The sequence below is a fragment of the Acanthaster planci genome, linkage group LG06 (assembly GCF_054643075.1).
Source record: "Acanthaster planci isolate LZ-2023a linkage group LG06, COTS_SCS, whole genome shotgun sequence".
Lineage (NCBI taxonomy): Eukaryota > Metazoa > Echinodermata > Asteroidea > Valvatida > Acanthasteridae > Acanthaster > Acanthaster planci.
Genome location: NC_141782.1, coordinates 14368459 through 14426387, shown reverse-complemented (window position 1 = coordinate 14426387; position 57929 = coordinate 14368459). Strand labels below are relative to the sequence as shown.

The window sequence follows — 57929 nt, the reverse complement described above, 5'->3', positions numbered from 1 at the left end:
AATAGAATACCACTCATTAATCAAACTCCTATACAGTCTGGCGTTAAATGAGAACATTTAAAATGTAGAGCCATAATGCCCTGTAAGAGATGGGGCTGCATATTGTTCCCAACTTCACCAAATTCACCAAACATCAAATAGAACTTAAATGATGCACTGTGCCTACTTCTTGTAGGAGCCATTACAAAATTAATTTATAACCCTCTCTGTTCCGTATGCATTTGTTTTATATGAAAAAGAATCATATGCAACTGCTAGAATCAGTTCTTCTGGTCAAATTAATTTGATGGGGTGGAGACCACAAAACTGTTTCATCAGACATTCGGTTGTTTTTGACAACTGCAAAGAAGATACATCTAACACAACCCTTGGACATACACCACGAAAGACGATTGTTCACACTGTAGATGGCGAGAAACTGTCGATCTTTGTACTGACCCAATGACCAAAATGAGCCCCAACTCAAGCCACTGTTTGACCCCGTTAGCAGTGCTAAATGCATCTTCTGACTACGTAAGGAAACATATTGCACCATTATAAATTATTTCTTTTTTATGTGGAATGGCCTTAGGAGGTGATTCAATTACTTTGGTATGAGAAGTTTGTGAATGGTCCGGGAGTTTAAAAAAATCGGGAGATATCGAGGGAAAATAGAATTTCACTTTTACTGACTTGTGCCACATGAGAAAGTTTTTGATGTGGAGACACGAGGCTGCATTTTTTTTTATATTGTCCCCAATTTCTCCAAGTGCACTGAACATTAAGTCGTTGAGTTCGTTCATAACCTTTCTGCATACTGTAGGCCTACATATACATGTATAATTCACTAATATACATGTATGTATTTTCTTTTATATGAAAAAAATGTACACGTCGCTGCAATCAGGTCTTGGTTAAAATTAACAGTAGATCTATTAGATCTATTAAAATAATGTGTCACCATGGAGACCAAGAACCTGAAAACATCATCAAGAGATTTGGGCGTTCTTAGAAACTGCCCTCGGACACCATGAAAGAATCCGCCACTAAAATAATTATCGACAAGTGGCGTATCCGGCGGGGGGGGGGTTACGGATTTTGTAATCAAATATGAAGAAGGGTATTTCATTTATCACATATTAGCACCAAAACCCTGAGGAAACAACACCACAATAATAAAAGTAAGGATCTCAGGGCCGTAAAGGCTTCAGTTACGTTTTCTTCCCCAACATGCATAATGTTGAATATTAAGCCAGAAGCCGCATTCCCTTTTGAATTTGTCCCCCTTCACCACGTTATGGGCTGGATACGCCGCTGTTATCCACACTCCATAAGGCGAGAAGGCCAGAGAATATAGCACCAAGACAATTACCACAACCAACCCCAAACACAAGCCATTTTTTTGGCCCTGTTGGCACTGCTTGGACAATTGCAGCTTGTAACTTCATATAGCGAAACATAATTATACACCAGTAAACATCATGTAGTTTGCAGTGGAATGGATTTAAAGGGCAATTTGATTACTTTTTCCGGAAGTACCGGGAGATTCCTTTATCTTCCACTATTTTTCCTCTAAAATGGTCTGCTGGAAAAAATGCCTATACAAAGATTTAGGCTTTTAATAAAGGGTAGTGTAATCATCGGCAGCTGCAAAACCTGATTATCGGCGAGGGTGGAGCAAAGCTGGACTTTCGTGGCAGAAACATTGGAAGACAGTACCCGTACAGGTAAAAAGTCTGATAAATATGTCGTTCATTCCCGTAATCTCACCTCAATGTTCGAAACAATGCATGGCTAGCTTCTGATGCATTTATGGATGTCAATACCGTGTGGGGTGGGAACTGATACCCCCCAACCCCCCCCCCCCCAAAAAAAAAAACATTTATTAAGCAGTAGGCCTACCTAGCAAGGAATATGCCACTGGTGCAAAAACAATTTTTTGGCGTTTGGGTTTGGATGACAAGAAGGAGCCCAGCCCCATAGGAGAAGTTTACCTGGTAAACGTTAATCTATTTCCATCTTGTTCCATACTCCACATATGGCATCCTCTCCTGAAAGTGTTGCATTATTGATTTGGGATGAAGATGTTCATAAACTTCAAAGCTGGTAGAAAAGGAAAGTTTTGGAAATCCCTTCCAACCAAACAATGTTTTGTCATGGATTATGCTTCGACATCGAATGTGAATATTAATGCTCCAGTATTGTCCAACCGAAATCATGGCTTGAAGGGCATTCATCCCGCGTTGACCGGTCACTTTTAATTTCAGCCTGTACAGTGATTGGTGTCCTAACAAATACAATTAAGGGTTACTTTTTCTTCTTACAAACATGTTGAAAAGTAATCGCCTTTTGAAAACCGTTCATTGTATAATATGCATCTAATGATCGGCCTGAATAATCGGGGTGATTGTCAGCCAGCAGTAGGTACAACCCAAATGCCATACATGTTCCTCAGCAGCACAATGGGTCTTCCTTGTTTCTCTCACAGGCAACACTGGGGTATCACATTCTGAAGAATGGATAGATTTCACGCCAGTGCAGATCGCGTCCAGTTATTTTTCTTGTAAGTGGTGAGGGAGCTACTGGTCACTGAAGCCAATCGTTATGCTGAGGCAGAGTATGGCGGAGAAGTCACCGAGCTACCCAAGTCCTTGGTCTCCAACCACCATTCCAGAGATCGTGGCCTTTGTAGCACTACTAATGTGTCTAGGTATCAACAAGCGGCCTAACTACAATGTGTACTGGAGCAACTGGGGTCATTGTACACAGTGCCATTTATCCAACAACCACTGTCTTGCAACACGGCAATTCTCTAATTCTTCCACCTAGCTGACCGATAACCAAACAGTTCCAAGCATGGGCACTTCTCCTGACAAGCTGACAAAAGTCCGCCAATTCATTCAGACAATAGTACCCTCGTTTCTTCATAATTACAGACCCAGCTGAAACCTTGCTCCTGACGAGCCCATGATCAAATTCCAGGGGAGACTATCATTCCAGAAGTATATGCCAAGAAAGCAAACACCAAATGAGGTATCAAGTGTTTCGCCATGAACGAATCTGAAACGGAGTACACATGCACCTGGACTGTGTACACAGGGTTACAAGCACAAACATCACGTGACGATTCAGAGACAGACAGTGTAGCTGATCATTCCTCTGCAGTTCCTCCACCCGGTCAAGTTAATTTGAAAATCAGGGGCACTGCATCTTTGCTGATAATTGGTACACCAGCCCTGCTCTTGTTCATAGGTTAACCCATCTATGCTTTGGCTTTTGTGGAACTGTGCGATATGAACAAGACTCAAGGAATTCCTCAGTTTGCAAAACCCCTAAAAGTTTCCTATGGCTAAAGGAGATAAACCCTGCTTTTATGAAAAGTCAGGACAACTGTGTGTTGTATGGTAGGATAAACAGCGTGTGACACTCTTGACAAACTATGATAACTGTAGTGTAACTAATAAGCAGGTTCGATGTACAAACCCTCCTACAGGTTATCATGTCATCCGCAAACCAAATACTGTCATTGAGTACATCAATCATGTGGGAGTGTGTGTACTATGCACATGCTCACATATCGGTGAAGTGGTGGGAACGAGTATTTTGGATCTTCTAGACATATGTGATCTAAATGCAAGAATAGTGTATAATAGTCTTGACACCAATCGTAGCATATAAAATCTTGACTTTCGACTCTATCTGACCCAAGGCCTGCTGTCAATGGGGATACTTTGAGAAATTCCACTCCTGTGATTCGTTAAATCTGTCAACAATTTGCAAGTTTTTTGTTGGTTTTTATCTTATTTGAATAAAAATCCCAATTCAATCCCTCCCGGTTTTAATATTGTGGTAGAATTAAAAGAACCAGTATCAGAAAACAGAGTATTTGACGAGAAATCACAATTCTGCCCCCCTTTTAAAGTTTTGGTAGAAACGAGCAAGCATGGAGCAGAGCTTCTCCCAACATTGAAGGGGGGGGGGGTTGGCGTTCTGTCCAATGAAAGCAATAATTATACTTGTACTTTGGAGCGGAACACTTAATTTTTCCGGATAGTGCCAACTAATAAGAGTATTCGTTTGGGAAAATTCGGTTCTGAGAACATCAAAGGCAGACTAAGTGATTAGGTTGGTCTCTACAAGTTTGTTGTAACTACTCCACTGTGTCAATGTTGGTTTATTACTCATCGCATAGAAAGTCAGGTTATGCCCATACAATCTGCAGAGGGCAGTATGGATGCATGTACCATATCAGGTTAGGTATTAAGCCGGTCATTTATCTCTCTGTGGGTTGGCATTCAAGGGGGATGGTACAGAGAGGGGCTGGTGCTGAAAAGGTTAATGACCCCCCCCCTTTTAAATATGGCTGTCTCATTCCTAGTAGGTAAGTTCACGATGGCTCAAGACTTATTTTGTATCATCGGTATAAATGGCTGGACCAGTATGTTTTGTCTTGCAACAAAGCACGGGCTTAATCAACATTAAGATTAGGACCAAATGGCAAATTCAAATTGGTCAGCAAAATCTTTTGTCTTGGCAGGCAGAGACCCCTTGAATGTTTTCTCTGGACTACTTATTACCAGTCAATCATTCCATGACTGTGTATGGTCTCCATTGTACATGTTTTCGGTAATTTAACTCATATTAATCATTTACGTCAAACGTTTTCCTCTCCCCTCACAACTTTCTGCACCAATATCTAAAAAGAAACGTAGACGGCGTTGAGCTGTTTGACTCCTGACCCCAAAAGTCAATGACACATATTAAAGAGTCAAAATTTGGAGGCAGTATTTGTTTTTTGTTTTTTTACAATGGTCCTTGAAAGTCCTCAGTACATACATGGTATTGATATCAAGGCAACTGAAGTTTTGGTTCCCAGTCTGAAATAATTTTAATGATGGTTTTAAAATTAAGGGGATTTCAGCAGAGTGGAAAAAAATCACAGAACTGGGTCGGCATGACTGACATAGCCTGCAGAAACGGTTGATAAATCCTTCCAGGGGTATTTTAGAAGATTTCTAGTGCCACTACCAGGTCAAATGGTATCATTTGTCTCAATATTCTGTTAATTTAAAAGAGCTTTATTTTTGTCACACATAAAATGAATTACAAATGGGTGTAGTGAAACGCAGCGAATATACAGCGCGAAACACTGACGTTAACCGGTGTGTTTCATACTCTTCACCAAATGTTAATTGAGTTTTTAGGAGAGGTAAATTGCACTCTACTCTTTGTACCACTATTTAATTGTGTTGGCACCATGGTAACCGAGCGAGTGCAGAGCCAGCATAAACTATTTAAACGATTATTAATTAGTTTGGACACTATGTATGACAGCACATTACCTGGAACATTTTGAGTGGGCGTAATTTCAGCCGCTGTCTGCTACAGCTACCAAGGGTTTTGTCAAGGTTTCATTTCTTACTGCTTAAGGTTAGACACAACCAGAGATAATGGAAAGTTGTTTGTGCGAAGTAAAACTCTCTAAATTATTTGGTTAAAAAGGCCATTTCTATATATGCATTTCCTGTTCCGCCCGTTGCAAGTTTGAATCTCATTCAAGTCAGTTTCGTAATCGTAAATTAAAAATTTGTAAAACTCTCAGTAATTCAGCCTGTGGCTGCTATTGAGTTTTAATAATAAACCAAACCAAACCAAACCAAACCAAACCAAACCAAACCAAACCAAACCAAACCAAACCAAACCAAACCAAAGAACACATTGAACAGAAGGGCGTAAATGTAACCATTGATCAATCATTGTTTGCTAATCAACAACTCGGTCCCCTCTAATTTGAGGTTTCAGGTATATAATTATATCAAGCTTTCTGTTCCCCAAAGAGTTGTTGAAAAATACTAGTTTATGCAGTTTAGGTAAAAGGAGAAATTTCTCTTGCGATTACGCCAGAACTATATTTTTTCGAAATTCACGTGTAGGTTTCTTCGTAAAAACGGACCAGAAAGTTTATATCAGAGGTAGAATCGTACCAAAACGAAGAATGAAATAATCCGTGTTGTAGTGATCTCGAGCTGCTGAAACCTTCATGGCCTTTTCGACAGGGTGGGGCTCAATATGGAGGACCTTTTAAGGGCTTTGTAATTTTGTTACAGTACAAAATTCTGTTTTATTTTGTTAAAACCTTCTTGCAGGGAAGGGGTGGGGGCAGGTCCGTCAAGTATTATTGTATAAGAGTACAATAGGTACATTTTTAAAGCCAGCACAGCCAAGCAGTGTAATGCATTATTAATGGCTTCGAAGGCAATTCGACAGTGGCCATTATTTGCCAGGCAGCGTTCAATTTTTCATTGCCTCCACCGCGCCTTCTGCTCACAATAGCATTAAAAGGCTACAGAGTCCTTGTGTGCCCAACTGCTCATTTTTAACACTCACTGCAGAGACAGGACAAATTAAAGGAAATTAGAATATTAATGTGAACAAAATGCTTTGAACCAATAGAAAGGATATAAATCTCAAAACAGGATGTAAACACATTCACGAAGAATTTGAAATACAAGTATATTGAGAGGGCAAACAAAATACAATTATAAATGATTTGAAACAGAAACTTAAAGGATGCTACAAATGCAGTGGTTTTTGAAGTAGCCAAACACTGCCGATCTAACAGGAAAACATCTTTTAATGGTCCTATCAACACACTGCGTTTTAGTTGTCAATGGTTATGAAGTAGATGCCTTTAGTTTTCCAGAATTTTAATTGTTACGAGGAGCTGAAAAAAGTCCTGACCAGTCCCTGGTCGTGCTTGAGGCTGACGTCATGATGGGCGGAGCTAGACATTGGCATTTCACCATGATCTTCCACATAGCAGTTTGGCAACTGCATGGAATCGTCAACACCTTGTTTTCTATCAGAAATAATCTTCTCTTCTGTTGCCCGAACCTACATCTTAGAATACGGAACAGAACATTTCGGGAAATTTAAAAATGGCGAAACCAGACGCTGGTTTCGTAGTTTTGAGGCTGACACTGAGTCTGGGGACGGTTATTTTAATAGCCTTTGGGTACCAGTGTAATCCACTCCGAAAAACCTTTTACGTCGCGGAAAACCACGCACTGCGTGGTTTTACCTATGCACGTAGACCTGTTCGTTCTAGTGTCATTTGCAGACGGATCTGCAGCTTAGATGAACGATGCAAATCAATTAACTTCAATGACTGCAACAAGACGTGCGAGATGAACATTGCTACCAGACGAGAGCATCCTGGAAACTTTAGCACAGTCCAAGGAAGTGTGTACTTGGATGACGATGCAGACACGCCTCGATACTCACTGAATGGCACTAGTGACTGCATGGTCTTAGATGACGGTAAGTACTGAATCATTCCATCTACCCCTGTATTCTTCTGCCAAGGAACTCCATATTAAGAGGCGTAAATCTGGAAATGGGGGGGGGGTGAGGAAGGGTGAGAGGGATAACTTGCCCAGCCAAAAAAAAAAAAAAAAATACATCTTGAAAATAGTTCGCGGTACCCGCTGCTTCATTTGACTCGGACCGGCCAGCCGACCCCGGCAAGCTCGGTGGTCGAGTGGTTAAGACATCTGCACTAGTAGGCAGGAGGTCGTGGGTTCGAGTCCCACCCGAGTAAAGCTTGTGAGGTTTTTTTCGCAAGCTCTCGGACAAGCACTGAGTATACAGTGTTTATTAATATACGCTGGGTAAGGGCAAAAACCTGTTATATATAATTGCCCAGCTATGAAAATTTGAACGCGGGGAGGGGGATTGACATCGTACGACTCTATACGTGTATAAAGGTCAATGTTAATGATATATTGATATTCATCTATAACGTGTATTTCACAATTGTTTTTCCTTTATCAATGACATTGAATGCATTTTTTCCTTGGAAGTCTAAAAAATCTTCAGTTGGGGATGATTCAATAGCCCACCCCCACCTCAAACCGTGGGGGAATATATACCCATCCCTTGGATTTACGCCCATGTCCAGATTCAACATTGAATCTACCACATTTCCCTTCCTAGCTCAGATTTCAAAACTATACTCTAATACAGAAGAAAGCAAAGTCCTTGAAAAGGCAACATACAAGCCTTGTTATCAAGTAAATACTGATTCAGACTGAGTCGGAGTCCCATGTCATATTGTGAGAGCTTTCACAATTTTTATCCAAAGGGGCCCGTGACAGAGTTGTACAGTATTTTTATGATCACTCAGAAAAACCAAAATTCTGAAAATGTATTGAATGTATTGCCCGAGCATATAACCCCTGTTTTACCAGCAGTCATCAGTCAACAGTAATGAATAAAGCCTTTTTGAAGGTGGTGTAAGGAAGCGTATAAGGGCCACTTGCAAAAACAAATTGAAGTTACTATCTCGCCGCGGCGAAGTATACGATCTTGCTGCAACGTGAAATTTTCATTTATACTTATACAAATAATCCCATTTATACAAACAAAAAGGGAAAAAAGGAAAACAGAAAACAGCTAAAGAACAAAAACTAGAAATGAAATAGAAGAGAATTAGTTGCTTTAAAAAAAAAGGAAAAAAAATGACCCCCTTCCTGAAGCTAAATGTTATTGTTTTAACTAGCTGGTTTGCGGCCTCCGCCATGCCAAAAAAAAAAAAATCTCGCGACGCCAATGCATATTTTTGTCCAATATTTGTTACCATTTTGGAGCAAACCTCGATGTTGATATCATTAACGTTAAAATCTGCTATAATTTAGGAGATTTCAACAAGCAAAACGAAAAGTGAAGTGAAGGTGAATGGAAACTAACACACACTTTTTTGTCCACTGGATTGAAATCAATAAGCTCGAGACCTCACATCCATGCGTTCACTTGTCACGAACCACCCACACAGCGCAGGGCGCCGGGAAGGGCAAATACATAACTTATTGTTTGTAGTTTATTTTTACATCTGAACACGGGTCGACATTTTCGACCCCGTGCGCATGACACATGTGCACTTATACTATATTTGGAAATTAGGGCACTAAGTAACTCTAAATCCTTTGAGCATCCAGAGCTGTTCAGTATTTCATGCGTTTCGTTTGTAAAAGTGGTTTTGCTCTCCATTTTAAGCACTATAATTGAATAAATTTTGACGAATGAAGTTCAAATGTAACTCTCAAGTCTGCTTGCGTTGGTTTGGCAAAATGTAGGAAGAAATTAAAAACAGTCTATCCTTCACCTGAATATGGAAGTTCACACCACGAAATAAGATTTCTTTTGTGTTGGAGATCAATCTTTGCGGTTGAAATCTAACATCTCCTTTTGTTCCAATTAGCAATCTAAAACCACATGGCATTGTATTTCACCCTAAAGATACATTTGAAAACGGCGCGCTGAATAGGACTTATGCAATAAAATATTGCTAATGAATGCTAATATATGCTAATGAAATATTCGCTGTGGCGGGAAATCAATTTAACGCCGTGGCAAGATCTTATAATTCGCCGCGGCGAGATAAACATTCATTATTTTAACCCGCCGCGGCGAGATAGTAACTCGAAAATAAAATTTTGCAATGGCCCTTATACACTTCCGTAATTATAATAGGTATCGAATAGTAAATACATGTAGGTTGATTTAGAGTTGTAGCGGTCGCGTCAGCGTGAAGCTAAAGACCGTTTTCATAGGCGTTATGATGAGTATTACCTCTGGAAGATTCGAATAAAAATGGTAGCATTCTAATGAGTCTAGAAAGACTGCTCCAAACACTGATAAATCGCATTCCTGTTCAATTCAAGTTACTTTTTACGAGCCACATTTACTAAATGTGGGAAGACGGCAGGCGTTTTATAATTTTTAAGTAATTCGGGTATAAAACTACAAGTCCCGTAAAAACATAAATACCGCGGCCAAGACCCACTTAATTTGATGGCTTTGGGTCAACTGCAACTAAGAACAGTGAAAATGCACCGTGAATAGTTTAATTAAAAGAAATGAAAATGCAGCAGCTGTCCATCTAGACCTGATATGGGTTCGTATTAAAAATGTGATTCGATGAAACGCGCGTGCGAGGAAATATCATTGAGCGTATAACACTACAGGAAAAGAAGGGATCGCTTCTTAACGTTGTTGTCATGTTGTATTTAACAGAATCTCATCCTTTTCCTGGATTCAAATTGAATAGCTTACTTTTATTCATGTCTACATCGATATGCTTTCTCATCTAGTTACATCATCTGATGAAACTAGAACGACAAGTGAGCAACCGAGTGCGACAAGCAACCAGTCGAGTAATGGAACCGACACACCGGATTCAGCAACCGACATGCTAAGATCGACAGGTGAGTTGAAATTTAAAAGAAAAGAATGTTTTCTGGTATCTAAAACCAGACATTTTGAAGGTCCCGCTGTTGGAATAATATTCTGGGAAAACACTGTACAGATTTCAGTGGTTTGATTTTGACATCGTGAAACCTTAGATCGCTTATTATTTTTTTGACAAAGGGTTACTTCTTGTTGTCTTACACATTAATCAATAACTAAATGAAAAAAGGGAGGTCAAGCACAACAAAATTTCAAAACTCTCTGTGCTCAATGAACACTGGTACTTAGTGACAATTTTGCTCATAAATATTGAAGTTTCTATTTAAACAAAATGAAAACGGGGGCAAAATAATCTTTGATTTAGCCAAAGAAGAATTGAAAATATGACACGAAAGTTCATTTTAAGGGTTGTTTTTAAAGATCAATGCTATAGTTCCAGATGATCTCGAGAAAGCACCTGCACCAAGATCGGAATAAGCAAACCTGCTTGATTTGCAAGACATGTGATAAGCCAATGTGTGTCCTTGGATGCTTTGGGAAGTTTCACTCCTCAGATCTCTGTAATCCGTCAACTATTTGCCAATTTTTGCTAATGTTTCTTCCAGTTGACAAGAAATCCCATTCCCTCCCTTCAATGTTAAGGTAAAAGCAGGCCGGCATGATGCTGATTGTCTCTCAACATTGAAAGGGGGGGGGGTGGAGCGCCTCGAAGGATTTGCAACGCCTTGGCCAACCACAACAGATTTTGCGCATTGTGATTAGCCAACGCGTTCCAAACTCTAGGAACTCTAACTCTAAAATTACAAGTCCCGTAAAAACATAAATACCGCGGCCAAGACCCACTTGATTTGATGGCTTTGGGTCAACTGCAACTAAGAACAGTGAAAATACACCGTGAATAGTTGAATTAAAAGAAATGAAAATGCAGCAGCTGTCCATCTAGACCTGATATGGGTTCGTATTAAAAATGTGATTCGATGAAACGCGCGTGCGAGGAAATATCAATGAGCGTATAACACTACAGGAAAAGAAGGGATCTTTTCTTAACGTTGTTGTCATGTTGAATTTAACAGAATCTCATCCTTTTCCTGGATCCAAATTGAATAGCTTACTTTTATTGATGTCTACATCGATATGCTTTCTCATCTAGTTACATCATCTGATGATGAAACTAGAACGACAAGTGAGCAACCGAGTGCGACAAGCAACCAGTCGAGTAATGGAACCGACACACCGGATTCAGCAACCGACATGCTAAGATCGACAGGTGAGTTGAAATTTAAAAAAAAAGAATGTTTTCTGGTATCTAAAACCAGACATTTTGAAGGTCCCGCTGTTGGAATAATATTCTGGGAAAACACTGTACAGATTTCAATGGTTTGATTTTGACATCGAGAAACCTTAGATCGCTTATTATTTTTTTGACAAAGGGTTACTTCTTGTTGTCTTACACATTAATCAATAACTAAATGAAAAAGGAGGTCATGCACAATAAAATTTCAAAACTCTCTGTGCTCAATGAACACTGGTATTTAGTGACAATTTTGCTCATAAATATTGAAGTATTGTGGCGGTTGGGTCTGACGATGCCCGGGCTTGCCCTCGGCCCACCCGACGAGCGGCAGTGGAGTAGGCCATGGGTGCAGGTCCGTTCTGCGGCAGCCTACCGCCAGGCGGTCGCAGACGACTTCCAGTCACTTCCTCGGTACTGCAGGATCGGGCAATGGCACGGGGAAGGGGCAACCTCGGGGGATGGACCTTCTAAATCAACACACTGGCTTGGTCATGTACCATATAAGTAGGACCTGGTTTATTCAGCTCTGGTCGCCTCGACAGGCGAAAACGTCGCCTTACCAGGGGCTCAACTTATAATCACCTCCGATTATGTTTGCATACCTTGTAAAATAAATCCATATAATTACGAGACGGGTATTGCCTTTATTGGGTCGCCTAATAAGGTTTAAAGATCGGGTGATTGGCTGGAAAAATCTTCAACGTAGAACGGGACTTCTGACGGGTACTGACGCGGACTAACTAATAACTCACAGGAAACTGACTCGTACTGACGAGATTGACTGGTAACTGACTCAGGACTGACGAGAAACTCACCGGGAACTGACTGGAACACTCACTCCGGACTGACGTGGAACACGTACGGGACTGACTTCTGAAACACGGGACTGACGTGGAACACGCGACCGAATTGAAACACGCAACTGACAAGACCCACTTTCCCGCCACCGCACGCGGTTTTTATAGCTGTGCGGCCCGGGGAACATTAGCATAAATTAGATAAATAGAGGGCGTCCTAACGCCTTACCATAATTTCGCCACAGTATCTATGAAAAATGAAAACGGGGACAAAATAATCTTTGATTTAGCCAAAGAAGAATACAACATATTACGCGAAAGTTCATTTTTAGGGTTGTTTTTAAAGATCAATGCTCAGATATAGTTCCAGTTGATCTTGAGAAAGCACCTGCACCACCGCTTTGGGAAGTTTCACTCCTCAGATCTCTGTAATCCGTCAACTATTTGCCAATTTTTGCTAATGTTTCTTCCAGTTGACAAGAAATCCCATTCCCTCCCTTCAATGTTAAGGTAGAAGCAGACCAGCATGATGCTGATTGTTTCCCAACATTGAAACGGGGGGGGGGGGGTGGAGTGCCTCGAAGGGTTTGCAACGCCTTGGCCAACCACAACAGATTTTGCGCATTGTGATTGGCCAAAGCGTTCCAAACTCTCGGAGGCGCACTATTGTGAAACGACCGTATTGCGTCTGTTGTGTTGATGTAGACCTCCGATATCATCCTGGAGTTTACTATTTACCTTCTTTTTTCTGCTCGTGATAACCACTAAGAATATTCACATTTTGAAACTAAGTGATTAGGTTGGTCTCAACAAGTAGTCCGCTTTGTCAATATTGGTTTATCACTCATTGCATTTCAAAGCCACGTTATGCCCATACAATCTATTGAGGGCAGTATGCAAGCATATTGACCATTATTAGGTTGTGGTATTGAGCTGGTAGTTTGTCTTTTTGTGCGTTGGTATTGAAAGGGGATAGCACAGAGAGTGACTGGCGCTGAAAGGGTTAACACTACTCACGCGAAATAAAGGAATCGCATGTGAACATTACTCACGCAGAATAAATGAAGCACATATTAACTCACTTCGACGTTTTAGGAGTGTTTTCACTGGGAATGGTCCATGTGCCCCTTATAAACAAAGAGCCTGGAGAGGGAATATCCGAATGACATATCTACACATCCATTTTGCGGTTTAACAATTTCATGCATCAATATCTGGAAGAAAAAGAGTCTTTACATGGGCATGGGAAACTGTATTACTTTCCATTTTTAATTTTATATGTATAGGTTTTCCAGGCTTATTTCAGACAAAAAACACACACACACCCACAGAAGTGTGTATTTGCCTGCAACTGGGGACCCCCTATTGTTCCTCTTTTGTTTGTACTTTAACTTTTTTACAGGACCACCCATATGTTTTGTACAGTTGTCAATCGGGGACCCTCTGTCAATCGGGGACCTTATTGTCCTCCATTGTTCAAGGCCCCCAATTGAATGCAGAAACAAACTCACACACACAAACCACAAAAAACCACAAAAACGGGCTAAATTTCATGAACACGTATTCATATTCGTGCGAAGGCTACGGTTCGGTTTGGTCTGTTTTTTCCCCCCTTTTCCAATTCGGTTTCCTGGCAGTAATGTTTCTAGCTTTATCATTCAATTTCGCTGAACACTTTTAGCTATCTGCTGAACTTCGTAATTCCTTGATTCTAATGCCCCTCAAAAGACTTTTAAGGTCACTTAAAGAGCACGCTTTGTTTCCTAACATGTTGCTTTCCTACTCTCTATTTGGTTGTTTTCTGGCAGGTCGGTCTGGTCATTTCTGCTCATGTCATTGTTTCGCTTCATCCCATTTTGGGTGTTTTTGTAGTCTTCCCTCCTCTCCAATTCTGGTCTTATCTGTCTGTCTGTACGCATGGCTTGGCCCTGGTGTCTGCTTGCGTCGTTTTTCATTGTAATGGATGGGTTTTGGTTTGAGGTCTTGGCCTTCGGTGGTCTGACATCCAATCTTCCCTCATCTTCTCTGTTTCTTTTATTCTTCATCCAGTCATTTTTAACCTTGTACTTTCCCGCTTATTGTTCATTTGTTCGTAAAAGTATGTATAACCTTTTGATATTTGTACCAAACTGAGTTAATTCAATTGTTGTACTCAAGCTCCCTACTCTTGGTGAGACATGTTTGGCGCCAAGTGTCGACAAAGGTTATTGCAGGCGGGTGCAGCTATGCACAGAGGTTGGACACTGTCTTTTGTTGCACATGAACATAGTTCTCACATAGTGTTCATTGAGAACCACTCAGGCAGACTGTATGAGGGCATAAATATCGGTGGCCTTGATTCGGGGTGTGGTCATTCTGCCTCTTATCAACTGGCAGCGGTTGGTGGAGTTCAACTTTTAGTAGTCTTTGGTTTTCTTCGTTAAGCAGATAAGTCTCTGTAATTTTGCTTCTCCCCCCAACTTAAGTTGGTTTGTATTTTGTTCTAGCCTTGTTCAAGCACATTTGTGCTTTTAGCTCCAGCCCCTCGCACCACTTCGTTGAATCTGTCTATCCTCCGTTAATCTTGTTAATTTTCATCCGTAGTCATGTAATTTGTGTAGAGCCACGCCCTAATGCTTCGTGCATAATTATTGTGCAATTTAACAACCATCCGCGCCTTTTCTTTCTTTGCAAGTCCTTGGTTGAGGGTCCTCTGGAATTCCTGTGTGAATGTATGCACTTTTTGCTCGTGAACAAAGTTTGTTGGCCTTTGGTAAATTATATTTTTTAAGTTGCTGCCTTTCTGGGGCACCCCACTTCCATGTGTCCTTACTGCTCAGTCCGTTACAATATTTTAACATGTGCTGTTATATTTTTTATCTATGTGCAATATTGTCAATTATTTCAATTAATTTCATATTTTATGCTTACTCGTTGTTTAGATGACGACAAAAGCTATTTCAAGATCCACATTATTAGTTTTTTTTGCTTGGAAATCAGATTTTATATAGGATTCAGAAAACGTTCGATCACTTGAACGAATTTGAATTCTCAAATGTCAAAGAAATTGCATATTGACTAAATCAAATGCCTGATCAATGTCTTTCTAAGCCCTTTGACGAACATTAGCAAAGGAACCTACGTTTGGAATTTGGAGTAACGTATTTCCCGAACGAATACTCAATGACGAATGATTTGATGATAATTGAATGTTCATATCAAGGATCATTCTTTTAACCACAAATTTAAATGGGCTTTGTGTTAAATTGAACGGCTTTTTGCTGAAATTGGTCAGGAAAACTTATATTCTGTTTCCGCATCTTTCACACACAGTTGACTCAGTTCATTTTGTCCCTTGATTTGGTTTATCAACACACCATGTCAACTATCCCAATGAATTGGACCGAAAGATGAAATACACGGGTGTTGCAAAAGCTGACATTAATTTCTGTTGTTTTTTTTCTAAAGCAAGACTTTTCTGAGTCACATCTGGTTTTCAGATTACGGAAAAGTACAAAATGGAAAGTCCAAGAGGTATAGACTATAAAACAAAATACTTGCCCTCACTCCAATGGCTAGCTGGATGGGATTGTCCTTTTAAAAAATAACATTGATGAATCTTGGTTTAGGTGCCAGACAAGTGGAGCTGTATTGCAAATTGCACATCCTATAAGACTACCCCAAAAAAAACAAAGGTCACGATGTATTAAACCGTACGGTTTAATTAGTACGTTTCTTACCAACTTGTTTCTCTATAGGTATTACTGACTGCCAGGAGTGGTTAGATGCAGGGTACAATACCAGCGACGTGTACACCATCTACCCAATGCAGTATCAAAATGGCTTGCAGGTCTACTGTGATATGAAGACGAATGGATCACGTTGGATGGGCCTACAGGGAGGTTGGATTGTAAGTATCTTTTGTTGATTAACTATTTATCCATCGATCACGTCTCAATCTATTCACATTTGCCAGGTCAAATTCGTAAAAAAAATAGCCTTAACTAATGCAGGCAAACTTTCTCCCTGCTTTAGATCATCATGTGCTTAAATGTTAGATTTGAGAAATACAATTCCGTCCTCAGACGGCACACTTGCATAATTACTCATCATCAGTTAAAGTAATGTCCTTTGTTTCTAATAAAGTCTAATTTCCATCCGGTTTTGTAGTTACGGTTTTACTTCAAGAAATTCTATTTTGTTTTGTATTCAAATAATGAAAATTACGGCAAGAAATTATGATTTGATTGATTTCTCTGTATTCTGTTCGGGATTTATTCATTTATTTCAAGTTTTACCAATTTTTAAAGTACTTGTAGTTTGACATTTTAATTAAAAGAAAATCTGAAAATAATACTTTGTCCAGTCATTTCAAGGGCTAAAGTGTGTTTTCAATATTCTCCGACAACTGAGTAGCATGTTATGTTGAGTATGTGTCCTAATTCTTGAAAGATCCCTGTGTCTATCACGCCCTCTTGTTGCTATTTGATCTGCCACTTTGTTTCTGCCCAAATCATCTGGAAGTTGGAGATTGAGAGAAACATTGCCTTTGAAGGCTGTGATCGATCCAAATAATTTGCACTTTCATATATATGTTCACGGCTTCCAAAGTGCCATGCTCTTGAGCTTCAGTCTCAATACAGGCGACTCATAATACAGTGCGCTAGCAAGATTTTGCCGCAAAGGTCACTTTTCAAGTTTGTGGTCGACACGCTACCGCGATTTAGCGCACTTTGGTAACTTGGAGTTATGTGACTGAGTAGTTCCCTACACCACACAACAACCATCAGTTTGACTACCAGATACCCATTCTCCATAAGTAATTCGGAATTTTGAACCAAAAGAAACAAACATTCCGAAAAATTTTAACTCTCCTGCTCACAGCGCATTGGCGAATGAGACTGTCGACTAGGGCTTATCCATGACAACAGTGGCGCACTGCATTGTGGACCATCCTTATTGGCACAGTACTTTTCATTGTGTTTATAACAGGACTCGGTAAAAATGCAATGTTTTCGCAAACGAATTTGTTCAGGGAAAAGCAAAAACTTGTCAAGGAAACAAAATTTTGTAGAGGAAACAGCACTTTTTGGAGGGGGCCGGATAGTTCTGACGAGGGAAAAACACTTTATTTGAGGAAAAAGCGATGGATTGTAAGCGAGTGATTACGCGCTTTATTACAGATGCAGCTGGGTGCGTCGAACACGCCCACTTGGTGGAGTCTTCCCTTTCCTTCCATTTTGACTACTGACTAGTCTCTCTGTATTTCCTGCAACTGTGTTATTTCCATGTCTGTTTCATAGAATAAAGTGTCTTTTTCACTCAAGAAAATGCTTTTGTTCTTGCAACAAAATTTGTATGGCGACAGTACTTCCCCCACCTTATTCCTTTAAAACAGTTGTATCAGAGAAACGACAAAATCTCGAAAGAATTAGTTGTAAAAAGGTAAGACTAATCACACAAATATGGTATTCCATAGCCGCCCAAACTGCGTCGCGTCCTCCCTTCGCCCCGACACGACGCTACGACAGCTCCGTTGCGTCGCGTTGCTGTGTCGCCTCCTTTCTCATTACTTTTATGCTGTGTTTAATGCATTGCGTCGTGCCGTCTTGCCGTCTCGTCGTGGTTTTTTATGCCTTTGCGTCGTGCCATCCCGTCTTGCCGTCGTATCCTGCCGTCGTGATGTCGCGTCTTGCCGTCGTAGCGTCGCGTTGTGCCGTTGTGCGTTGCGTTGCCTGTAATTGTACGGTTTTAAAACAGTGTGGGTTAGAACGTCGCGTCCTAATGTCTTGCCGTCGCGTCGTGTCCTCGCACCGTCGCCGTGCTGTCGCGTCGTGTCGTCGTATCGTGCCGTCGTGCCTTACTGTTTCTACAATGGTTGGTAATTACTACGACCAATTGAAGGCGTATGTCACAAGTATTGGAAAATTAACGTGCGTGCATAGGGTTGCACTACACCAAATTCGTGCCCATAGAAAACAGTGCAAAATCACACTGGGACTCTCGGGAAGAGGGTGGCCTCCGTTTTTTCACTTTAAATTCAAAATTATGGCCAGAAGATCACTTTTCGTTTCAATTTTATGGGGGTTAGCCACGTGAATTTTGTTATTTGCCTTTTCCCGAAGATACCCCCATAGGCCTAATAGTAATAACGAGCTCATTTCTGAATGTAGCCGCCCGCCTCCATCCAATATATAGGCCCGCATTTTGGGGCTTTTTTTGGATGAAATAACCTGGAACTGGAAACCACAGGTCCCAAATTCGGGATTTATAGAAATATCTCTATGATCCCTCCTGATTATGGCATTTCTTATTGTAAAAGCCCCGTGGGATCACAGAATATTAATGAGCTCGCACCCAGAAATCCAACGATTTGGTGGAGTGCACCCGTAGGGCCTTCAAGATTGGATCTTGAAAATGGTATCTATTGGTATCATCCGTCTCTAAGAACGCCCCCATTCCCACTAGTAACGAAGCAACAGCGAGAGCACGCTGCGACGACACGTCGCGACGGCTAAAGGCCACAACGCAACAGGTCGACGGCAAGACGCGACAGGTCGACGGCAGGATACGACGCAACTACACGACGGCAGGACGCAACGTCACGACGCGACAACATGAGGTAATGCATGATACGCAGCATAAAGGTAATGAGAATGAAGGCGACGGCACGACGCGACAAAGCCGTCATAGCGTCGCGTCGGGGCGACAGGGCAACGTGAGCTATAAGAACACCATACAAAAGGCTACGGCTCATTGAAACTATATTCCTGCGTTCTATACAGCTGAAAGATGCAGCAAATTTGAAAGTCCTTATGTGCAATGTTAGGTTATTCATAAATTGCACAACCTAAAAGTGCAATCACACAATTTGCATATAAATTTTTAAGCATCACATTTATTAATAGAAATCAATCTCAAAGTATAAATTTGAACAAAAACGAGTGAATCGTCACCAATGTAGCTTGCAAACACGTTGCATTGTCTGGGCAAACCTACGTGAAGAACAAATAGAGAACAGCTGTAGTGACGTTTTGTATTGCAGGGTACATGTGAATAACCACAAAATGGAATAAGTATTTCAAAGAACAGATTACGCAAAAACATAATTAAAAAAATGGATAGGTGAGTTAAACAGCTTAGTGAAGAAAGCTCAGCTGGCGTACATTAACTAGTTCCTTCTAGACAAGTCTCGTTGAAATACGACAGATGCTCCTCAGTATCACGTAATATGAGCTACATGCATACTCAAAGTGTCCAGGTACCCAGCCTAAATCCTTCATCTTTGTTCTATACATTCTATTGAACTGATCAAACAGTCGTGTTTTCAATTTGTTGAAGTAAGTGCAGTCGAAACAAAAACTTTGATTAAAGGTTATACACCGTGACTTTATTCAACAACGAATGATTGAGAAGGTTGCGATAGAATTGCAAGTGAACTGGTATATAGTTTGAGACATTGCTACATTTCTAGACGAAGGAATTTCTCGATCTGTCCAGAAAGCAGTCTTGGTCTGAGAAAACTAACTCAAGGACAGTGGACCTGTTCGTAAAGCGGATTGCTATTATTCACAGTAAGAAACAGAATGTGCTTACGAAAACTTAAGAATGGAAAAATCGTACTAGGTACATTTTGGTTTGATTGTCAGAAATAATGAGCTTTACTGTTAATGTCATCTAAGAGCGATGGTCCCTTGAATGTTTTCACAAAGAACTCTTCAATGCCAGTTGACATTGCAGCTAATTATAATGCAGGTAACCTCCCCATATCGAGTTGCAACCTGGTTGAACATTTCCGAAATTTTGCAAACTTTCCAGGAAATTGTCCGGGAGTTTTTGGTGGCCTGGAAATGATTTCTGTCGTTTGCGATGTTTTATAACATTTTGTTTAGGTTTTATCACTCCAAAATGATTGAAACCAAAGTTGAACCTTTCTCGGTTACAAATCTGCAGTTCCAATTACGAACGGGACTTGTAACTATTGGCCTCATCGAAAAACATGACTAATGTTTATATAGCTGCTCGCTTTGTACGCATTGTGGGGATTTTCAAGATGTAACTAATAAAGACAATTAGTAGGATTTCTCCTTGTAACCTATCATTACTTTTATGCAACAGTCACAACTTTCATCGTTTTAATATAAAGACATCATAATAAGCTTGAGAAGAATACGACAGTTGAAAGTGAAATTCAACATAAATTAATTCGGGAAATTCACAACAATGCGCCTCCGAGAGTTTGCAACGCACTGACCAATCACAATGCCCAAAATCTGTCAACCCAATGCACGTTTGAAAAGGGTCGAGAAATTTTGCGCATTATGATTGGTCAACGAGTTGCCAACTCTTGGAGGCGCACTCTTGTGAAACGCCCGTACTAGTAAGCCAACCGACTAGAAGTAGAGGAGTCTTTATGAAACGGTGAAGCTTGTTATCAAATTCACTGAGTCTGTATTGGTCAGCAAATCACCGAAGTCAAAACGGGTAATGTAATGCTTAATCAGTGACAGAAAATGTACCGCATTTTTTACTAACGTATATTTTCCTTCTCTTCTAATTCTCAATGTTCCCAAAGGTCTGTAAAGGTATAATTAATAATCAACTTTCCCATATAGCACGTTACCACTCTGACAATTCTCAGGTATTTTGGAATAGTCCCAGTCGCAGAAACACACAAACCACGTAGAGCACATTGCATTGGCTTGTTACAAGTGTACAATGGAGTAGTAATACATCACTAACTGTATGGAAATCAGGGCGTCAGTCTGGGAATAACAGTTTTTGTCCCAGTGATTGCCGTGGAGTGATAATTATTTCAGATATATTATGATAATCAACTTAGAATAAGACACTTGAAGAATTGGACGACGGAGTGCTCGGAGCGCATGCAGAGACTAGTCACCCATCTCATCGAAATCAGGAATAAGTCTCAAATTAACATTTTGAGATATGTACATGGTCAGACAGAGACTTTTATAAGCTTTCAATTGGCACATAACAAGTGTGTTGCTTTGGCTCTGGAGTTATGATCTGGTGAACATGAAAAGTCATATGAAAGCTTATGAAATTCTATTTCTGACCATGTACATATCTCAAAAGTCAATTTAAGATTTACTCCTGATTTCGATTTCTGATTTCGATGTGCCGGGTCACATTTTTAAACAGCTTGTGCAGTTCACCTATGAGTTGGGTAATGTAATAGAACCAAGTGACTAATGTCTAATTAGTAAATGTACCTGTCTATGCATTTTAACACTGGCCAATTATTTTCCTTTCACGAGAGTGCTGTAGAGTGTAAGATGCCAATAAGACTGCCTTTGAAAAAAATGCCAATTCATGAACCGTTTGCATGCAGCGTGGCCCAAATTTCCTTCAGCGTGAGTGGATTGATTGACAACAGTATGAAATTGTCGTCGGAAATTGATGATTTCATGTACTGTAAAACTTCCGATGTTCCTTCAAGGAGAGTGCCGATACAAATTAAGCTGTCCTCAGAAAGACGGAATTGTCTATTTACGGTAAATGGTTTTGTGTTAAAAATACGCATTGGTGTCGGTCCAACACCTGGCTCTCTCTTGGGGGGAATAAACTGACCGATGCCGATTTGGTTGTGCGTGGAAATCGTTTTTCTCTGTTTCCGCCCTCTGTAACGCGTTTCTCTGGTAGTTTAAACACTAATAATAAACGGAAGTTGTAGCTTTGCGTTTTTTCTGAGATGATTCCATCTGCTGTACGTCGACGATGTCATCCACCACCATCACTACAATCAGGCGCCACATTCGCCTTGGATACTTTGTACTCATAACAATATAGAACTTCGGTTCTCGTTCGCTGCAGGTGTTTCAGAGGCGCCAGGACGGGTCGGTGAATTTCACCCGTAGCTGGGCCGAGTACCGTGATGGATTCGGTAATCTGACAGGGGAGTTCTGGCAGGGTAACGAGTATCTTCGCCAGCTCACCGGGGAAGGCAGATGGGAGCTGCTGGTGGAGCTCCTTGTGCGTAGGCCGGACACGTCATTGGCGAGATACCTGATGTGGTACCGGACATTGAACATCACTGGTGAACAATACACCCTGCACGTTGGAGATTATGATAAGATCCCACCCCTAACCGTATGTGATGTCGCAGTCTGCCGATCAGTTGGTACGTAAAATTACAAGCGAATTATCGAATGAAGGTTAACATACTTTTCGACGGGAAGTTTTGATAGATGTTCTCAGTCTGTGCGGATTAATGACAATTATTCTCTCTCTATTCCTACTCGGCCAACACATCCATTGTATTTACATTAACCTTTAACGATTCTTTTTATAAAGTTGGATCCATTTTTTATGTACCGTTACATATCACCCGTGAAATGTGACATTTATGACTTTCCAAAATTTGTAATAATGCCAGCCAAACAAATAAAATCACCAGTTTGAAATTAATGGCAATATCCCTAGTTAAAATTAAACAGCTCAGGTTTACATGGAAAGGCAAATGTGTCATGCGTTTGACTGAAATTGAATTCAATAACTCTTCTTGATTAGATACAGTTTGGAAGGGTTACCAGGAATAGACCAAGTCTAACAACGTGTAATTCTTGTCACAAACACAAAAGCAGCATGAACGATGCGGACAATGACCCCGATGTTCAGTATGGTACGTGTGGCCAGTGCAGTTTTATTGCCAGGTCGGAAAACAATCTGCAATTATTTCTTGTCGTTGAATCCAAATGTTCGTGCCCCACTAAAATTTATATGCAACGAAACTGACACCACTCTAGAAACAAATCACAGAATGGATCTTTGGAAGTGCAGCTCGGACTCAGAGATGTGTTGCATATCGCTTATGGCTTTTTATGTCGTGTTAATTCGATATGAAAAGTACCGAAATCACAAATAACTAATTATTGTTCAGTGCTTACAAAATAACTATAAATTTCAGAGTTTGAAGGCAGCATATTATATTTGCATGTTGCAAAATCGTAACTGACGTATATACTGTCCCGGAGAAATGTCGCGTTAATGGCTTCCTGGTTGACCCTGCTTCTATACTTTCAAGTGCCACCCGAGAGTAATGGGAAGCATATCGCAACTCCTAGACTGTCCCTGAAATTGCAAGATAATTTGAGATAAAAATCATTATTCCAAATGATAAATTGTTGTCCAAAACAGGAAGGTGTATTATTAGGTTAGGTTGGGACCTCAGCTCGTTGCTGCGCCCTGAGACTTAATGGAGATACCGTGGATTTAAAACAAAAAGACACTCAATAGACTGTACAGCGGTTTAAACATGTTATAAAAGACAATTCTACGGTTTACTTGTGAAATTACAGGGTTTGTAAGGAGTTGAAGGCCAAAACGACCAACATCAAGAAACGTTTTTCTAGTACAACTCTGTTGAACCTTAAAATAGAACACAATTTGATAAATTAACTGAAGCCACGTTTTCTATTCAAAAATATTGGGGACAAATCGATGATAATTGTGCCCGTGTAGCATTTTTGGATTTCACTCAAACTTCCCTTTAAAATTGCCAGTTTAGGGAAACTCGGGGGGACTGATTAAATTTCCGAATTAAGGGAATTTGTATGTGCTCCTCTGCTGTCTGACTTTGGTTTCTGTATATATCTGGGCTCTGTTTTCGTCATTTCCTTTCAGACAATCTCCACACTTATGGTGGGCAAGCTTTCGTCGTCTCTCCATGCTTGCATGAATACAAACACTGATACGAACTGCTTGCTTGCTACATTGACCTAAGATACAAATCGAGACAGGTGAAGGGCCAGACATTTTGAACAATGCAGATAATTCCTCAAAGGCAACTGGACAGAGACAAGAAGCAAGCAACCGGTACGACCCACAGAACCAAAGGCATCACAATTCGTAGTTCTTCTAATGTCATATATCTCATCTCTTGTAGGGTGTGCCTGTGGAGAGGCCTAGAACACTCCCACGACTCTATGGCTATAGATCCACAGTCCGTATCAAGCTAATAGATACGTCTTCAGCCATTACTTCAACCTTCCTGTGAACATTCCATTTCTGATATGATCATGCAGAGCACTGAATCACCAGCACATCGCATGGATGCCATTTGCTTCAACAGGGAAAGGCTGTGGATCAAACGCCTCCAGACCATGCAACCTCACGGGCCTGAACATCGAAGAAGGGAACTTAGTGTTTTTGCAGATAATGCACCCCTTTTAGGGTCCAGCGCCTTCCATTGTATTCGTTCTTTGATCATTTTCTATCTTGCATGCCTTTTACGCAGTCAGCCAGCAACTTTCTCACCCTTTCCTTTGTCCTTCTACCTAATATTCATGCCTGTTTGATTCCTAACTCGTTGTCTCTGTCTAAGTGGTTGTTTTAAATTTGAAAAAAGATTCTGCTGGCTTAAGACCGTGATGCCATTTAATTTTTTGTCCTGATTTAAATTCCAAAGGGTAAAAATTCACTCCATTCGAGTGAAAATTCATTCCCTCAGATTGAATACAAGGACAGGATAAATTTGAGAGAAATTTCTTCTCCCCAGTAGATCGAGATTTCACTCCAGATTCCTCTGAAAAAGGGTTCATTTTCAAACCAGTTTTGTTTAAATTCAGAATTATCATTCTTTCTAAAATGTGTGGTCCCCACCTGCCAGTCCCTTAAACACACACAGGCACAACCAAAGATTCCGAACACTGTTGAAATAATTTTTCTTTAACTAGAATCGCAAAAACGTTTTCGTACACTGCCTGCCGCCAGCCTTCCAATTTGAATTAGGAGCAGGACGCTCTAATTAAAAAAAATGAAACTTACCGATGTCTAAATACCTTCATACAGTGTGGAATTTAGGGATGTGGTAGGGATTGGTCGGTTTGCTGGAATAGATGATGAGGGTTTAGATTGGTTTCAGGCCGAATGGGATCATCACTCAGTGGTACAAGTACACATTTTATGAAGTTAGTGATTGGTAAATGTATTCATCAATGCAATCCAGCAAGAGCAATTACGCGTCGGTTCGTTAACAGTAAACTGAAGAACTGTAAGAATCATTTCCATTTGCAAAAAGGTAACGATGACTCAATGTCAATTGAGGTTAGCTCGAAGTCACGGCCTCGCTGTTGTTTCGATGCATATACAGATGACGCAAAAACAAGTAGCAAGAACTAATTAACTTCATGACCTTTACATACACAAGAAAGTTAGCGGGAATATTCAAGTTAGTTCAAGTTGCAATTAGCTTTAATGCTGATAATTCCCTGTCCTCATTTCTGTTTACGTGATATGAGAAATGGAAAAAAATGTGTCATTCCATCATCTGAGCCTGACATACCAAAGATTGGAGCTTCACAGAGCTGCTTATGCCTGAAACAACGCTGCACTGTTAAACATATATATTGCCAAGAATGGTGCGGAAGTACATGCAAAGACAAACTGGTGGCACGAAAGCTATCGCACTGAAATTTGTTCCAACTGAAAATGATGTCTTGAACCTCTACGTGATTTTGTTTTTCGCCAAGGAGACACAAATTTCATTATTAATCAAATGTAACTTTCAGCAGTTGTGGGTAAACAGTAGTTGTAGATATACTCGAATTTAATCCTTACATAGAAATATTCCACCGACAAGTTTACAATTACTGCAATTCATGGCGTTTCCTGCAAATTTGTTTTTCGTAAGTTTGCTCTTCTTTTCTACCTGATGCTATTGACATTTCACAATGTCATCTACTCCTAGTTTCTGTTCCTTAAGCTTATTAAAGGGTCAATGCAATGCTTTGTTCATTGACAATCTTTTCAACAGCTTTACAGCCCTTGGGGAATTTCGTTATGTGTACTTTATTGTCTAATCTGGCCTCGGCGAGTAACGGGTACTCCAGTTAGACAACCGGCACACGGGACATATCGGATTTGGGTCTAACTCGAAATTTTATATTTGATGATACTCTCGCATATGGTAAACTGTAAATGAGCAGGATAAAAACCATGTGCAAATAATTAACATCCACAAAACCAATGTGGCACAAAGGTCAAATGTGACACTGATAAGCAACGCAGGAAACAAACTGGCTTATGCAAAATAACATTCGAAAGGATCCAGCAAAAGAACAATTCGACTACTGGCGTGTAAAGCAGTGACAGAAATGGACCAGGAATGAATCAGTTGAAAAACTGGGAACGTGAGCGCGTATACACACAACCAGTGTACGTGTAGTGGAGGAGGATACAAAATATTTTAACTCAACATTATCTATACAGAACAAGCAAACAAGATCTCGAAAAGTGGTTAACAGTATGCGGGCTAATCAATTTGAAGCAAAATAAATTGCAGCTTCAAATAATTTAACACCGCGGGACATTGGAGGCCCTTGTCACTTAAGTGGGTCAGTAGTGTTCACTCGCGGTTGCTTTCACGGTGATTTAATGCCTCGAACTAGTTACTGGCGTGACCTTAAAATGTTAGTAACTCTGGAGAGAGTTACTCCCGGTCACTTTTGCTTGAGCAGCCGTGGCGTTTGTTTGGAGAAGAGAAAAATCTGTTTTACCTTAAAAGGAACTGAAATACATGTGTAATATCGTTGGACGGTAAGAACTTACAGAATCGTAGCCTCCGAGAGTGCAGTTGAGCTAAGCTACCAATAATGGACTTATTAAGTGAAGATCAAAATGTGGTGAAACCTGGGAGGCAAACGATCAACAGACCCAGGTGATATCAGAAGAATCAAGATTCGGAACGAATGTTGTCAAGCAGAAAAAACAGAAGATTATTCAGAGAAATTCTGACGTGTTTCGTTAGTAGGATCTTCGTGCTAAAAAAACAGCACTTCTGCAGGGCGCTGTAGCGATTTAACAGTCACAAACTGACTCGAGAGTGCACTCTGCGGTCAGCACAATGTCCTTTATGAGAGACAGAGCAGTTTTATCGTCAGGTTGAACAAACTGAAAATCTGAGTTTGTTCTCTGTCGTCGCGTTTCCCGCCCGAACACTATTACAAATTATACATTTAAATCACAACATCAGAGCCTGTAATCGTTATGACCCCTCCAATAGTGTAACTACGGGGATGCGTGCCCTCTAGTAGATGCCTGTGCACCCCAGTTGCCCCAAATTTGAAATCTCCGTTGAGTTTATAATGCAACCTTGAAAAATGTGTGCAGCCCCTGGTGCCCATCCAGAATTTACTCCTAGTTACATCATTGTCCCCCCCCGGAACCGCCGAACAGTACCACAGACTTACAAATCGTAGCCACAGCATAGCTTGTTCTAGGTTGTTGTGTCCTCGCAGAATGGTACGACCACAAAAAAGGCGAAAAAGCGTAACTTCCCTTGATTATATGATGTCACATTGGATAAACCTGCAGATTCCTATTACATTTGGCCACCTCCTAAAAATTCAAGGCCATAAATATCATAGCAATGATTAAAAGTAGCGGCTATCAAACCTGATACTTCGTTCCCACTGGTATTGGTTGCAAATTAACTAAGAGTAAACAATGAAGTGATAAAACGGCAGAAACCTTTTAGGATTAATATTTAATTTTTAAGTTAAGTCTTGGGTCAAAAGAAACATCGCCTGAGGTCCATAATTCTGGTGTCCAGAGTAAACTTCCTTTAGCATGTTTCGCTCGGACTGTAGGTGTAAACATGGAGGAAGGACGCAGAAGGGGTTACAACTCTGGCACATGAAAGTACTCGATGATCATCACCGCCCAGTCAGACGCACAATAGTAAACATTCCTAAAATGCCCGATTACTGCCTGCAGCATAGCCGGGCAAGTGGGGCCAGTAATATCCTAGCAATATTTTTTGAGTTTTCTTTGCAATTAACTGCAACCTGTCGCAGTGACTGGAAAAATAGGCCGTCAGCTGAGACTAAGAAACAGGCCGTAAAAATGAGTTCCGTTCCAGCAAGGCTGGAAATACTTTTTGAATGCATAAAATATGTCAAAAGTTCTCCAACACATCCTGCGGTTTTGTTTTAGTAATTCCATCTCAAAGTTTGCCATAGTCTTGTATGCTATAATGCACAAAACATGTACTTGTATACACTTCTAAGGCTTTGTTTGCGCAATTCCAACTTTAAAATTAGAGAACTGCGATCATGTCAAACCTTCAGTTTTTTTAAATTTTGATTTATATTATGAGTATTTGTGACAAATGAAGAAAAGACAGCCCATGATTTTTGTCAGGTCACACCACAGAAAGGTTTTGTGATGTTTTTCTTAAAAGATTTTTGATCTGGCAGACACCACCATTGTTATTCTGGTCTCAAAATATTTCACAATCTGGCATATTAGAATAAAATGAATAAAATGCAAAAGGAGAGTTAATTAGTTTTGTACGGTACAGATACCAGGGGGCTGTGATGTCCAAAATGGAGATGGAAATGTAATAACTTGCTGACAGCACGGGAAATACAATGTACATGTAGTGAACTTCACTCAACGTACTCCTAATGTAATTATGTTTCCGACCGAGCCCCCCCTTGTTTGAGCCAATCAATTTGTGCTAAAAATGGAATCCAATTCCAAAATCCAAATCAAATGACTAATTCATACTTTGGTGTTATTATCTGGAACAGGTCTTACGATCCTGAAACAAGGCATTTAGGAAAATGTCCCAAAAGGTTAATCTCACCGGTTACATTGATTATCAAAAGAGCACATTTAATTCAGATCTAATGCTGTTTTATGAATAAAATTGCACAATGCAAAGGTAAAGGAAGCAACTCTACTGAACAGGGCAGCTACGAAATCAAGATGATTTGTGCTCCCTTGAAAAGGCAATACTTAAAGGGATGCAAATTGGAACCCTGGAGCATCTTTTTCATTACTATCCATCAAAAATCATCAAGTACAGAGTCATTCTGTCCCGTAACAGCGTATGAAAAGGTGGGAGCATCTGTACCAGTTTCCAAGTCAGACATGTCGGTTAATGAATCATGCTCTGAAGTGTCCAAACATTCGGCCAAAGTTCTTGATGACAATGTGGAGGAGTTGACAATCCCACACTTGTTTCCCCAGAGAGGCTTGTTGGAGCAGAGCTCAGGATAATCTCTTTTGAGCCAGCACTTCAACATGTCACTTCTGTATTAGAAGAAATAGTTAAAATTAGATGGGTGAATATGTAGCGGGCATAATATGAAAATTATGACACCTGCTTACATTATTTATTTGTTTACTAGTTTACGCCATTTTATTGTCAGCCAACCAGTGGAGATTAGTGCGTTTCCGGCTAAGATAATACAAAATACAAATATCCTAAATCTAAAGGATACATATATTTAAAAATAACAAGAAAAAAAACAGGGATTCTGTTCACAGAAGATAATTATCAATCAACAAAAAAAATAAATAAAGGGCCCAGCTTGAAGATGTGTTGAAGTTGGGGATGACTTGTCTTGGCTTCACTTGGCAATAAGCTAGGGAGCTTGCAGTTAAAGGACTTCAAGGGGACTTGAATGAATTCCGAGGATCGTTGGCTACGCGCAGATGGTGTGTAGGGCTCGATTGCACAATCTCTCCTTCCCTGGCTTGAGTAAATCAGGTGTGGGGAACAGAATTTACCTGACTCCGCTCCAAGTCACTCACTGTCCAGTAGTGTATGCAGCTCAATAGGCTCACTGATGTTACTCTAGTGCCTCAGTACTAGTGGTGTCTTTGCCTAGAGCAAGACAGGGACGAATATGTAATTGTGGCAGGTTCAATGCAAGGAGAGATCACAGAGACAACAGAACAGTCTCTGTTGAGTCCAGTAGCCAAGTGGAGTGAAGGGTCACTGGCCACTGAATTTATCTGCTCCTCCTCAAGGACTCTTGTGGTTGGTTGCAAGTTCTGCTACCAACCTGCCCACACGCGCTGCCAAGCAACCCACACATTTCTAAGAAAATGCATGACCTAACTCTGGGGGAGTTAGCATTTCAAAAAAATGGGTGGCACAAAATTCATCCTTTTACACATATTTGACGAAAACAAGAGCTACTATGGCATGACTGGAGCAGACGAAAGAGTACATTTATGAGATAGATCATGCACATGATCCTTCAACAGCTCAATTTACCTTCTAATGATGTACATGTATAAATACATTATTAGCTGAAGAGTAAGCATCACAGACTGCCTAGGCAACACCTCTTTCCAAATGCAATGTCAATAGTTGTTGATTTGAACATTTGATTAGCAGTGTAAGCACTGGGCAATTTGACTAACTGTCAATCTATCATATCGGTCGATTGAAGGTCAGTTCCGCCATGCTTCTTACTCACTGTTACAAACAGTTGATCAATCTTCGACATAATACTCACGATTTCCTGGCTATCAATCACTATCTCTATTGAACATCTCATAGGTCTCTTGGTGCTCCATCTGAAGTTCACTCCTTTAATACAATCAGACAGTAAATAACGCTTTTTATACAGGTCACTTCTTCCAAACAGATCTTCCCATATCACAACCCCTTGAACCTATTTTGAGAAAATGGAAGAGAAAAATGGGAAGGAGTGACTTGGCCTTACTGTGGAATTATGCTTGTACAATTCAATGAGTCGAAATGGTGATATGCGGGCACTTACTTGCAACTGTTCAGATTGCCCTGCACGAAAGATAACTACGAGTACAACAAATTTTGCATGTATGTACTTCAACTTGCCAATACTAAAAGGTTTGGATGGAATTGATATGAGCCAACAGTTATAAAAAAGTGTCTGACATGCAAATGAGGACACTACAGCACAGTGGGAGCTGGAACAAGTGATGGTTTCCAATCATCACAAATTGTGGTTTTAATCAGAGTTTTGAGTGAAATTTAAAGATGATTTCCTTCACTGTTGTCAGCATTATTCACCAGGATTATGAACACGACCCTAATTTTTAAAGGAGCCTAAAATAATGATAATGGGCTCTGAAAGACACGAGGCCAAAATTGTTTCATATTCCCCCAAATAAAGAAACTATTTTTAACCTGAGTAAAAATAGGAAAACACATCATTCAAATATTGTCTGCAGCTTACCCTTCAGGGTCCTTGCTTTTCCTTGTCAGGAACTGAGTGTGTGATTTGTAACAAGAGGTGCGACACAATCTTTGTTCCAAATGTGTATCAAGACATTCTCGTCTCTTTTGCTCTCAGCTGCTTAACAAAGCATTCGTGGAAAAGAAATTTAAAAGAAAATACAATTTAAACCATCTTGCTTGTGCTCGTAGCCTTCTAACCATTTCGTTAAATGCTTTTGGTTGCTAGACATTTTTGGAACGATGGTTTGTACTGTCTGTGTTATCAGTCCAAATAAAGGCTGCTGCTTAATGTGGACCCTTAATCAGGGCTCTTCGTGTACTCTGCCAATGCTTGGGTCCAGGATGGAGGTATAAAAACAGCTTTCAAATATTCAAACGTTTCACCCACTGACATCCGCTACATTTTATGAGCTGAAATTCCACCATCACGTTCATTACTAATGCGACCAGCCATTCGCAGGTTGTCCTTTTAAGGGAATATGCGGGTGTCAGTGGGTGAATCTTTAAAAAGTGTACATGTATCTATATCCAGGACCCAAGAGAAGGGCCTTGTTTATGGGTCTACTGCTTATGCTGCCAGTTCTGGTCAGATTGAATCAGACTACAGCATGAGGATTTGTATTGTTACGTCTGTAGATTGATGGCAACTTTGCAAACCTGTGGTAGTAATGTGCATGCTCCTGCTTTATTTGTATATTTCATGGAAAAGGTCCAGTCGTTGAAGTTACTAGAAATAGCTTCAGTGGTTGGCATGATGGGCTAAAATTAAAATACCAATATAGACCTACAGTGTAAATTATTATTTATTTAATTTTGAAAGCTACTTCAATCAACATGCCCTTGCCTGGTTGTAATGTAATAGTTAGGCAGCTTACCTCGATCAGAAATTTCTGCCTGCAACAGCTTATCCTTGAAATGCTCGACACATTTCCCATTTCGAGTGACGAACAACTCAACTTTTCTCCATCGTGTCCATGATGCATGCATGTTAACATACAGCCTTACACTGCAGGCAACACACCAGGCACCAAACTCAGCGTCATGAGAGTCTTGAGGATCTTCCAGAATAAAATCTTTATCTAGCCCAGAGCTTTTTAGGGGAAGAAGATGAAGCTTCAGAGGGCGAATCTTCGTGTAACTTTCGTTTTCTAGCAGCATTTAGACGTTTAAGAAACTCCAGTGGTACTACTAGCATGTCTCGTGAAAACGGTTGTCGGTCACTTCGCCCCATTTCCACTTCGCCCCTTGCCACTTCGCCCGATTACCATTCGCCCCATTTCCACTTCGCCCCATTGATAATCGTTCATTCTGTTCTTCAGTAGCGGAGGCATAGGCCTAGGTGCAACAAGTAAAAACATCGACGTTTGAGTACGCAAATAACGATCGGATAACCCAACTTTCAAAGGCCTAAACAATGGTTCAGATTTCCCGACCCAATTTTTTTGTGTTTTGTTGTCGCTACAGTAAAAACAAAAACCCGTGTAAAAAGGATGCGTGATGGAGTGTGGCGACCAGTCTATTCATGCCGCGGCGACCATTCATCCGTCACGCATCGAAAAAAATCAATGTTTGCAAGATTTCTTCACGTAACTCTTAGTATCTTGTCTATGTTTGTATTTATTTATTTCATCAATTTCATTTAGGCTGTTTTGCTCGTACTTGAAGCGAGCATTTTTCCACAAAATTTCCTGCGTGTCGAGCTTCATCCGATCGTCTGGGTACAATTGTCCAGATGCATCGACAATTACGAGAATGATGTGAACAGAATTGTGTGTGTCGCTTTGAAATAAACTTGAAGAGGATGGGAAATAACCCCGATGCTAGTCCAAACCATATGCATTAATTCACCATAATAGACAACTCAGGTGACATTAATTTAATGCCGTAGAGTTTTTTATAATACCTAAATGTCGTTTCATGTCGTCACGGTGGAAAACCTCGACCATTTTTGAAGAGGCTTACAATGGGGCGAGGTTGGGATTGGGCGAAGTGGAAATGGGGCAGAGTGGAGATTGGGCGAAGTGGGGATGGGCCGATGTGGGATGGGGCGATGTGGGGATGGGCGACGTAAGGATCGGGCAATGGGGCGAAGTGGTTAGGGGTAACATGGAAATGGGGCGAAGTGACGGTAAACCGTGAAAACTAATGTACATGATAATGTACATGTACATGCTTCGCCACGGAAATGGGTTTAGCGTCCTCTAGCTCAAAGATCGTATAGCGCCGCGCAGCGGCGCCTTCTTCGTTATATAAGATCTTTGCTCGAGTACAGTTGTCCCCCAAAATTGAAACCCTGGTCAAATCGTTCCCGGGTCAAATCGTCCCTGGGCCAAGTCGTCCCCCATTAGTTCTTACAAGTGTTGTCTGTGTATGTAATTTTCTTTTTAGGTGCATCAACCATACGCAGGAGACAAAGAAAAACAAGACAGAGACTCGTAGTTGTACTCACAATTTTCATTTGTTCTACGTAGCTAGCTGGCTTTTGAAATCTACGTTGACCAAGACATGCCACATATATATGAAGGGCAATTCCTGGTGTGCGCCAATGTAACAGCACTTTGGCCTATTCTTTGAATTGTCAAAGCAATTTGAACATCTTTAAATTTCAAATCTGCAGGTAGCTGGGAGGGGAGGACGTGGGCTTGCTTGAAAGTGAATTCACTGAGAGCCAAATATGAATCGATCTGTCCAGCTCAACTGCACGGACAAAAGTGATTTCTCAGCCCCTTGACACTGTCCTTTCTTCACTCTTACGTCAGAAAATTCATTTCTTTTCTATTTCTACCTTCTAATAAACAACCAAAACAGAACGAATACTGCTACAAAATTGCACTTTGGTTCATCCATGTTCCTTTAATCATTCAATCCTTAAACCGTCTCAATCTTTAACTCGCTTAAACCAACTCTGTATAAGCAACCCTGACAACTAGGAATCAGTTTAATGTCGTGCCATGAAACGCAAATCCTATGTGGAATTGCAGGCAGAATAAATTTGAATAATTTGTACTGATCTGGACGCCAACAAGATGTTAGGAACAGAATGAGCAAGCCGTGCCCTTACTGCAAGATTAAATTGCGCGATTAAGGAGGATTTATGTCAAATTGCTAATGATTTCGACGCTAGTAGGGCCGAAGTGGAATTTAACTTAAGGTAACCATTTCTAGCGCTTTCCGACTTCCACCTGCCATGCTTTGAGGTCAAGAATGGTGAAATGTGAGCATTGAAGGCGGCAGAAGCACCGCCTGATCGAAAACTATGAAGGCCATATTTTGATGCATCTGGGACAATAGGACACAAAGCCTCTAATACTATTTCTCTGGTGCGAGTATATCTAATAGGACGAGTAGAGGATTTGAGACCTTTTTAGAGCTGACAATTCTCCTTATGATTGGCAAAGGTGAATCAGGAGGATCGCCCATTGCGGCTAAGTAACGCTCGGCAAGAGCGACCGGGCATGTACATGTAGGTAAACCTGTTCTGGCAATGAAAATGTCAGCACCCTGCCGGAACTGGTCCGTCTTAGAGGATGCGAGGTGGAAAGTAAGGCGGTCTGACGTAATTGAACAGTTTTCCCTCATGATGTGGATGAGGTCGTTGAAACGCAAGAATCCTGCGTACGAGATGACACATATAAACAGTACTCGTAGCTCGGCCAAGGAGGCTTGCGGATGACCAAGCTGGGTGAACAGATGAAACAATTCGTCCACTGTGATGGGTTCTTTTCGAGTAGTTGGGGAGTAGCTAAGACGCTTGAATCCTTGTAGCGCAGTCTTAATCATGGGATTGTCTGTCGGGGATGTCATACCAGCCAGGCTGTGTATCCATTTGACGGACGCTGCGGCAGATTCGGCGACGGATTTGGCGCAGATATAGCGAGCTCCGCTAGGTAGAGCGAGAAATGAAATGGCTGAAGGGGAAACGTACAGTGCCACAGGGTTTTGAAGATGCCCACTGCTCCCACCTCTTCCAGCTGGCTAGGTATTTCTTGGTTGTTGCCGGGGCCTTGGCTGACAGGAGGAGATCTGGTAGGTTAGCGGTGGCCAGAGAGATCAGCCTGGGGTCTTATAGGGAGGCGGATAGTTCATTCCATGCCACTGTTGAGAAAGAAACCAGTAAAATAACCGCAAAGCAGTCGGGTTCGGCATGCCCGATATCAGGTCTTCATTGGCACAAGTCGAAAATTCCAAATTGTGGGCTTAAATAAGGAAATCAAAGTATGCAGTTAAGAAATTTTAATAATTATATCAGTGCTCGATCAGCGATTCATACGATTTTACACACAGCCCAGACCAGATACACAGTGTAAGGTTAAAGGTGTAGTTTAAGTGTTCAGGTTTTTAAATTTTATTTTCCCTTTTCGAATGATTTTGATATGATCTAATGAATAAGTTTGCTTTTTGCATTTGCATGTCTTCACACAATAACTCTTAAAACTGGTCTTAAATATTGCAATGATACAACGCTCCAGTTCAGGAAGTTTTGATCGAAATGCTTCAGATATTCATATTAGTGACGTAGTCGCCGATCGTTATATTTACTTAAGGCTAAAAAAAGTCTCTTTTCTCTGGTCAGCGCGCGCATCGATTTGAAACGTGTACGTCAATTTTTTCCCACTGCAGTGCAGTGCAGTAACAGCGCCCTCCTTTGCCGCACTGCCACAACATTTTGCAGCCAGCTCGATCTTTTACTCAGGACGATAGATCTCAAGGAGATAATTGTTAAGCAATGATAGCAGACTATGGACAGTTGTTTGTTGTCAGCTTATTATCATAAAAAAGCTGGTCTAGTCCCATGACTCGACAACGTGTGCCTGCAATTGCCTGTACAATCCCACCCTGAAGAGGGGGCTCGAGGGAGTCGCGTCATCGAGGAGTCAATTCCGGAACATCAGTCTGACCAGGGACAAACATTTTTGTTTGGTCTTAAATCGAAGTTCAAGAACAGAATTATGCTCCATTCCATGCTGTGCTCTGCCACACTTCAAAGGATCGATACGCTCCAAAGTTTTTTTTTTGTGTGTATGAAAATGGAAAGCCTCAATACTGAACTTTTCCAAGTGCCACTCGACAGTGTTGGGAACACGTCGGAACTCTGAGACTGTCCTTGAAATTGCAGGATTCACACTAGTTGGAGACGAAGCCATTCTTCCAAGAGATTATTGTCTCCAGAAACAGAAAAGTATATTTTAGGTTAGGTTGGGACCTCCCGTTGCCGCACCATGCTGAGACTTGGGAACCAGTGGATTCAAAAGAAAGAGAAAAAAGACAAAAAAACCTCGTAAACCCTATAGCTGCGGTTTAATCATATGTTATATAACAAAATTATACAGTTTACCTAAGGAATTACAAGTGGAAGTGGGGGGGGGGAAACGATCGCCAATAAATATGTAACAGGCCTCTGTTGAACTTAAATTGTACACAATTCGTTCAATTAACTTCAGCCACTTTTTTCTGCTCAAAAATTTGGGGAATCGAGATTCGATTAAAAAAGTGCGCGTGCAGTTTTTTAAATTCCACTCAAACTTCCGTCTTAAAAATGTCAGTTATAAAAGACTGTTTCGGGGGACCAATTATGTCTCCGAATTAATGGATCTCTAATGTGCTCCTCTGTTGTCCGACTTTGCTTTCTGTCTCTGTCTTGGCTGTGTTTTCATCATTTCCTTTCAGACGATCGTAGAACTTATGGTGGGCTAGTTTTTGTGGTCCCTCGATGCCTGCATGAATACAAAAACGATGCAAACTGCTTCCTTGCTACCTTGGCCTGAGATACAAATCGAAAAAAGTAGAGGGCCTGTGTCACCGTTCTAGATAACTTTGCAAGTTTAACCTTTACTTTAAAAAAACGGCAACCCCGGATCCGGACCACAACACAGAAAACGATATAAAAGCAAAACAGATTCAAGTGCTTCGTAAGACTATATTATGTCAATTCAACTTCCAGTTATTCTCTACTTTACTTTATGTACAATTCTTTATCAATACTGACTCTTTCCTTCAAAAAACAGCTTAAATCTGGTTTATTATATCTCAAAGTCCGATTACTTTCTTAATTCCAATTTGTAAGAACAGTTTTTAAAGCAGCTAAACTCCGCTACATAAAGTCTTTATACCGGTATATTTAAACAAAATAATTGCAACAAACGATGAGGCAGTGTCACAGTCAAATGATGTCTCCAAGGTTTGTCTAGCTGTGAGCACCTCATGGGTCAAGTAACTCAGATGCGGTAGCAGTAAACCCAGTTCTCTGGTCTTGTCAAACTGCTCGATCTCAGGTTCTGCATCTCCAGTCGGTCCATAGATCCGACTTCATAACTATGGAAGGCCACGGTAATCAAGCTTAGCCGATACTTGTGAGATGGGCTGTTGCTGGCGGGTGTCAAGACGACCAGGGCGACAATTTTATGGTCTGGGTCTGGTCATTCGGCCTGGTTTGCCGAATTCTGGTACTGGGACAAAGTAGCCTACCCAGTATTTAGAACTGACCGAAGACCTGATCTTCTGAATCAATATTTCTGTCTTTACAGTTGAAGCCGGTCTCAAACATGCTCAGAGAATTTCTCCCGATCTTCACTCTGCCAAATCCAAAATGTCTCCTCTCTCTCTTTCTTTCTATCTCACCAACCTACCTTCTCATTCTTATAATACACCACAATGAAAAACTGCAGGCGCAAACATACACTAAAGCTTAACAAGCAGGCAACTGCTACCACCCCCACAACCAAAGGCATCACAACTCGTAGCTTTTCTCTTGTAGGGTGTGCAATGTTTAGTATGTTGGAGAGGCCAAGAACACTCTCACGTCTCTATTGCCATAGATCCACAGTCAACATCAAGCTACTAGATACCTCTTTCAGCCATTTCTTCAACCTTCCTATGAACATTCCATTTCTGATATGATCATACGGAGCATAGAATCACCAGCACATCGCACGGATGCCGTTCCCTTCAGTAGGGAAAGGACGGTGGATCAAACGCCTCCAGACCATGCAACCTCACGGGCCTGAACATCGAAGAAGGGAACAGCTAGTTAACAATCCTTTCCCTCTTTAGTGTTTTTGCAGATAATGCACCCCTTTTAGGGTCCAGCGCTTTCCAATGTATTCGTTCTTTGATCATTTCCTATTTTGCATGCCTTTTACGCAGTCCTTGCCCCTTTATCCAGCCACCAGTTTTCTCACCCCTTCCTTTTGCCATTCTACGTAATATTCATGCCTGTTTGATTCCTTGCTCATTCTCTCTGTCCAAGTGGTGATTTTGACTTTGAGAAGGGTTCTGCTGGGGTTGAAACGTGATGCACCCTAACGTTTTTGGTCGTGATTTAAATAATTCCAAAGGGTAACAACACACTCCATTCGAGTGAAAATTCATTCCCTCAGATTGAATACAAGGACAGGATAAATTTGAGTGAAATTTCTTCCCTCCAATAGACCGAGATTTCACTCCAGATTCCTCTGGAAAAGGGTTCATTTTCAAACCAGTTTTGTTTAAATTCAGAATTATTTCTTTCTGAAATGTGTGGTCCCCACCTTTCAGTCCCTTAAGCACACACGCACAACCAAAGATTCCGTACTCTGTTGAAATAGTTTTTCATTAACTAGAATCACAAAAACGTATTTGTACACTGCCCTCCGCCAGCCTTCCAATTTGAATTAGGAGCAGGACGCTCTAATTCAAAAATTGAAATTTACCGATGTCTAAATACCTTCATACAGTGTGTGGTTTAGAGATGGGGTAGGGATTGGTCGGTTTGCTGGAATAGATGATGAGGGTTCAGATTAGTTTCAGGCCGAATGGGATCATCACTCAGTGGTACAAGTACACATTTATGAAGTCAATGATTGGTAAATGTATTCATCAATGCAATCCAGCAAGAACAATTACGCGTCGGTTCGTTAACAGTAAACTGAGGAACTTTAAGAATCATTTGCAATTGCAAATTGATAACAATGGCTCAATGTCAATTGAGGTTAGTTCGTGGTCACAGCCTCGCTGTTGTTTCGATGCATATACAGATGACGCAAAAACGAGTAGCGAGAACTAATTAACTTCATGGCCTTTACATACACGATAAAGTTAGCGGGAATATTCAAGTTAGTTCAAGTTGCAATTAGCTATAATGCTGATAATTCCCTGTCCTCGTTTCTGTTTTCGTGATATGAGAAATGGAAAAAAGTGTATCATTCCATCATCTGAGCCTGACATACCAAGGATTGGAGCTTCACAGAACTGCTTATGCCTGAAACAAGGCTGCACTGTTATACATGTATATTGGCAAGAATGGTGCGGAAGTACATGCAAAGGCAAACTGGTGGCACGAAAGCTATTGCACTGAAATTTGTTCCAACTGAAAATGATGTCTTGAACCTCTACGTGATTTTGGTTTTCGTCAAGGAGACACAAATTTCATTCTAAATCAAATGGAACTTTCAGCAGTTGTGGGTAAACAGTAGTTGTTGATATACTCGAGTTTAATCCTTACATAGAAATTTTCCACGGACAAGTTTACAATTACTGCAATTCATGGTGTTTCCTGCAAATTTTTTTTCGTAAGTTTGCTCTTCTTTTCTATCTGATGTTATTAATATTTCACAATGTCATCTGCTCCTAGTTTCTGTTCCTTAAGCTTATTAAAGGGTCAATGCAATGCTTTGTTCATCGACAATCTTTTCAACAGCTTTACAACCCTTGGGGAATTTCGTTATGTGTACTTTAATGTCTAATCTGGCCTCGGCGAGTAACGGGGACTCCCTATTCAGTTAGACAACCAGCACACGAGACATCCGCCGATTCGGGTCTAACTTGAAATTTTATATTTGATCAGTGATACTCTCGCATATGGTAAACTGGAAATGAGCAGGATAAAACCATGTGCAAATAATTAACATCCACAAAACCAATGTGGCACAAAGGTCAAATGTGACACTGATAAGCAATGCAGGAAACAAATTGGCTTATGCAAAATAACATACGAAAAGATCCAGCAAAAGAACAATTCGACTACCGGCGTGTAAAGCCGTGACAGAAATGGACCAGGAATGAATCAGTTGAAAAACTGGGAACATGAGCGTGTATACACACAACCAGTGTATATGTAGCGAAGGAGAATACAAAATATTTTAACTCAACATTATCTATACAGAACAAGCAAACAAGATCTCGAAAAGTGGTTAACAGTATGCGGGCTAATCAATTTGAGGCAAAATAAATTGCAGCTTCAAATGATTTATCACCGTGGGACATTGGAGGCCCTTGTCACTTAAGTGGGTCAGTAGTGTTCACTCGTGGTTGCTTGCACGGTGATTTAATGCCTCGAACTAGTTACTGGCGAGACCTTAAAGGGTTAGTAACTCTGGAGAGAGTTACTCCCGGTCACTTTTGCTTGAACAGCCGTGGCGCTTGGTTGGAGAAGAGGAAATCTGTTTTGCTCTAAATGAACTGAAATACATGTGTAATATCGTTGGACGGTAAAAACGTACAGAATCGTAGCCTCCGAGAGTGCAGTTGAGCTAAGCTACCAACAATAGACTTATTAAGTGAAGATCAAAATGTGGTGAAACCTGGGAGGCAAACGATCAACAGACCCAGGTGATTTATATCAGAAGAGTCAAGATTCGGAACGAATGCTGCCAAGCAGAAAAAAAAGAAGATTATTCAGAGAAAGTCTGACGTGTTCGTTAGTAGGATCTTCGTGCTAAAATAACAGCAGTTCTGCAGGGCGCTGTAGCGATTTAACAGTCACAAACTGACTCGAGAGTGCACTCTGCGGTCAGCACAATGTCCTTTGTGAGACACAGAGCAGTTTTATCGCCAGGTTGAACAATAATCTGAGTTTGTTCTCTGTCGTCGCGTTTCCCGCCCGAACACAATCACAAATTATACATTTAAATCACAACATCAGAGCATGTAATCGTTATGCCCCCTCCACGTGTAACTACTGGGGGTGCGTGCCCTCCAGTAGATGACTGTGCCCCCCCTTCCAGTTGCCCCAAATTTGAAATCTCCGTTGAGTTCATAATGCTATGCAGCTTCAGCGTATTTCTTTGTTGTGCCCCCCCTGGAAAATGTGTGCAACCTCCGGTGCCCATCCTGAATTTACTCCTAGTTACATCATTGTGCCCCCCCCTGCGGAACCGCCGAACAGTACCACAGACTTACAAATTGTAACCACAGCATAGCTTGTTCTAGGTTGTTGTGTCCTCGCGGAATGGTATGACCTGAACAAAAGGCGAAAAAGTGTAACTTCCCTTGATTATATGATGTCACATTTGATGAACCTGCAGATTCCTATTACATTTTGCCACCTCCTAAAAATTCTAAGCCATAAATATCATACCAATGATTAAAAGTAGCGACTATCAAACTTGATACTTCTTTCCCATTGGTATTGGTTGCGACATTAACTAAGAGTAAACAATGAAGTGATAAAACAAAAGAAACGTTTTTAGGATTAATATTTAAGTCTTGGGTAAAAAGAAACCTCGTCTGAGGTTGATAATGCTGGTGTCCAGAATCACCACCACACCGCAAGGATGCCGTTCCCTTCAGCAGGGAAAGGCTGTGGATCAAACGCCTCCAGACCATGCAACCTCACGGGCCTGAACATTGAAGAAGGGAACTTGGTGTTTTTGCAGATAATGCACCCCTTTTATGGCCCAGCGCCTTCCATTGTATTCGTTCTTTGATCATTATCTATCTTGCATGCCTTTTACGCAGTCAGCCAGCAACTTTCTCATCCTTTCCTTTGTCCTTCTACATAATATTCATGCCTGTTTGATTCCTTGCTCGTTGTCTCTGTCCAAGTGGTCGTTTTAACTTTGAAAAAAGATTCTGCTGGGATAGATCGTGATGCCGTTTAATTTTTTTGTCCTGATTTAAATTCCAAAGGGTAAAAATTCACTTCATTCGAGTGGAAATTCATTCCCTCAGATTGAATACAAGGACAGGATAAATTCGAGTGAAATTTCTTCCCTCCAATAGATCGAGATTTCACTCCAAATTCCTCTGGAAAGAGTTCATTTTCAAACCAGTTTTGTTTAAATCCAGAATCATTTTCTTTCTAAAATGGGTAGTCCTCACCTGCCAGTCCCTTAAACACACACGCACAACCAAAGATTCCGAACACTGTTAAAATAATTTTTCATTAACTAGAATCACAAAAACATATTCGTACACTGCCCGCCGCCAGCCTTCCAATTTGAATTAGAAGCAGGACGCTCTAGTTAAAAAAATTGAAACTTACCGATGTCTAAATACCTTCATACAGTGTGGGGTTTAGGGATGGGGTAGGGATTGGTCGCTTTGCTCGAATAGGTGAAAAGGGTTTAGATTAGTTTCAGGCCGAATGGGATCATCACTCAGTGGTACAAGTACACATTTATGAAGTCAGTGATTGGTAAATGTACTCATTAGTGGCAATCCAACAAGAGCAATTACGCATCGGTTCGTTAACAGTAGGCTGAGGAACTTTAAGAATCATTTCCAACTACAAAATGATAACAATGTCAATTGAGGTTAGTTCGTGGTCACAGCCTCGCTGTTTCGATGCATATACAAATGACGCAAAAACAAGCAGCGAGAACTAATTAGCTTCATGGCCTATACAGACACGATAAAGTTAGCGGGAATATTCAAGTTAGTTCAAGTTGCAATTAGCTTTAATGCTGATAATTCCCTGTCCTCGTTTATGTTTACGTGATATGAGAAATGGAAAAAGTGTGTTATTCCACCATCTGAGTCTGACATACCAAAGACTGGAGCTTCACAGAACTGCTTATGCCTGAAACCACTCTATACTGGTATACATATACATTAGCACAAGCAACTGAGACAATTTGTTGTCAAAAACATAAGCTATCGCGCTGAAATTCTTTCCGAATGAAAATGATGTCTTGAAACTCTGCGTGAATTTTCTTTTCGTGGAGGAGACACAAATTTCATTCCTAATCAAATCGAACTTTCAGCAGGACTGCAGGAGTGGGTAAACAGTAGTTGTAGATATTTACAAGGAATATTCCACCCACAAATTTACATTTACTGCAAGTCATGCTGTTTCCTGCAAATTTGTTTCTCGTATGTTTGCTCTGCTTTTCTACCTGATGTTATTAACACTTCATAATGTCATCTTCTCCTAGTTTCTGTTCCTTACAGAGGCTTATTAAAGGGTCAATGCAATGCTTTGTTCTTGGACAAACTTTAACAGCTTTTCACCCCTTGGGAAATTTGTTATGTATACTCTTTACATGTGTTTGGAAGACGGGACAATAAATATATCCATTAACATAAAAGTACTAAGGCGTCAAACAATAAAAACAAAACGAAAATAACATAATTAATTGCAACTTAGGTACATGTTCAAAGGTTGTAGTAAACATTTAATTGTAAAGATCATGTAGCAGCCGAATGAAGATATCATTATGAACGTGTGGCTGTATGTATGCTTATCCAGTTTGTATATAATGTGTTCTTGTTGGTACATCCAGGTGACTCTCTCACGACCAAGCACAATAACCAAGACTTCTCAACCTATGACCGAGACAACGACAACGATGCTGGCAGCAACTGCGCTGAGAAGCACCACGGAGGCTGGTGGTTCAATAAGTGTCAATTCAATTCTTGGAATCCGGACGTGACAAGTAACCTCAATGGTGAACATTCCAGAGCTACGGGTGGGTCTGGCAATCCTGCTAATCTAATATGGAAGAAGGTACCCTCGAGTGAAACAATATACACAAGTGAAATGAAAATGCGAAAAGGGTAAATGCCTGTTTGATTTCATTTATTTTGTGCAAAAAGTACTCTCGATATTGCAATGATTATTACAGGGGCTTGGCTACGCATTGAAATCTTCTTGGAATGGGAGTAGTAAGAGTTACCACATCTTATAAAGCAACGTGCTCCCCAATCAATCACTGAGGAGCAAAAAATTAACTTGGCAGTTTGTGGTGTGACTATAAGCTTCCCACTGGTAGCCTGTGACCTTGCTTCGCCAGGAAACAATTTGGAGAAGATAAAAATACCTTTTCACTCAATGAACCTTTTTGAGTGCACCTAAAAGTGGGAGAGGCGGAAATGCAGAGTTTTGAGGAAATTAGTGCGAACTTCGAACTAATTCAACGTTCACGCTGTCTGCTATATGCATTGACGATCCTATTACGTTAGACTTTCATTTTTAAATCTCTGTAACTGTAAATAGAAGAAATAGAAAAAACAAACCAGGAATTTTGCTCAGCGAAATCACTTTTCTGTAAATACACACAGATCAGATATACAATTTCCGGCAAGCTGGAGCCTATTTACGTGACTAGGCGGAACGGGAAGAAACAGAGGAGTCTATATACTCCAAATCAATTCAGAGTTGTGTAAAGTGTAGTGTAAAAAAATCCAGAAATCAAGCTTATAAAAGATGAACCATCAGTGTAAAGAAGAAAAGAAACACTTTATGGAGTAATATAGGCCTACTGTTGCGGACCCGCAAATCTTGGAATTCTAGCGCCCCCTAATTTTACTCGTTCTCAGTACTTGCATTTCTCAGGGTCTCTTATTTAGCTCAGCTATGCATTATGGACATGTAGCAGAGACGCTAATTTTGTATTAAGTTATTCATGCTGTACTCTGGCGTGATCGCGTGTTCCTTCACTCCTTTATCCTTGTGTTTTCTCTGCTCAGTTTCAGCATGTCGAAATTCCCCTCCATGTGGCTGCGTGGTTGGGCGTGGTAAGGTTCCCTGAAATGCTAATGTCCAGAAACCTCAAACTTTGTAACTGTCAATCATTCGCCACAGATGACCGGGTAAGCACTCTCACGCACCCGGCTCTACACTTTGTACACGTGACTTCTTATTCTGTATTTTACATTGCTACACACGACCCTTAGATTCTTGCGCACGGCTCTAGCAGGAAGTCATGTGACCCTTTGAGATGGAAGATTTTCATTGGTTGACCTGTTCAGCGACGCTCATATTTTATTAATTCCTAAGCCTCTAGAATCCTACAAATAGAGCAGATTTTCCTTAGCTCGTCAGTCAGGTGCGGTGGACCAAACCCTTATTGCGAGAGCGGAACCTTACCGAGAGAAGTGCGATAGTAACCATTCTTATGGCGAAGAAATGTAACCATATGAATGCCCAGCTAGCTTAGCTTGGACCGATGCGAGAGCGGTACGATTTAGCCCAGGGTGCTAGTGAGAGTCGTAGCGGCCCGTCACCGCTACGTCCGAACCGATTGCCGGGCGAGACACCCCCGTGTCCCTCGCCGCCCTTGTCCTGCTAACTAGCCCAGTCCTCCCCGTCTCTACGCTAAGCCAATAGTACACAGTGCGGCGATCTTATCATTGCGGTCTGAGCGGCAGTGTGGTCGGTACATACCGGCGCTGGCCCCGTCCAGCCCTTGCTAGTCACCGTGGTGGTCCGGGACAGCTCCCACCACGGCCCGGCCCGATGAGTGTAGCCTAGCTGTGCGATGCTACACACACGTAACGTACCCACTCCGTCTGACTTGCATTTCCAATGGTCCTGCCAAACCGTAGTTTAGTTGCACTCATATACAACTTCGCCTCTCTATAACTTTGCCTTTTGTGTGTTGTATTATGTTAAGCTACACCTTCTTCAAACCCACATTGAACTTTGATGAAGAGAAGTGAGAGCAATAAACCAACCATACAGTTTGACTGTCACCCAAACCCCTTTGTTTCACGTCCACCCTTTAATAAATTGTTGACCCCAAATATCACATCCCGTAGACACTAATGAAGTCCATGCTACCGTCGACTTGATATTTAGGGAACGCAACAATACGTTAAGTTTGTAGTAAGATGACCAACGTGCGGTGTTATACACAATACACTGTGCCATGCCACCAAGCGTTGCTTCAAAGTGGTATACTTGTCAACTTGAGAGTCGTCACAACACTGGTGAAAAAGTAAATGACGTAATAACGGATCAACTGGCAGTACTTATAGGGCCTACTTACGATGGTTTAAGGGGAATTAATACCTGAATTGAAGATTTCTGTTTAATTTTACTTGACTTGCTTTTGGCAAATCAGAGATTTACCCCTGTAAACGCAATGAAGCACTAAAAGATCACTTCATGCTGCTATTAAGAAAAGGTTACTGCATAAAATATCCCGCTGTCAAAATTTCCTTTGAATTCTAACTGTGAAACTCGTATTCCGTCCCTTCAGGTGCAGGTATTTCATTACATGTCAAATCACAGGCCAAACTGGTTTGGTTTTAGTTTATTGGGTAATTTTGGTTGCAAAAGCTGAAATCTCTTCATGTTGACAGGGGCTTATAAAGTATTCTTCATTCTTGTTTTGTATTGGCCAGCACAGCCAAGCGTTAAGTAGTGAATTTTTTTTACAGATGGAAACTCACTCTTCAGGTGTTCTATGACCATTTTCAAAACTCTAATTGTAGTGTGATCTGTTCAGTCAGTGATGGCAGATGTTTTACCATTTACTTGTACATTTAATATAAATGTATGTGTAAATTTCATTGCAATATCACATTTGTGCTTCAAGTATGCAAACTCTGAGAGGACCTGGAAAACAAAAAAAATATGACACCTCAATTTTTTAATATTTTGAGGAAACATATGGGTTATATTTTCATCCAAATTAAACTCAAGTTCGCGTGATATACAAAGTCTAATTCAAGGACAACGTTATTGTAAAAACTCATCCCAAAAATGACAAATTTGGATTCCCTACACAGTTTACTTTCCAATAAGACACCAACATTCAGAAAATTTGGCTAAGTGATTAGCGTGATATGGTCACAATCGAAAATTGTGGTATGTCGCTCAGAAAATGTTAGTCCAACAGTGCTAAAACTTTAAATTTTAGTTACACCAAAATGAACCAATTTTGAGGGGGTAAAGTTTTCAATTCTAAGGGTTGATTTGACATGGAAATGACCCCTATATCTAGTGATCAGATTAGAAATAAAAGAAAGGTACTGGAAATCGGCAATATCAACGAAAATGCCTAAGAATTGACACGGTCTACGTGATGGCTTATCGGTCTGCTGATCACAAATGCTGCGTCACCCTTAGAGCGCAACGCCCTTGCATGCGTCCTCCAGATTTCATTAATGTATGAACTGGTGTACTGATTTCTGTGTTGCATATTCAAGGTGCTTTAGAAGAAAATCTTCATCCTAGTGTCACCCCCACAGCAGCCGCTTGAACGGAATTAAACTTAATAAAACATTGCCTATAGGTATACAAAAAAATTCAAAATTGCATTTGCGAGAGTTGCATCGTTTATTTTCTTTGAAATCTGCACCCAGATGGCACGACGAATGTCAATTCACACTAATAATGGGAGTCCGCTGCAGTGTAAAACCCAGTGAAACTGGCAATTATAACTGACTGGGGGAAACCCAACCGATCCCAGTGCGTGTTCTTGGAACTCCAGGTTGATAGCTTTTGCTTGCATAACAGAGTGGTGATGAAAGGGGAAACGCGTGTCCTATTAAGCAAGAACAGATCATAATTTCTTAATCGGCTCCCTTTGGAGCCAGCACTAATAACAGGCTTCGCCAGGATTTGTAGCAAACTGACAAACCATCGCAGATTCAAGGTCAGTTCTGAGGTATTTTCCACAAATTGACAATTGTTTTTCCCATTCCTCCCTTTCTTTCCTTCTTTTCTGATTTTGTTCACCCCTCCATTTTCCATAAAGGATGTCACCCCTAAACGATCCGATTTATATGAGTGCACACCCACAACTTTGCCCTGCAAATTTGCACCCCACATTGAGGTGTACCTTCAGACGAAAAGTCAGTATAAAAGCACTTTGCAGTGTATTGTGTTAGTTCGGTATTTGTAATTATCTAATGCTTGTTCTAAGAAGTTTAAAAGTAAACTAACTCTCCTAAAAGTGTAAAAGAGCTATAAAAAAGTAAAACTAAGTAGAAAATGGTTTGAGTCGTTAGAGCTAGAGTACGGCAAACGCAATACACGGAATTAAATGTACAATACTCATAGGTCAACCAAAGGGAGGGGGGAGTGTAGTCAGAACCAGCAAGAGTGCTACATGTTTATTTGCAAATTAGTGGAAATGTGTTGAGCTCAAAATGCAACGTCTAGAATTGGCGATAGTTGCAATGAGAAGACTCCGATGGGAAGCCACAATTTCCCGAACCGTATGACTAAGCTCATGCATACGACTTAGAAATGAAAATTGGCATGCAATAAATATTGTAGTTCACTTGAGTTTTAATGAAGCAATTATGTGGTTTATGTGTTTTGTCATTTTTGTCATTTTGTCACGGCACTGCAGAGGGAACTCCAGTACGCACGGTAAACGACCAGCACTGGACAAGGCTGAGCTCCTCGACCTTGTGCCATTTTTGGACCTATATGCACCAACCAGAGGGCGCTAACATGGCTGACAATCTAATTCATCACGAGGTCTCAGGTCACTTGACATCTGAATATTAGGGTGCCAAAAAACTTCCTTTACTGCTGTGATGTTTGAAAAAAATAATACAAGTGTCCGCCAGAGCATCCTTATCATTACAATTATGTAAGTTTGATTCAATCAGACATGCAGTTTTATTGTTACGGTCATTTGAAGTTCATGGCTAGGCCTATATGTGTGCTAGTAGCCTACACGTGCATTGAGCAGCGATGCGTGAAAAAGTATACGTATACATGTTTGGCTGACCGGTCTGGGAGCAATGCGCGCTGCGCAAAAATAGTATGTTCGATTTTTTTTAGAGAGTTACTTTAAAAATTGCTAAAGGTCTAGCACCTGAAACAATGTGTTGCGGAAATATCGGGAAAAATGTTTAGGGGAGGGGCTCTTTTAGGGTTAAATTTCTCCTAACTTACGAACTACTGAGGGCGTTGTTGCTGTGATGTCCGTCAAGGACAACATCTTTCGGTTTTTCTATTTGAACAAGAAAACCAAAACTCTGCGCTTTTATAACGTCCCTGAGCTTTCTTGTTGGCTTACTGCCATGAGTTTCTTTGCCAGCAATGAATCAAACAGAAAAGGAAAATTGCGGTTATGATGAAAATCAGGACGTCGAGTAGGTTTGGTTTTTTTTGTGTGAAAGTCAACGCACGATTAAGGTTATCTTCCCGTAATGATATTACAATATTGCTAAAATAAAATTTAAAAAGGCTTCATATGGAAAACTAGATCTTCTTGAGAACAGCTACCGCATCCTGGTCGAAAAGTCGAATACCCCATAACACGTTCCAAAGTAAAACAACCAATTATTGTTTGGGTTACCGCAATATTATTACATGTACTAGTAGTTACGATGCTCTGAAAGTTGAGATGGCATCAGAATCAAAAAAAGGGGGAAAATTGGAGCACCGTTTTGTTTTTAAATTTGTTAACTTTTTTTATGTTTGTTTCCGGAAAAACCCTATGCACGTGCAAATTCATTTGAAGTTGTACAATTTTTTTTTCAACAACCAGCAATTGCAGGGTACTTGCACTATCACGTCTGGTTGTACCATTATGATCTAAACGAGTGAAAAAACATTGTACATGTAATTTAATAGCCAAGCTGCTTCGTGATTGTAGGTCGCTTCATTTGCAGCGCTTTCGCAGATCAAAACTTCAATACAGTTCAGGAAATGGACCATATATATCTCCCGGTCAACGCTGGAGAGGCGTTTTCCTTAAATTTGTGGAAAGCTTGATCAACAATTAATTGGTTTGTGTCACACAGTTAAAATTTACTTCCCAAAGAATTGTCAAACATGACAGCTTGGATAGCAAGTGCACGGCCAACGAGTAGACCAACCGGGCTTGGATGCCACAAAAATACATAAATCAACAGAGTGTTTCGCTGACCTTTCACATTCCAAGATACAACACAACTTCCATTGCACATTGCAGCCTGTAATCATGTAGCATCAGCAACAACGCAGTCACCTCGGTCACCAACAAAGCAGCACATTATGTGACACATCAGATGTATGTTCATAAAACATTCCATTTAAAACCATGGGGTGGTATTTATATGCCCACCTTGACAAGGGCCGATTATGACAATTTTTCACAAACTCATTACATTTTCCAAATCCACTGTGTATGGAAAAAACATGAGCCGTTTATAGATATGGTATCAAGTCACACTAGTGCTTTTGGAGATTGGATGACAGCTCGTTAAAAAAACAAGGGAATACTCATTATACCAAGAGGAAAAATAGAATACCACTCATTAATCAAACTCCTATACAGTCTGGCGTTAAATGAGAACATTTAAAATGTAGAGCCATAATGTCCTGTAAGAGATGGGGCTGCATATTGTTCCCAACTTCACCAAATTCACCAAACATCACATAGAACTTAAATGATGCACTGTGCCTACTTCTTGTAGGAGCCATTACAAAATTAATTTATAACCCTCTTTGTTTCGTATGCATTTGTTTTATATGAAAAAAGAATCATATGCAACTGCTGAAATCAGTTCTTCTGGTCAAATTAATTTGATGGGGTGGAGACCAAAAAACTATTTCATCAAGACATTCGGTTGTTTTTGACAACTGCAAAGAAGATACAACCCTTGGACATACACCGCGAAAGACGATTGTTCACACTGTAGATGGCGAGAAAATGTGGATTTTTGTACTGACCCAATGACAAAGATGAGCCCCAGCTCAAGCCACTGTTTGACCCCGTTAGCAGTGCCAGGGGAACTGCAGCTTCTGACTACCTAAGGAAACATATTACACCATTATAAATTATTCTTTTTTATGTGGAATGGCTTTGGGAGGTGATTCAATTACTTTGGTATGAGAAGTTTGTGAATGGTCTGGGAGATTCCTGTTTATAAAATAAGATAAGCTTGAGGCTTTTAGTAAAAAGTAGTATTATCATGCCGCAGTATGCATAATCAGGCCCAGGTTTTATAATCTGAGCTTTTGACAGTTTCACCTCTGAATTTTTCTGGTGAATGTGTAAGCGTGTAAGATATTTTATTTTGTTTCGACACATGGCCAGATTTTAAAGAGCAACCCCAATAGCGGTGAAAAAAAAAATCGGAATACAGTTTAATATACTCACGTGGTATCTAAGTAAGAAGTTATATATGTAATGTGACACTGTGACTTCTGAATAAATAGTCATAGTGCGATTAAAATATGGACCAATTCTGCGTCTCGGACTTGGGGCATATACATGTATATGTAACTGTAACTACACATGCAAATACTATAACGTGTAATTACAGTATGTGCATTGAAGCGATCACACCAGCTGAACGTGTACATGCAGCAGCCGCAGAACCGTTTTACGCTAAAGTCTGCAGTGGAAAAGCTGTATTCATGAGATGTGCACGAAGCGATGACGACACGCTTCTTTCTCAAAAGCTAGCCCTGGCGCTCGGCAGAAACAAGTCTCAAAAGTGATTTTTGTTTTACAAAAAATATTGCCGAATCCGGGTTTGTGAGGCATAGATGTCTACAATGGAATCCAAGTAAACATACTACGGTCAGATTTCTGATTTTCTTCCATCGTTGGGTTGCGCCTTAAGAGTTCGCATAAATGACCATCCACATTTTCATTAAACCAAAATGGCTACCTTATTCATTGAAGGGGAGGTTACGATGGCTCAAGAAATAGAATATTTGTTATCATATAATTGGCTGTACACTATCTGCTTTGTCTTGTAACGAAGCACAAAAGCTGAGTGAAGTTAAAAGCAGACGTAAACTGTTCAATAAGATATTTGGCTAAGGACTTGGCTAAATGTCTCGTCGTGTCTCGGCGTATTTAACATTCTTAGAACGGCATCTTCAACATTAAGATTAGGGCAAAAAGTCAAATTCAAATGGGTCAGCTATAAAGCTTTTGTCTTGGCAGGCAAAGCCTTGGAGATTATTTTCTGCTGACTATTTATTATCAGTCAATCATTCCATGACTGTATGTGCATTTTCTCACTTGTACGTTTTCTGCAGCTGAAAAAGAAGTCTCCATAATAATTTGCCTCAGAATGTTATCCCTGCCAACCAATCGCTTCACACTAGTGTGTCAACAAAAACACGGAAGGCGTCGAGCTGTTGGACACTTGACCCAATGCCTTTGACACACAATTCACGAGTCAAAATTTACTGTCTTCAGTATATACCAGGTATCAATTTCGGGGCAACAGACGTTAAGTTTCCAGTCTGAAATCATTTTTAATGGCGGTGTTAAGCTTAAAGTGATTTAAGTAGTTTGCAGAAAATATCAACGTACAGGGACCACTGAAACAGCCTCCACAAAGGCTGACAGGTCCCATGGTTTTATTTGTCTTGATTTTCCATATAGTTAGCTCCAGCATCTTCAACACTTGTCACAATCTTGTCGGAACTATCTTAGTCCAAGTGCTATAACTACAGCTTTGTTTGAACATGACAAATTGAGGTTCGCACATGCGAACTATCGAGGCCTTGGACTCAGATCATCAGAGTTACGTTCGTCTCACCTAACCATAAAACCTTGATAAACTATCATATGATGTTACAACTATCATATGAGTCGCGAAAAATGAATTATAAATGAACGCCGTGAAAATGATTAATAAATATATGCAGTCACGCGCAGGGAATATAAAGAGAAAAATACTGTCATTTTCTGTCAGCCTCATCCTTTCAGCAAATGTCAATTGATTTCTCGATAAGAGGTACATTTGCGCCCCAAAAAATCAAAATTGCTATCAGTTAACTATAGGAAAGGGCGATCCGACCAATAACAGTGACTTGTGTTGGGTGAATAATGGAGAGGGTGTTGCTCCGCTGAAACCACATAGCCTTGGAATTATACCATGTAAAGGCATTTAGCAGTTAAAATTTGTCACTTGGGAACACTTAACCTGATTGCCGACCTATAATAAATGCATTTATTTACAAGTAATTTGGATTTGTCCCTTTTTTATCCGTAATTCAGTTTTTATTGTTAGCGGTTTTTTGTTTTGTTTTCCATGATATCTGCAAGTGGCAGGTCTCCGCTGTTGGCGATCAGAATAAATGAATAAATTAATTAAATTAAAATAAGTCAGATCCAGAGTAGTCTAGATTCTTTACACGAGAACAGTAAACTCAAACTAAATCCTTCAAAATGCCAGGCCATGAAGATCTACTTTGCCAAGAGACATGTGCTGTATCTACGTATCTCTAGCCAAAAGTTGGCTGTGGTTGGAAAGGTAAAACTTTTTGGAGTTATCATACAAGATGATCTGATATGGAATTGTCAAGTAGACTTCATAACAACAAAATCTATCCGGAAATTATTTATGCTGAGAAAACTCAAAGAAGCGGGATTTAGTGCTCAAGAATTATTAACTGTTTATAAGGGGTACATTCGTCCTGTTGTTGAGTATGCAGCTGGCTTATGGAATGAAGGCCTTACCCGGTGGCAGGTGTCACAGATTGAGAAAATTCAGAAAAGAGTTTGTCATTACATCTTCTCCCCTGATTATAAACCGACGATTATAAATGACGAGGCTCTGGCTACTCTGCAACTGGACACTCTTGAACATCGCAGAGTGCTTATTTGCAGGGAATTTGCCAAAAAATCTAGCTGGTCTTCTGAATTCTCATGTTGGTACCCGGTCCCCGAATATGGCTCTTCAATGACCTTGCGTAAGCAAAATATCTTTGGAAAATTTAAATGCAAGACTCAGCGGTTCAAAGGTAGTCATTTGCCTTATTTAACAGCTTTGCTCAATCAAAAGTGATAAATGGGTACGATACAAGGATACATGCTTAAGGGTTAATGTCTTTTCACAAATTATAGCCAATTAAGTGCATGTTCACACCCCAATAAACAACATTCCGCTCTTCCATATGTGTCCTCAAAACTGTTTAATTCTCTTTGATTTTTGTTCATTATTTTTGTTGCTCTTATTTCATAATGGTGTGAATGTTAAGCCTCCCCCTTTATCCTCTTTTTACTTTGTAATTTTTTATTTGTTAGTAAATTACTTTTGGTTGTAAATGACACACAATTCAGGTTTTAGCTGCAAGATGTCATGTTTTTAAGCGAACCATAAACCATTTCAGCAGCTGTCTGTTACAACTGGCAAAAGGTTTTCTCGACGTGCGAAGAGCCCAGGTTAGGCTCCCAAAAAGTCTTCGGTTTCTGGTCACCGCGCGCGTCGTCGTAGACCTGTGCGTCGGCAAAAGAAAGACTTTTTCTATTTTGCATAAAACGATTTCCAAAAGCCGCCAAACTTACTTCATCAGCAGGAGTTTTGCAACCGCTAAATTTTAGCGTGTTTTTGATGGGTGGAGTTGAGTAATATGTATGGTGAAGGTCTCCTTATATACAGTTCAGTCGGGCACTTCATTCGTGTATGTTTACAAGAAGGCCGTGTCCAAATCAGTTGGCTGCGGCTTGATATTACGCATGATTTTATGGGAACTGGCCGTGGATGCTGCCAAGTACTCGGTTTAATTCCCAGCCGTAGCCAATTGATTCGGACCCAAGCCCACGTCTGTAAACCGGACAACAAAGTGGTGTTACGTCCTCCTTACGTATAGATAGGTCTTCAAATTGAAAACGCCACAAACTGTGAGGTGCAAGTCCATTTGAGTGTCAGTGAGGCAGTGGCGGTACGTAAGCATCAAGTGCATACAGTTACGATGGACATAGCGTTCTGACAATCTTACACGTAACAACTCATACATTGTCACTTGCCAAGAACAAAGGTAGATTAGAGTGAGAGGAGATTTTATCTTCTGAGATGAATTTTGCCCCAATATTTCAGGTGCTACTTGTTTCTTACAAGCTTAAACATGAAACAATTTGCAAAGTATAACATTTACGTCAGGTGATTTTTATTTTCATGTTAACACTGGTCTGTTTAATAATATAGTTGTTAATTCACACTTCTCTTAACAAGGACAAGCACTCTAAAGTATAAGTGCATGTACATCACTTCTTAGGGAAAAAAAAAGAAAGAGGGAAAAAACCGTGTCACCGCACCACTCTTGGACCAAGCCCAGGACCAGAAACCAGAGTCTTGAGGGGAGGGCTTAGGGGTAAATTCACAATTGTTTGTGCGAGGTAAAACTTTTTTTCTAAATTTTTCAGTTAAAAAGAGACACCATTACTTGTTCCAGCGGTCACGGGTTTGAATCTTATTCCGGTCACTTCATTATTACCTTATAATGAATATATCCGTACCTACTCAGTTTCATACGAAAGCTTGTTGGTGTCATTGTTAGTTTAAGTTAGAATCCAATTTTTATTTACGAACACCATGCTAGAAGGAGTCTTCTTTTGTGAGAAAGTATGGCTCTCAAAGCGGCATGTTTACTTAATGTTTCGAGTAGAGTATGCGCTCTCCGTCGTCAGCTCTATCCAGCGTCAGCTTTGTGCACTTTAAGTTGTTATTTTTTAAATGTAGACCGAACAAGTCAACGGCAGACTTAGCCCCTGTCTCCCCCACCCCCAGTGGTTCCTTCGTAGACAATTAGTCATCGTTTTCAAGAAGAAAACGATGACTAAAAGTTGGTCGAGGTTTTCGTTTCACAAAAAATACACACATTCACGTTACATTCAATGATCTGCGTACGTATATACATGACGTGTGCTTCTTCCAAGTTGTAAAACACATTAAACAGAAAGGCAGAAACGTAATGTACCGCATATTATCGTTTTCACAAAGGAAAGCGCATTTTGTCCGATTTCATTTTAGCTAATTAACTCACTATGTCCCCTCCAACTACAGGTTTCAAGTTTACCATTTAAAAGTTTCCATACTGCACAAAATTTGTTGAAAAGTAATAGTTTTACAGTTAAGAAATAGAAAAACTTCTGCTAAGATTATCCAGGAACCGTTTTTCTTTGACATAGAAGAGCTTGTCTCTTCGAGGAAATGGACCAAGAAGGCTTCATATCACTGTCTACGCGCTTTTTTTTACAACACAAAATTCTCTTTCGTTACGTTAAAAAAAAAAAAAAAAACTGCTGTTTTCAGGGAGAAGGGGGTTTGGATTCCATGTAAAGCCCGGATCAGCCAAGTATTACATGTATAGAAGTACACTATAAGTACACTATATAGCCAACACAGCCATAGTACAAAGGCATTATTAATGGCTGTGCCTGTGATCAACAGCAGCCACAGTCAGCATCCAATGTTTCATCGCCTGCACATCATCCTCTACTCTCAAAAGCATTATCAGGCTCCTTGTGTGCCCAACTGCTGACTTCTAACACGTTACTTAGTACAGACAGGATTCATTAAAGAGAATTATAGTATTAATGTAAAGAAAAGCGGTTTGAAAAAATTAAAATAAACAGAAGCCTAAAGATTTTGCTGTGTGAGCTGTTTGGCATGCATTTGACCCAAAATCATTGTCACATATTCAAGAGTCCAAATTTGGAGGCAGCAATTTTTTAGCAAGTGCTCCTTGAATGTCTTCAGTAAATACGTGGTATAAATGTCAAGGCAACGGACGTCGCAGTTCCCTGTGTGAAATCATTTTAATTGCGGTTTGGGCATATCAGAAGATTTCTAATGCCACTACCAGGTCAAACGGTTGTATTTCTCTCAGTATTCTGGACGGTGTACTACAATACCTCCAAGTTTGTCACAATATTGATGGAACTACTATTTTATTGTCAGTCCGATTGCTTCAACTAAAACCTTGTCGTGAACATGACCCTTTCGAGTCATGTGTCACATCTAAAATGAATTCTAATTGGATGTAGTGAAACGCAGCGAATATGAAGCGCAACACACTGCCGTTAACTTGTGTGTCTCATCCTCTCATTAAAAATGTTAATTGATTTTTGAGGAGAGGTCAGTCATTGTACTTTGCTCTTTCTACCATTATTTAATTGTGTTGGCACCATGGTAACATCAGCACCTAGTCAGTTTCATATAAACACCAATTAGTGACATCGCTATTTCAGTTTAGAATGCACTTTTAATTTACGAATTCAGGTATCTGTATTGTTGGATATAATTTTCAGAACCTAAGTGGAAATGCTAAGCAGCAAAATCTATAGCCCTGTTTCATGAATTCCATATGACATGCAATATAGTTGAGTAACTGTCAGTGTTACTGCTACTCTTATTTTCCAAAACAGTTTATTCCTTTTCCAGGGCAGTTATTTCTTTTTATTGTCAAGAGCATCTTTTTCATTTGGAGGGCATCCGCTCTGTGTAATTTATAAACGGCATTGATAAACTCTTTGCAGTATTAATTGCTATCATATCTGTCATTGCTGTTGTCCATAAACTAAGGCGAGTGATAAAAACGTTGTTTTGTCAAGTTCCCGTAAATAGAAATAACTGCTTCCGAAAATGGAAATAAATGCAATTGAAAATATTAAAAAGCGATAGCAAATGGGCTTTCGTTGTTTCCCTCTACGACTGCTTGATGAGATTTTTACAGACTTAGTGATTTTTCAAATAATAAGATTTGCATCGTGGAATACACTAGGCAAGTGGTTTTCGGTTGCACTGTGTAGCACGTCTTGTGTGGGAACTTGTGGTTCCGAACCAGTCAATAAAATTGATGAAAGATTCAGTTGCACCCTTCCCCCAACCGTTTTGTCATTGACAATGTCATGTCAGAAACGACATTTGTTTTCGATGTCAATTTCATTCACTGCTTCGTCATTAACCCTTCCTTGCATATGTGTTTTTTATTTCCATTAAGTCTTTATATCGGGATTGTGTTGACAGT

General features: G+C 40.4%; 2 protein-coding genes across 7 annotated transcripts; one reads left to right on the top strand and one right to left on the bottom strand.

Annotated features, from left to right (window-relative positions):
- The first annotated feature begins 6794 nt into the window (after positions 1 to 6794).
- Positions 6795 to 48512, top strand: LOC147798847 (uncharacterized). Its single transcript, XM_087137820.1, has 6 exons — positions 6795 to 7299; positions 10131 to 10244; positions 11378 to 11494; positions 16056 to 16207; positions 22135 to 22441; positions 43762 to 48512. The coding sequence occupies exons 1-6, from the start codon at positions 6918 to 6920 to the stop codon at positions 44037 to 44039; spliced, it is 1350 nt and encodes a 449-aa protein (XP_086993946.1). The 5' UTR covers positions 6795 to 6917; the 3' UTR covers positions 44040 to 48512.
- Positions 27203 to 32710, bottom strand: LOC147798848 (uncharacterized). Of its 6 annotated transcripts, XR_015425525.1 has the most exons (5): positions 32158 to 32710; positions 31281 to 31397; positions 30576 to 30649; positions 29839 to 29935; positions 27204 to 29358 (listed from the first exon to the last, which is right to left on the bottom strand). XR_015425525.1 is itself a non-coding variant. In XM_087137545.1 (3 exons), exons 1-3 carry the CDS (start codon positions 32438 to 32440, stop codon positions 29906 to 29908), a joined length of 426 nt encoding a protein of 141 aa, XP_086993671.1. In that variant the 5' UTR covers positions 32441 to 32710; the 3' UTR covers positions 27203 to 29905. The 6 variants fall into 6 exon arrangements, 2 of the variants coding, with proteins under 2 accessions (XP_086993671.1, XP_086993672.1); XR_015425524.1 differs by having other exon boundaries at positions 27203 to 29935; positions 30537 to 30649; XR_015425522.1 differs by lacking the exon at positions 31281 to 31397 and having other exon boundaries at positions 30537 to 30649.
- Positions 48513 to 57929: the final 9417 nt, after the last annotated feature.

Bases quoted from the DNA above. Each gene is read 5' to 3' on its own strand.
- LOC147798848 (XM_087137545.1), bottom strand. From the start codon at position 32,440: ATGCTGCTAGAAAACGAAAGTTACACGAAGATTCGCCCTCTGAAGCTT. The intron at 30,650-32,157 runs GTAAGCTGCCTA...ATTGTATTAAAG, and splicing joins GGCAGAAATTTCTGATCGAG to GAGTGAACTTCAGATGGAGC. The intron at 29,936-30,536 runs GTGAGTAAGAAG...GTCTTGCTCTAG, and splicing joins TTGATCAACTGTTTGTAACA to GCAAAGACACCACTAGTACT.
- LOC147798847 (XM_087137820.1), top strand. From the start codon at position 6,918: ATGGCGAAACCAGACGCTGGTTTCGTAGTTTTGAGGCTGACACTGAGT. The intron at 7,300-10,130 runs GTAAGTACTGAA...TTTCTCATCTAG, and splicing joins CTGCATGGTCTTAGATGACG to TTACATCATCTGATGAAACT. The intron at 16,208-22,134 runs GTAAGTATCTTT...CGTTCGCTGCAG, and splicing joins GCCTACAGGGAGGTTGGATT to GTGTTTCAGAGGCGCCAGGA.